This window comes from Tiliqua scincoides, chromosome 11 (assembly GCF_035046505.1).
Source record: "Tiliqua scincoides isolate rTilSci1 chromosome 11, rTilSci1.hap2, whole genome shotgun sequence".
NCBI lineage: Eukaryota > Metazoa > Chordata > Lepidosauria > Squamata > Scincidae > Tiliqua > Tiliqua scincoides.
Window position 1 is genome coordinate 4,483,655 of NC_089831.1, and position 69,891 is coordinate 4,553,545.

At 47.7% G+C, this 69,891-nt stretch overlaps 3 protein-coding genes across 10 annotated transcripts; 2 read left to right on the forward strand and 1 right to left on the reverse strand.

Moving 5' to 3' along the window:
- Positions 1-10,748: 10,748 nt before the first annotated feature.
- POLM (DNA polymerase mu) lies at positions 10,749-28,641 on the reverse strand. 8 transcript variants are annotated; one of them, XM_066639725.1, is made up of 14 exons: positions 28,561-28,640; positions 27,616-27,686; positions 27,474-27,524; positions 26,222-26,507; positions 25,403-25,589; positions 25,052-25,150; positions 23,601-23,771; positions 23,277-23,348; positions 20,897-21,017; positions 19,897-20,029; positions 16,362-16,464; positions 15,414-15,704; positions 12,449-12,532; positions 10,749-11,095 (listed from the first exon to the last, which is right to left on the reverse strand). In XM_066639725.1, exons 4-14 carry the CDS (start codon positions 26,413-26,415, stop codon positions 11,009-11,011), a joined length of 1,542 nt encoding a protein of 513 aa, XP_066495822.1. In that variant the 5' UTR covers positions 26,416-26,507; positions 27,474-27,524; positions 27,616-27,686; positions 28,561-28,640; the 3' UTR covers positions 10,749-11,008. The 8 variants fall into 8 exon arrangements, with proteins under 8 accessions (XP_066495822.1, XP_066495828.1, XP_066495827.1 ...); XM_066639731.1 differs by lacking the exon at positions 27,474-27,524 and having other exon boundaries at positions 16,404-16,464; positions 28,561-28,641; XM_066639730.1 differs by lacking the exon at positions 27,474-27,524 and having other exon boundaries at positions 10,749-10,926; positions 28,561-28,641.
- Positions 28,642-28,839: 198 nt separating this feature from the next.
- Positions 28,840-47,879, forward strand: LOC136662228 (N-acetylglucosamine-6-sulfatase-like). The gene is made up of 13 exons (XM_066639352.1): positions 28,840-29,128; positions 32,571-32,630; positions 34,488-34,691; positions 36,397-36,462; positions 37,341-37,439; positions 37,555-37,719; positions 38,553-38,635; positions 39,228-39,346; positions 40,325-40,428; positions 42,837-42,938; positions 44,403-44,513; positions 45,564-45,671; positions 46,762-47,879. Exons 1-13 carry the CDS (start codon positions 28,985-28,987, stop codon positions 46,903-46,905), a joined length of 1,509 nt encoding a protein of 502 aa, XP_066495449.1. The 5' UTR covers positions 28,840-28,984; the 3' UTR covers positions 46,906-47,879.
- A 6,928-nt stretch (positions 47,880-54,807) lies between these two features.
- On the forward strand, positions 54,808-64,699 carry LOC136662420 (SH2 domain-containing protein 6-like). The gene is made up of 11 exons (XM_066639648.1): positions 54,808-54,855; positions 55,023-55,152; positions 55,791-55,855; positions 56,720-56,789; positions 57,105-57,169; positions 57,389-57,417; positions 59,982-60,051; positions 61,905-62,003; positions 63,203-63,286; positions 63,716-63,874; positions 64,583-64,699. The coding sequence occupies exons 1-11, from the start codon at positions 54,808-54,810 to the stop codon at positions 64,697-64,699; spliced, it is 936 nt and encodes a 311-aa protein (XP_066495745.1).
- Positions 64,700-69,891: the final 5,192 nt, after the last annotated feature.

The window sequence follows — 69,891 nt, forward strand, 5'->3', positions numbered from 1 at the left end:
CCTGAACCATGACCTGTGTTTTCTTTAGGCTGATCGTCAGTCCAAAATCTTGACAGGCCTTGCTAAAACGATCCATGAGCTGCTAGAGATCTTTGGCAGAATGGGTAGTGACAGCTGCATCGTCGGCAAAGAGGAAGTCACGAAGACATTTCAGCTGGACTTTGGACTTTGCTCTCAGTCTGGAGAGGTTGAAGAGCTTTCCATCTGATCTGGTCCGGAGATAGATGCCTTCTGTTGCAGTTCCAAAGGCCTGCTTCAACAGGACAGCGAAGAAAATCCCAAACAAGGTTGGTGCAAGAACACAGCCCTGCTTCACACCGCTTCGGATGTCAAAGGGGTCTGATGTGGAGCCATCGAAGACAACAGTGCCCTCCAACATATTCATTTCAATATTTTATTTTTAATATATTAAACTTGATGCTACCCTGGTATGTGACTGCATTTGGGGAAACGTTACAAATCTGTACTTTTAACAGGCTACTATGTATATGCTTTTAACAACAATAGTAAATGGGACTTACTCCTGGGTAAGTGTGGGTAGGATTGCTAAAACTTTTCTTGATGATGTCACTTCCAGTCATGATATCACTTCTGGTGGGTCCTGACAGATTCTCATTCTAAAAATGGGTCCTGGTGCTAAAAGTATGAGTACCACTGATGTACAGCTTGTCTCCCTTGTCCATGCTGATTCTCTTTGCTCTGCAGGACTGAGAGGTGTGGGTGGGTGCGAAGTTCATGGCTGGTTGGCCCAGCAGCTCTTGAAGCACATGGCTAGAGGAAGGTGGGTGGAAAGCCTCTGGCAGTTTCACAGCAGTGGTGTTTGCTGCTGGCCAGATCTGCAAGCTCATGTGCAGGAGAGGGTAGGAGGGCATGAAAGCGAAGGAGGGGGGAAACTGAAGAGATGGTCACACATGTGCCCTGGACTTCAGTAGTTGTCAGGTGTTGGTAAAGGCTGGTGTGTGTCCCCAAATATCACAGCATGTCACCTTTGACATGTATATCATAGGTTCTCCATCACTGGTCAAAATCCTTCTGAACACCATCTAAATACTTTTACATTTAGAAAGATGTAAATGTCCTCCTCCTGGAGGATGCCCTTCTCCTGGGCAGGAGGTCTGGTCTAGAGGGTTGAGACTCTGTTTGCCTGAAGATAACATCCGAAGGTCGCCAGTATGAGGCCGCTGGCACTGTGAATGGCGAGACCTTGAAGCAGCTGACAAGCCCAGCTGAGTTATTCCACCTGCTCTTGGAGAGATGAAGGAGCTGCTTGTCAGCCTGCGTGGGAGAAATCTGGAGGCCAGAAAGTGATAACAGACCATAAAAGATCCATCTGAAATGTTGTGCGGTTCTTGAAAGACAGAACTTTTCTTCAATTGTAAAAATCCCTGCGGGGATTCAGCCTGCCTATGTAAACCGCCTTGAATTAGAGAAAGAGGAGAAATCTGATGACCAAGAAAGGCAGTATATAAATGCCAGTATTATTATTATTATTATTATTATTATTATTATTATTATTATTATTATTATTATTACTACTACTACTACTACTACTACATTGGTTCTACAGATACATTATTATTAAGAATGTTTATATACCACTTTTCAACAAGAGTAGTTCACAAAGCTGTTTACACAGTAAAATAAATCAATAACTAGTAAATACACTCAGTTCTTGTTATCCACTTGGTAGTGAATTTGCATCTAATGAGCCATTGATCCTATGGGATCCTGTGGGATTCTATGGGATCAATGGGGTTACATGCAAGGGGAATTAGCTTCCCTTGGGGGAAGGTGTACCTTACCTGCCATCAGAAAAATCCAGCAGAGACCCTCAGGCACCTGCAGAGTGCAGCAGGAAGTGCCAAAAGATCTCTGAGTGCTGCAGAGGCCTTCCAGAGGCTGGAAGGACCTTCAAAATAGTGCCTGCAACCAGCACAGAGCCCTTTAAAATGGCTGGTAATTTTAAAAGGGTCCTCTGGTCATTTTAAAAGGATCAGTGCTGTTCGCGGGTGCCATTCTGAAGGTCCCTGCAGCCTCCGGAAGATCTCTGCATAGCAGATAATGAGAACAGAGATGTGGATAACAAGAGGAAGGTAGCAATTCTGCCCCCTGCACACACACGAATTCGCAGATAGCAAATTTGCAAATAAAGATAACTCACTGTAAGTAGGATAGAGTGTGTGCCCATTTCACAGAAAAGATGAGAGGCACTCTATTAACTTTATACAGGTATATGCCATCAAGGCCAAGCCCTGGCATTAAATCTAGGCTCTAGAGCAGTGTCCTGATGGGCACTTTCCCTCTTTCACTGCTAGGATCCATACAGGATCCAAAAGCCCAGAGGCATCGCTAGGGGTGTGTGGGCCACACTGGGTGACGTGCACATGGGGTAACCCTACTTCTTCCAAAATTTTTAAACTCTTGGTATTTTCAAATAACACCATCATGTTATATATTAACTGATGCATAATTTCATGCAGACAGCAATGAAACAACCCACATTGATCTATATCTATTCTATCAAAAGTTATAGCCAAAAACCAGTGTGGGTGGAGCTCTGATACATCACCACGCCCACTGCCTGGGGCACTGTCCTGCCCACTGCAAGGGAGAAGGTCCATCCTGGGGGTGACATGCTGGCCTCCCACACTAGGTGACACAAACCCCAGTGATGCCACTGTATAAGCCCCCTTGCTTGGAGCCTACGTTTCTTTTGCAGCCAGGACCAGAAGTTCACAACTCTTCTTAATGGCACAGGGTTTGACTGCACAGGACAAGTTAAACCCAAAAAGAGAGGATGCTGCTGCTATTTGGATCTGATGCCTCTGAAAATAATCAGTGCCTTCTTTAAGGTCACACTAACCTGTCCCTCAGAATCTGGCACGCAGAGGACAAATAGGAGAAGATGTAATTTGGTGCTACATTATTTAGCTGAAGTTTACCCAGAGTTGTAGGAGTATCTCCTCTCTTGAGGAACAAAGAATCAGGAAGCTGATAAATGCCAACAGCAGAAACTCTACAATCATCTGGGTCAAATTACAAAGAGCTCCTCCAGAGACAAAGCACCAGATGAACAAGTACGTGCTGAAATCAGGCATGCGCTGAATTCTTCTAGCACCTTTCAGGTCTTACAAAACCCCAAACAAAGGAAAAGGAATATGGGCAGGCAGACTTTAAAAAATACAATCTTGTGCTCTCTTTGTTTCTGAGTGGCAAGGAGTTCCCCGGATCACAATAGGGTTGCCATTTCTGATAGATGCTATTCCTGGATGTATTTTCTCCAACATGCTCGAAATTCCTGGAGGCCCCGTTGAAACTGCCCTGATGGCTCTCAGTCATCACCTGGAGATGGATGCGGATTCCTAGAGACTCCAGGCTGATCCTGGACGGCTGGCATCTCTACAAAATGCAACTTGCTTTTGGTTTCTATTAGCTGAGAGGGTAGTGGAGCCTTATATTTTAGTAGTACCTGCATGATTTGAAAATATACTAATAGAGAACATGAGCGGGATTAAACAGCATAGGCTATCTCGTCGCGATGCAGTGCATTGACTATCTCACATAAATGCTCAGAGAGGGTGCCCTGCACTCCATCAGGTGCTTCCAGCCCTCAGCTCTCTCTCTCTCTTTCTCTCTCTCTCTCTCTGCTTCAGTCTCAAATTGTGATTCCCAGGGCAAGACCTCTTGGTGCCTGAGGCAGTGTGCCAGCTGCTGCCCCCCTTATCTGATGAAGTACCAGCCTCTGCTTCTCCCACTCTCCAGTGTTCTGGCTCAGCCCTCTCCTCCCCTCTACATTTCTTCTTCCTCTCTTCTTTTTTCAATCCAGGGAGTGAAAAGAGAAGGAGGGGCAGTGGATTGATTCACAACATACTGTACAACTTTCCCAGGCTTTTGGCTCTGTTCATCTCTGCTTGTGGTCAGTTTTATAGGACACTCTACAGTTACACCACACATAGTGGACTGCGAAAGATATAAGTACTGACAACAATGGCTCTGTAAGAGCAGGCTGGAGAGAGAACAGCTGAAAATCGATTGAATGCAAGAAGCAGCACAGATGGGTCATCACAATCCCCTAAAAAGATCAGAAAAAGGCCTAGGAATTTCTCCTGTTGCAGTGGTTTTCAAACTTTTAGCACCAGGACCCACTTTTAGAATGAGAATTAGGTTGAGACTAATTATTCTTGGGTTCTGTTCCAAGCACTCAGATGGATAAAAAAAAATGCACTATAGCAAATCAATTTAAAAAAACAAAGTTTCTTTGCTCCAGTGATTGAAAAACAGCCTTGCTGACCTTTTGACTCTAAGATAAGAGTCATTAAGAAGACAATCCATCAGCACTTCACTCAGCCCCTCCCTTCACCAATGCAAAATGATCACCTTTCTTTCAGTGCTGGGGGAAGGGAGGGGTCCGAAGGAGAGAGGAGGATTGATGGATTGTTAGCCTGCTGCCCTCTCTCTCTCTCATTAAGGAGGCTATTGTTAAAGTACTGTTCAGTTTTTAAAACTGATTTTAAAGGGATGCATTTTTCCCCTTCTCCAGGGATCAGTACATTCTTTCTCATTTGCAGGGGCCACGTGTTGAGTCAAATCCGTGTATAAAAAATCCATGTATAAATAGGCTGGAACTGTATGCTGGGAACCATCAGAAGTGATGTCATCATTGCCCTATAAAGAAGTGATGACTGGAAGTGACATCATCAAGCAGGAAATTTTTTTAACAATCCTATGTTGCAATCCTACCCACACTTACTCAGGAGTAAGTCCCATTTACTATCATTGTTAAAAGCATATACATAGTATTTGTATAAATAAATAAATCAGTAGCTGATTAAAAGTATAGATCAGGGGTGCCAAACTCATTTCATACAGCGGGCCAAATAGCATTCATGATGCCTGCCAAGGGCCAGAGTTGATGTCATTAGGCAGGAAGTGATGTCATTAACAGGTCCTAACCAGAAATAAGCACTTTTTCCTTACTTAGGAACTCATTAGCTGAAAATGACAGAAGAGAACATATTCAAATCTTGATCATATTTCAAGATATGGGAGAGCCCAATTATCATGTGGGTCGCCCTTTCAGCAGTGCCATCACAGCACTGCTTAACAGCTGAGAGCTCGAGGGCCAGATTAAAAGCTTCAGTGGACCACATCCGGCCCCCGGGCCTTATGTTTGACACTATTGGTATAGGTCTGCAACATGTCCCCAATTGTAGTCACATACCATGATAGCATCAAGTCCACTATATTAAAAATAAAATATTGACATGAATGGGGACCCACCTGAAATTGGCTTGCGACCCACAGTTTGAGAAACACTGTCCTGTTGGGCTCAGGTATCCAATTCAGCAACACCCCTCCAACTGCTATTGGCTAGACCTTCTGTGCACGCCGCACACAGAGGTTGTACTCTATGCTGTATATGCTGTCAATAAGGGCACTGAACTCTAGCTGACCCTGTGGAGAACTTATAGAGTGGGGGGTGTGTATGGTTGCAAAACACTTCTGATGCACTAAAAGGCACTGTAGCAAAAAATTGCAGGTTGTTTTATTCCTCCCCCTCCATCCCATTATGTTGAGTGTGCGCTCCCATAAATAATCCATTGGCAAAGAGGGGAGCAGATCACGCCAAAGAGTCCTGCTACAGGGTCACAGCAGGAACCACCATGAAATATGCAATGCCCCCCCCCCCCAAGCCCACGAGGAGGTAGCGTGACAGGCACTGATCAGAGGCCCCACTGCAGGGAGGGCTGGGTGAGTACAACACACACGGAAGCGGCACCAGTGAGGCAGCCAGTCACGCAAACGAGATTCGGTGGGAGAAGGAGACAGCTGAGCTGATGAAAGGATGAGCTGCAATGGCCTGTGAACCTAGGAGAGGCCTAGGAGATGGCCTAGGAGAGGGGGTAAAGGGGGTAATCTGTACCCGGGCCCGGGGTCTCAAAGGGGGCCCGGAGCGATACAGTCTGAGAGCTCAGCAGACTGCTGCAGGGGAGACAGGACGCTGACGCGAGCTCCGACCAGCTGGGAGTAGGCTTCAGCCTACTGGGCCTGTGCCCCTCTCTCAGAGCTTTGCCTCATTCATGGCAGGCAATGCCAGCGCTCAGCAGCAGGGTCTGTGAACTGGCCTCCAACTCCCACAAGGCAAAGAGGCAGCACCACCTACTGGGCTTGGGCACTAGGGCAGACCTGTGCTCTGAGCTGTAAGAGAGGGGCTGAGATTGTTCTTGTGGCCTGCTGGCATCCTAAATATTCCCTCAACATTTTCAACGTCTGAAAAAAAAATTGTGGCTTCTCTTCAGTCTGGTCTGTCTCTAAAATGTCGTCTTCTCATAAATCAGGAGCCCAGAAAAGAAAAGACAAAAAGGAACGAGATGAAACTCAGAAGGGTCAACAACCACTATTTGGGTTTGGGTGAGGTACAGCTTCACATGCACAGAGTTCTCCATTGAGCTCACCTGTAGAATTGGAACAAGAAGAAGATGTTGAAAGACTTATCCCCAAATTGATTTGGGTGCTTCTGCACAGAGTGTTGCTAAAGAGGCAGATGCAAAAAATGAAAATGAAAAACAGGAAGTAGTAGACATACAGATGCATGTGAAAGTGAATTTGGAAGGAGAGAGGAGTGATCATAATGTAGGCCTTGACACTGGATATATCACAACTGAGTTTCCACCTCAAAAGGAAATAGAAAAGTATGTTATGAATGGAACACTTACCATCAGTGCATAAAGCAAATTTTGGAACTGCACAATTAAAACCATTAGATCTGTTGAACTTGTGAACAGAGTACAGACTAGGTGACCTGTTTCCAAATGTTTGTATTAGTTTAAGAATATTGTTAACAATTCCAGCAACAGTAGCTTCTGCAGAGCGGTCATTTAGCAAACTAAAGCTAATTAGGAATTATTTAAGATCTACAATGTCTCAGGGACATCTTGTGGATTTGGCCAGGCTAAGTATCAAACCTAGTGTTGCCAGAAAAATTAATTTCCATGTTGTGATTCAAAACTTTTCACAGAAAAAGACCAGGAAAGCTCTTTTTGCAAAGTAAATACTAAAGCTGCAATTCTATACATGCCTTCCTGGGAGTAAGCCTTATTGAACACAATGAAGCTTACTTACAAGTAGACATGAATAGGATTGCATTGTAAGTTGATTAATAATAGTTATGTCTTCTGATGATCATATCTGCACACAACAGGACTATGCTATGGACCATCTGCTCACAACAGGAGAGGAAACTGAACGCTTTCCACATGCGCTGCCTCCGACGCATTCTTGGCATCACCTGGCAGGACAAAGTTCCTAACAACACAGTCCTGGAACGAGCTGGAATCCCTAGCATGTATGCACTGCTGAAACAGAGACGCCTGTGTTGGCTCAGTCATGTCGTGAGAATGGATGATGGCCGGATCCCAAAGGATCTCCTCTATGGAGAACTCGTGCAAGGAAAGCGCCCTACAGGTAGACCACAGCTGCGATACAAGGACATCTGCAAGAGGGATCTGAAGGCCTTAGGAGTGGACCTCAACAAGTGGGAAACCCTGGCTTCTGAGCAACCCGCTTGGAGGCAGGCTGTGCAGCATGGCCTTTCCCAGTTTGAAGAGACACTTGGCCAACAGTCTGAGGCAAAGAAGGAAGGCCCATAGCCAGGGAGACAGACTAGGGACAGACTGCACTTGCTTCCAGTGTGGAAGAGATTGTCACTCCCGAATTGGCCTTTTCAGCCACACTAGACGCTGTTCCAGAACCACCTTTCAGAGCGCGATACCAGAGTCTTTCGAGACTGAAGGTTGCCAACAATTGATCATATCTGCATATTAATATAAAATGATGTTTCAGTGTGAATTCTGTCTCATCTGTATTGTTCTTTCTCATCTGCATTATAGCGTAAACAAATATGTTCAAATCAAATGTGCTTTGCTATCTTTTATTTATATTTATTATACCCATCGACCCCCATTGCTGCCCTCCCCCCTCATTGACCCCTCCCCCTTTGGGAAGGGGCCCAGAAGAAACTTTGTACCCCCTGCCAAAATTCCTCTCAGAGGCCCTGCTGTGAACAGAATTCCAGCAATCTCTGGATGGGTTTCCACCTCTGATGGGGCGATAGGGGCTGTTGCAGCTGAAGAGAAGACAGTGTCACTAGTAGCATAGCGTAGTTACAATGGGGGCATACAGTAAGTATTATAGGTACCGCAATGTGCTGTGTAACTGGCCCCTCCCACTCGCTATCAGAGCCATTCTGGACAGCGAGGGCAACTGTATTGCCATCTCTGCCTAGAATGGCTCTGATGGTGATTGGGAGGGGATAGTTATATAGCATGTTGCAGCAGCTGCAATACTTACCATGCTGCCCCCCATAGCTATGCTACTGGGTGACACAACTGTACACAGCAAGGAGGAATCAAGTACAACTGGGAAAGTAACATAGAAAGGAGAGGCTTGTCTTTTCACAAGTGTGTGTGTGTGTGTGTGTGTGTGTTTTAAGGGAGAAAAGTTCTTATATTTATCGCTTAGGAACTGCTCAAAAATTCTGGACAAATCTTATCAAAAACAGTGCATAAAGTTGTGTTTGTCGTTTGATATCTTTGCTGCTTTAGTGATTTGACTTTTTGTTGTTGGTGCTGCTCTGGCTATGATAATCTGCTGCCACAATTTGCTGTAACGATTATTTTTTTGAAGTAGTGCTGTGAGCCATGCTGGATTCCTCTCAAATGAAAGGGCAAGGATGAGATACAGGTGGGACCTTGATATTCACTGATTTGACTCACCACTGATACTGGGGTCCACCTTTAAATGCTTGGTAGCAAGGAAAAAAGCACTAAAATCCAGTTTCCTACCTTCATGCTGTTAAATAATTATAATTTCATTCCATTATTCAGTGGATCTAGTGGCTGAATGGGGTATAGCATCTATACCCCAGTGACAATGGAGGAGCAAGAATCCCAGAAGTGGGTCCTTAAAGCTATTTGGTATCCACTGATTTTTTTATGCACTGGGTATTCCGGAACAGAACCTGTGTAAATAAATGCACAAGGGAGAGGGGAGAAAGCAAAGACACACACTCAAAGACATCACAGAACGTGCAGTTTAGCTCATTCACTTGAGTCACCTGGAGGCATTTACTTTCAGTAGCATGTACCTTTCAGTGTCATCGGTTCATGTGCCACATACAGCAGCTGCAATAGCCACTGTGGTAGGGCAGGTGGCTCTTTTAGGATGAACAAACTGACTCAGACTTGAAGTCTAAGAAATGTAACTAATGTGTCAATCACAGAGCTGTGTGTGTATATACAAACACTGCCATATTAGATTGAGTCCAGAGATACTCAATTCATTTAGGGACTACCTTCTTTTCCAGGATGCCTTTGGCTAGAGCACAGGTCTCTAAACTTTTCAGTCGAAGGGCCGCATCAAACATCTGGCACAGTGTCAGGGGCCGGAAAAAAATTAAATATAAAATTTAAATACATTAGAGATGAAACTTAGATGAATGAATAAATGAATGGGCTCAAATGTCCAGAACTTCTCCAAGCACTAACACAGCCCAAGAAATAAAGCACACACTTAAATGGACCCCCATTCCCTCAGAACACAAGCACAACTCTGGTTGTGTTTGGTCAACTGGGCCAGAGGCTCTCAGGGGATCAGAGACTGGCCACAGGCCGCATCTGGCCGCCGGGCCAGGGTTTGGAGACCCCTGGGCTAGAGCAAGAAATAATTTGCCCACCAGTTACATAGATTAACATTCTTTTCATCAGCTCAAGAGCCACCTTGACACCATAAAATTAGTTTTGCTGCCTGCCTCTCAAGAAATAAGACACAGATTCAGAACAGTTGCGTTTTGATACTGGATGTCATTTTGAGCAGACTTGAAATTGCAGGGGCTGTTTGGCTTGCTACTAGAGCTACAACAAGTCCCACCAGACACAGCCAGTGGCCAAATCATTAGTCAAAGACAACACAGTAAGGAAACAGGGGGGCTCAGAGACCACATTTTCAGCACCTAAACTGGGCTTACAGGCCTTCCACACAAAAATCTACTTCTGTTTTTCCTGCTGCCATTTTATTTCAGCTGCTTAATGGGGGTGGGGGGGGAAGGTTGTATTTGTCATTGTTTCCAGTGTTAAACAACTGGGAATCAGAAGCCACTGAGGGTCTACCACAAGTCCTTCTGCCTTCAGCATGTGTGAAAGAAGCAGAAATCTAGCAGGCAAAGTTATCACTTCTTCATATCAAACCCTTTATTGCCTGAACATCTGTCTTTAGAAGTCCAAGTCATAGGCAGAGGAACTTGATGGCAGAGTAGTTCGGGAGTTAGACCTGGAAAAACCAGGATCAAATCCCCACTCAGCCATGAAGCTTCCTGGGTGACCTTAGGCCTCACTCACTCACTCTCTCAGCCTCACCTACCTCACAGGGTTGTTGTGAGCACAAAAGGAGGGAAGGAACATGTACACCATGCTGAGCTCCTTGGAGGAAGGGCAGTATAGAAATGTAATAACTAAAAACAGCTGACAACCTGAATTCCGAGCGCCCGTCGTTTTCCACACCATCAGCCACAAGCTACCAGAGAACTTTTAAATCTGTGTTTGAATATTGGGCTTTTCTACCATGTCAGAATTTACCCCTTACCTTTAGCCCGGATTCCCCAGTGTTCCCATAGACAGTTCCCTATAAGAAAACAAGACTAGCTGATATGAGATTTCCTTGTAGTGGGAGGGGAAAAAATGCAGACAAAGATAGAAAAAGTGCTTGTTTATTTCCTTCAGCATCATCCAGGAATAGGTTACAATATTCAGAGAAGTCCAAAGTCCCAGTGTCTCCTTTTCAGTGCATCTATTTCTGAATCAGTAGAATAAAAGAATAGTCTCTTTATGCGCTCACAGGAACAAGCAATTCCAGGAAGTTATGAAAGGGTGCCTATGTGGAGAAAGAGTGTAACCGTTCTGTGGATGAGGGAGAATGTTCAGCAGGGCCAAGAAGCTTCCTTGCAAGATGGGGGTCAGGCATTTCGTTCTTTTGGGGGGATGTACTCCAGCCCTAGATGCTGAAAGATTTCTTCCTCTGAGGCAGCAGACAAATATAGTTTCTGAAGAGGGTTAAATCCACATCAGGAAACCGGTTAGTTTTCCTCAGGCCCTGCCTCTCTCCTTGGGACAGGATTCTGCTTGCTCCTTGCTTAAAAACCAGAGTCTCAAAGTTGCCAAAATTGTGCAGCCTGTAGAAGTATAAGCCAGGCTTGCAGGATGCCTCTTGCTTTATGATGGGTTGTATCCTAGTTAAATCATGACTAAGCTCCATTGAAATGAATAGGATTTAAAACTTAGTGTGTCCCATTCATTTTATTGGAGTCTAGTCAGGAAAAAAGGCTGAATTCATCCTATAAGTCCTTGTCTGGGAGTAAGGCTGCAATCCTAACCACACTTTCCTGAGAGTAAGCCCCATTAAACAAAATAGAACTTACTTCTGAGTAGACCTGGTTAGGATTGTGCCCCATTCCCATTGAACTCAACAGGACTCACTTCTGCATTGACAAGCATAGGTTTGGGCTGCAACTTGCTTAGGATACAACCTTCCATTTCTGCTAGTTGCAAGGAGGGACAAAGGCACTGCTGCCTTACACTCCAACATCTCAAGTTCCCTTCCACCACCTATTCTTGCCTCCAATGTAACAGGAGTTGGCTACATGCATCCCAGGCTATTCTGACCACTCCAAGGACTAGAAACTTGTTCTTTTCAAAACGAAAAAGTATCAAATTTCATCCCCAATACCAGTGGTTTCCAAACTGTGTGCCACGGCACTTGAGGGCGCTATGGTGAACTCACAAGGGCAACACTGGATGTCCCTGGCAGCCTCTTCTTTCCGGCTCTCCCAGGTGCTGCCCAGTGGTGTTCTTAGCAAATATTTGTTATTTTGCAAGCAACAGAGAATTTGATATTCTCCTGAAATGTATCTAGTTCTATTCATGGTGTCTGAGTGTGTTATCAAACCACTGTGCAAGAACATTACTGTGCAAATCAGAGAGTTAAAATACCAGTGAACCGGAACAGAACCCAATTTTTTAAATAGCTCAATTCCCTGATCAAACTCCTCCAATTTTCCAAAGAGAAGAAATTGGACATCTTTCTGCAGAGGGTGGCAGAGCAGCTAGTCCAAGTGAGGAGTAGGGAAAATCTACATGGGAAACTTGCATTCCTGGCCTGGCACCTTAACAATCGGACAGGAAGCACCCCAAATAAGGGAGGTACAACACAGAGTGAAAAAATTAAATGGGCATGGAGCCTACAAAGGCTTACAGATTGGGCTGCGAGGACACACAGAGCCCTAGAGCAGCAGATTCAACCCTTGCTGAAGACGGCTAGAAATGTGCTTTGGGATCAACATCACAGCCTTTTGGATGCAGAGATGCTGGCTCCGTGCCCCTCCCTGGAGGTCACGTACCTGTTCCATGTGATACAAAGCATGGCTGCTGAGCTTCATCTTCTTTTCCAGCTTGGAGAAGCGTCGCAGATCCCGTTCAAAATTCTGAGAGGCAAAGAGGAAGGGAATTGGGTTATAGACATAGTACAGTGGGCCCTCTGTGTCTGCAGGGGTTTGGTTTATATCAGAAGGAAAAAAAGACAGCAGGGACAAAAACAATCAGTTCCAAGGAGAAGCTCCCAGACAGATTAAGGGTGCACTCCTAACCCCTGATGTCAGTGCTGTGTTGTGTCAGAGGGTCCTTCACAGGACTCTCCCCCCTCCATCCAACTGCTCTACAAGACAGGTAACTATCTCGCATATGGAACTCTTTCCCCCTTCTCTCTCCATCTTTAGTCAGCAACTGGGTTTGGCAGACCAGGGACCCCTAAAATCCTTCCCTGCATCATTTCCCTTTTTCTAATTTCCTCAGATGCACCAAATATTTTTTACATGCAACTACCATGAAAGCTAGCTACACTAGATTCAAGTACTAGGACCAAGGAACATATAGCTATCATTTCTCCATGTGCGTTATGTTTACCTTTGTGCTTCTGTAATAAAGCTATAATCTTTTATTAAAAGTTATCTTTCTCCCAGTCTGCTCTTTAAGCAAAAGGGAATTTTTCTGCATTATGCCATCTTGTTATCCAGCCTGCGATCCTGAGGTTCCAGTAAGGGTAGTGTACTAATTCCCCTAAACAAAACAGCCCTTTTGGTAACAAATGCAGCTCTGAGGTAAGGGAACAAACACTCCCTTACTTTGAGGAGGCCTCCGTGAGTGACACCCAACTGCAGGATACAGCACACGTCCCATTGGCACTGCTATGTCAGTGCTGGAAAGCACTGACAGAAGGGGTTAGGATTGTGCCCTAAAATACTGGAAAAAAAAAATCAAGCCATTTCTGTCTAACATTGCATTTATGCAACGGGGACCAAATATGTACACTCGTGAGGCAGGCAAAAAATGGGTTAAAATGCTGCCACAGACAGCAGACTGGTGGGAGAGGCCCACCTCCATCCACCCATTTCTCTCCACTGTGCATCCTCTCATTCCCTGAACAGGTAAAGGAAGAGGGAGATGGAGCAGAAGCTTCTTCCTCTCTTCCACTCCATCGCTCTTTTCCTTTACCAATCAAGAGAGGAGAAATGGATGCATCGCAATGTATTGGGGTGGGGACAGCATTTAACACATCAGCTCAGGAGCCAGCAGGTCGTGGGATAGCCCTGGCATTCCTATGCTGTGGCTGTGTTAGCAATATGCTTGCCAAAAAATGGTGAGAAATACACTGGGCCCTCCTTATTTGTTAGTTCAGCACCTGCGGATTTCAGTATCCACAGTATCCGGATTTCAGACCTCACAGGACCTCCCAGACATGACTGGGATATCCTGTGATGTCCTCCCCATGGATCCGATTATGGTCAAAACCAGTATCCAAGGGGGGGTGGGGTGGGGTGGAGAACAGAGATCCTGGAATGAATTGCCTACGGATACTGAGGGCCACTGTATACGTGAACACACACGAGATTCTTCCTTCTTCAGGCCACAAGATGCAGAGAACTGGCTGCTAGGAATGGAATAAGGGCTGCAATACTATATACACTTTCCTGGGAGTAAGCTCCACTGAACACAGGAAACTAGTCTAGGACTGCATCTTAGGTGGAAATTGCTGTAATGATTGCTGGTATTACAAAAGGCACTGCCCTTAGGACAGTTTCTCTAGTGCCCCTTTCCACCCTTACGCACACTAGAACAGCACTTTTCAACCTTTTCCATCTCATGGCACACTGACAAGGCATTAAAATGGTCAAGGCACACCATCAGGTTTGGACCATTGACAAGACACACTATGCTGCCAATAGGGGCTCACATCCCCCATTGGCCCTAGTAATAAATGACCTTTCCCCAAATTCCTGTGGCACACCTGTGGACCACTCACGGCACACCAATTTGCCATGGCACAGTGGTTGAAAATGGCTGCACTAGAGGGAGAGAGGTAGGGCAGTTATCTTGTATTTTATTTCTAATCAATAGATCACAGAACAGGTTGCTTTCTACTGAGCTGTGACCTTTCACCCATGTTTGAAAGGGAAGATCTGATGATCTGAACATCAGTACAGTGGTACCTCGCATAACAAATGCCCCGAGCACTGAAAAACTCGCAGAACGAAAGCGTTTTGCGAAGTTTGGTAACTCGCACAACGAATTCTTATGACCCGTGCTTCGCAAGATGAATTTTTTTTTTGTTTTGTTTTGGTTTGACTTAAGGGGGGATCTTCATGCCAGTTTATGATCCCATTCACCCTAGTAAGGGGCGGATCTTCATGTCACTTTATGATCCCGTCCACCCTAGTAAGGGGAGGATCTTTATGTAAGTAAGTCCCATTGTGCTTGCTCCCAGGAAAGTGTGCACAGGATTACAGCCTTCAAACTTCCCACTCAGCATCCCCCCATTGCTCATTCACCCTCTCACTGCCCCATTTCCTTCACGTTTCCCCCCATGATCACGGCAAAAGCAAGCAATTGAGTGCAGCTGCTCTGTCCTCCCCAGCTTAGAGCACAATCCTGTGCGTGTCTCCTCAGAAGTAAGTCCCATTGTGCTTACTCCCAGGAAAGTGTGCACAGGATTACAGCCTTCAAGCTCCCCACTCAGCATCCCCCCCCCCGTTTTTGAAATCCTCTGTACAGTATGTATGCCTTTAAAGAGCACTTAACAAACACTTTGTAAACCAAATTTGACTTTGTTCTGACTTTTCTTGCCCATAGGAACGCATTAATTAAATTTCAATGCATTCCTATGGGAAAACGCGCTTCGCAAAACGAAAAACTCGCATAACGAAAGGACTCGCGGAACGGATTAATTTCATTATGCGAGGCACCACTGTATTTGGGAACTAATTTCAAACACAGAACTTCAGCCCCAAATAGGGCAATGCTTTGACTCACCTTTGAGCCAGTCCAGCCAAGCAAAGCAAATGCAAACTGGCTATAGGGGGTCACCACAAAGTCCACCCAGACAGCTTTCCAGGCAAGGGATGCGCCACAGTCCCTCACCATGCTCCCTGGTTCCTGAGTCCCAGCACCTCTTGGGATGCTGCAATGGAGGTGGTCAAGACGGAAAATGGAGAAGCAGCGCTCAAAGAGATCCATGGTGGCGGCACTGCCGTGGCTGCTGAGCAGTTCATCTTCCATGGCCTGGAAGGTGTTCCTCTGGCTGCTGTGGTACAGCAAGAAGCCCTGGGAAGAAAGGGAAGGGAGCAGGTATGGACCCTCCAAGGATAACCACAAGAGCATAGAGCAGGGATGGCCATACTAGGCTTAACATAAGAGTCACATACAATAAACATACATACATTTAAAAGTGTCAAATGCTTCACAATTCTTGTGGGTTTTGCCCAGGTAGTTGATCTCAGCTGGGTTCTTCATTGCCCTTACTCAACTAGAGACCTCTTCATACATCTACATACATCTGCCACTCAAGAATTTTAATAATGGTAAAATTCATATAGCACTTTTTGCGTGGGAAGTGCTACACATGCATTATCTACAGGTTGCTCTTACAACGCATGGGAAATATTATCCCCATACTGCAGATGGGGAACACTGAGGTTAGCAGGGGTTTGCCTAAGGCCTCCTAGTGAGTGCATGATGGATGGAGATCTGAACTGGAAAAGTCCAGCTCACCACATTCTTTTCTGTTCCCTGCTTCTTTTTCAAATCACGGGGTCAGGAGGAGGAAGAACGGTGCAGATCAGATCGTGGATGGCATGGTTATCAGGAAAGGGAACAGGGAGAACATTTGACACTCTACTGCAAAGCATGCAAATGTTTTTCCTTTCCAGGATCTTCCCCACCTTTCCTCCTGGCTCTCATGCTTGAACCTAAACCTCCTACCTGACTATCCAGCCAGCTGATGACTTTGCTCAACAGTCCCACCTCTTGGCCTTCCTCAGGATGTGTGATGAGGAAATCCACATCATGGCCACTTTGCTTGCCTCTGTTGGGGAAAATGTAGCATCAGTCACAGATAAAGCAGAAGGATTAGGTCTTCCTCAGCCCACACAAAACCAGGAGCCACAAGGTGCTCTTGTACAGTCCAAAGCAGTTCTGTTTCAAGTCCCCATTCATGAGTCTGTGGTCCCCAATTATTCCAGCTTAAGGCATCCATCTCTTCGTGTGCACCAGTTGCTGGAATGTACCAGGTTCAGAGCTCAATTCAAGCCAAATCTCCTCTGGTTTGCACATTAGCCCACTGTAAGTCACTGCACCATTTAAACGTTGCAGTCTTACAATTTCCTGCAAACTGCATCAACTTGCTGGAGTACAAGGAAGGAAGACAGAGCAGGACATGCATGAAAATGAAATTTATATTCCACAACAAAACTTTGAGTTGTCCCTTTGAGAGGGTGCCCAAAATGAACTCAGAGATATCCCCAACCCCTTTATGGGAGTACAATTCTCAGGGTTCCTTGGCTGGGAGATTTATTAGGCCCTGAAAGATTCTGTCTGCAGTCACCTCCAGTGGGCCAAATCCTTAAGTCACCGGGCCCTGATGGCATCCACCCAAGAGTTATTAAGGAATTGAAGAATGAAGTTGCAGATCTCTTGACTAAGGTATGCAACTTGTCCCTCAAAACGGCCACGAAGATTGGAGGATAGCAAATGTCACGCCTATCTTTAAAAAGGGAAAGAGGGGGGACCCGGGAAACTATAGGCCGGTCAGCCTAACATCCATACCGGGTAAGATGGTGGAATGCCTCATCAAAGATAGGATCTCAAAACACATAGATGAACAGGCCTTGCTGAGGGAGAGTCAGCATGGCTTCTGTAAGGGTAAGCCTTGCCTCACAAACCTTATAGAATTCTTTGAAAAGGTCAACAGGCATGTGGATGTGGGAGAACCCGTGGACATTATCTATCTGGACTTTCAGAAGGCATTCAACACGGTCCCTTACCAAAGGCTATTGAAAAAACTCCACAGTCAGGGAATTAGAGGACAGGTCCTCTCGTGGATTGAGAACTGGTTGGAGGCCAGGAAGCAGAGAGTGGGTGTCAATGGGCAATTTTCACAATGGAAAGAGGTGAAAAGCAGTGTGCCCCAAGGATCTGTCCTGGGACTGGTGCTTTTCAACCTCTTCATAAATGACCTGGAGACAGGGTTGAGCAGTGAGGTGGCTAAGTTTGCAGACGACACCAAACTTTTCCGAGTGGTGAAGACCAGAAGTGATTGTGAGGAGCTCCAGAAAGATCTCTCCAGACTGGCAGAATGGGCAGCAAAATGGCAGATGCGCTTCAATGTCAGTAAGTGTAAAGTCATGCACATTGGGGCAAAAAATCAAAACTTTAGATATAGGCTGATGGGTTCTGAGCTGTCTGTGACAGATCGGGAGAGAGATCTTGGGGTGGTGGTGGACAGGTCGATGAAAGTGTCGACCCAATGTGCAGCGGCAGTGAAGAAGGCCAATTCTATGCTTGGGATCATTAGGAAGGGTATTGAGAACAAAACAGCTAATATTATAATGCCGTTGTACAAATCTATGGTAAGGCCACACCTGGAGTATTGTGTCCAGTTCTGGTCGCCGCATCTCAAAAAAGACATAGTGGAAATGGAAAAGGTGCAAAAGAGAGCGACTAAGATGATTACGGGGCTGGGGCATCTTCCTTATGAGGAAAGGCTACGGCGTTTGGGCCTCTTCAGCCTAGAAAAGAGACGCCTGAGGGGGGACATGATTGAGACATACAAAATTATGCAGGGGATGGACAGAGAGGATAGGGAGATGCTCTTTACACTCTCACATAATACCAGAACCAGGGGACATCCACTCAAATTGAGTGTTGGGAGAGTTAGAACAGACAAAAGAAAATATTTCTTTACTCAGCGTGTGGTTGGTCTGTGGAACTACTTGCCACAGGATGTGGTGATGGCATCTGGCCTGGATGCCTTTAAAAGGGGATTGGACAAGTTTCTGGAGGAAAAATCCATTATGGGTTACAAGCCATGATGTGTATGTGCAACCTCCTGATTCTAGAAATGGGCCATGTCAGATGCAAGAGAGGGCACCAGGATGCAGGTCTCTTGTTATCTGGTGTGCTCCCTGGGGCATTTGGTGGGCCGCTGTGAGATACAGGAAGCTGAACTAGATGGGCTGATGGCCTGATCCAGTGGGGCTGTTCTTATGTTCTTATGTTATGCCCAGCGGGGAGCCCCCTCTCTCACTGATGCTGATGCTGGCAGCCCACCTGAAGCACCTCCTGCCCTGTGGTCCTGCTTCACACTCCTCCCTGCTCACTCTCCTCACCATTCTTCACCTCCCCCCACCTCCCTTCAACCCCTGTGCAAAGCTGCCATTGCCAGCAGATGCCTCCAACCACTGTTCACCACTCACAGCACCCACCAGGAGCACTCCCTTCAGAGCCCAGATCTCCCAGGCTCCCAATTGAGCTTCTAGCCTCTGTGGCCGAGGCTTGTTAGGCAGGTAGACCTGGGCTCCCGCCTGGACTTGGAGCCCAAATCTACCTGCTGGGTAAATCCGGATGCAGTGCAGCACTCTATGCCCTTACCCAGAGGAATGCAGATCGTTTTGTTTTACTACAGTGGTCACAAACCCCTTGCTGCCTTCATCAGGAGTCCTCTTCACAGAACAGGAGCTGCGTGGCTGAGTGTGTTTTAGAGAACAGCCTGTGTGTGTCTGGCTGAGTATATGACGAACACTTTCCTGGGAGCAAAGCCCCACTGAACCCAGTGGAATGTACCTCTGTGCAGACAGCGGATCAGCTCTAGATGCCTTTAAAAGGGAATTGGACAAGTTTCTGGAGGAAAAATCCATTACGGGGTACAAGCCATGATGTGTATGCGCAACCTCCTGATTTTAGAAATGGGTTATGTCATAATGCCAGATGCAAAGGAGGGCACCAGGATGAGGTCTCTTGTTATCTGGTGTGCTCCCTGGGGCATTTGGTGGGCCGCTGTGAGATACAGGAAGCTGGACTAGATGGGCCTATGGCCTGATCCAGTGGGGCTGTTCTTATGTTCTTACATATGATGCTGCCCTGTTACTGAGTCAGTTTTGATTCATCTATTTCAGTTATGTCAACACCAGAGGAGTATCTAGGGTGTGGCAGGTGAGGACTTTTGCCCTGGGTGCCACCTGAAAGGGGGGCATCACTACAGCAGCTTCCTGACTGACTCTTAGCTTCTGCCCAGCTGTGGCAGACCTCTGCAGAGACCTCTGCTGTGGCTGCTGACCAGGGGCAACACTGACTGACAGCAGCTCCTCCACCATTTCAAACCAGGGTCTTTCCCAGCCTGGAAACTTGTGTATGAAACGGAAGCTCTATCACTTTCTGGAGGAGCAAGGGAAAGACAGTGCCTTCTGGGGGCAGGCTTCCCAGCACACCAGCCAGGAGTCCAGTCTCCAAAAGAACTCACCTCCTAAACCCACCAGTCAGAGTCACGGACGCTCCAGGCAAGAGCTGCTCCACAGCCTTTCGCACCACTTGGCCAATGGCCTCAGCTTCGGAGAGCTCCACAGGGATATTGAGGTCCTCATAATGCAGGAGTCCTGAATGGAGAAGTGGTGGAAGAACATCACTAGGAATCAATACTCCAGACCTAAAAAGCTAGAGAGTGTGAAGAAGTCAAGTTTGCCATTGCCATTCCTGCCCCCATCCTGGTGGCAAGAGCTGCTCCATATTTGGCCAATCGGCTCCAAGGACCTATGGCAGCCACTAAAGACACACCTTTGCAACACCCCACGAAGCTTTGGAGGATGCAGTGTGTAGCTAGGAACAACCTAACCAAAATGCAAAACAAAATGGCTCTCTCAGGTAGTTTTCTGGAGCCACTGGAGGGAGAGGGAGGGCATAGCAGTAGGCAGATCTCTGCTACTAGCCACAAGCTATGATAAGCTTGTGCAGAGCAAAGTTCCTACTGAAATGAAAGGGAGGTTTCCAAGTAGACTTGGCTCCATAGGGTTAATTTCCTGTCTTACTTGGTCCTTAACGGTGCTCAAAGTCACCCCAAGGCACTCAACTCGCCTCACCCCTTCAGGATGTTGCAGTAGCCCTGAAAAGCCACCAAGAGCCTTCAGGTACCCTGAAGGCCACCTCTGCTAGCTTTTGACCCAACAGACTAGAATGGCTAGCCTTCTAGAAGTTGTTACTATAACCCTGATCACACTATCTGTCCAAGTTAAATATTTTTAACACAAAGACTCATCTCTACCCTATATTGTTCAAAGACACTTCCTGCTGAGCCAGGCTAATGGTACAGTTATCCAAGACAGGAAGAAGCTTTCCAGGGTTTCAGGCTATGGTCTTCCCTAGCCTCACCTGGAAGTGCTAAGGTCTGAGCCCAGGGCCCTCTGAATGCAAAAAGCAGGTGTTCTACCCCATAAACCATAACCCCAGGCCTTCCTGTGCCTTCTTACCAGCTTGCTGCGCTTTTCTTAGCTGTGCGTGATGCGTCTCTAGGTCAGAAAGTGTCCTTAGCCCTTCCTGATACCACTGGCTTGCAGTCTGCACCCCAACCCCAAAGATCTTTATGAAAAGCTGAGGAGTAGAAACAAGGGAATATCATTACTGTTCCATTCACAGTTCCTACAGCACTATGGTTGTCAAATGTTCTACCTCTGTGGTTCCCAAACTGAGTCAGGGACCCACTGGTGGGTCACAACTTGATTTTTGGTGGGTCGCCAAAGGGTGATCAGATAAGTAATTCCCTCAAGCCCTGAAGCTATTCAAAAATCAGATACTGTAGCTGCTAACTGTGTTTCAGTGTAAGTAAGTGTAAAGTCATGCACATCGGGGCAAAGAATCAAAACTTTACTTATAGGCTAATGGGTTCTGAGCTGTCTGAGACAGATCAGGAGAGAGATCTTGGGGTCCTTGTGGACAACTTGATGAAAGTGTTGACCCAATGTGCAGCAGCAGTGAAGAGGGCTAATTCCATGCTTGGGATCATTAGGAAAGGCATTGAGAATAAGACAGCTAATATTGTAATGCCGTTGTACAAATCGATATTAAGGCCACACCTGGAGTATTGCGTCCAGTTCTAGTCGCCACATCTCAAAAAGGATATAGAGGAGATGGAAAAGATGCAAAAGAGAGCAACCAAAATGATTACTGGGCTGGGGCATCTTCCCTATGAGGAAAGGCTACAGCGTTTAGGCTTCTTCAGTCTAGAAAAGAGACGCCTGAGGGGGGACATGATTGAGACATACAAAATCATGCAGGGGATGGACAGAGTGAATAGAGAGATGCTCTTTACACTCTCACATAACACCAGAACCAGGGGACATCTGCGAAAGTTGAGTGTTGGGAGAGTTAGAACAGACAGAAGAAAATATTTCTTTACCCAGCGTGTCATTAGTTTGTGGAACTTTTTGTCACAAGAAGTAGTTATGGCATCTTGCCTGGATGCCTTTAAGAGGGGATTGGACAAATTTCTGGTGGAAAGGTTCATTGCTGGTTACAAGTCATGCAAGCTCTTGGTTTTAGAGGCAGGCTGCCTCTGATTGCCAGATGCAGGGGAGGGCACAGGGACACAGGTTATGTCTGTTGTCTTGTGTGCTCCCTGGGGCATTTGGTGGGCCACTGTGAGATACAGGAAGGTGGACTAGGTGGGCCTTTGGCCTGATCCAGTGGGGTTCTTCTTATATTATTTTGTTAACTGCCCTGCAAGGAAGTGAGCTCCTGTAGTTTGCAAGCATAGGAAGATAAATGTTTGTGGTTTCTTCTTTCTGGTTATTACGTATAAAAATAATTTCTTTCTAGAAAAAAAAAAAGTCTGGTAAACCTTGGTGGGTCCAGATAGAGCATAGTCTTAAAAAGTGGGTCCTGGTGCTAAAACATTTGGTAACCACTGTTCTACCTTATTGCTAAAGCCTCTCCAAAATAGAAGAGATCCTGGGGAAAGGGGAACAATCAATCCTGGGGCACCCTTGAGGGCATCCTTTCAATTATCATGGCACACTGGCCAGAGATGATGGTCCCACTGTTACCCCACATGAACTGAAATCAGGTCCTAGGACACACCCAACTTTCTTACTGGGCATTGGGTAGGAAGGTTGGCCATGGTGGGCAAACCAACTTCTAGAGAAGCTCATCTGCCATTATCAGTATTCTCATTAGAGGAACTCTGGGAAAGAAACGGAAGGGCTCCAAGGATCCTTAAGAACACAGTTTCAAAAATACACCAATAGTGTTGGTCTGATTCAGTAGGTGCCCGTGAATTTCTACTGATTTTTATGGAAACAGTTTGCTGACTTTTAAAGGAATTCCCTTCACCCAAAGTAGATCCCTTTGCCCTAACAAATAGCATGGCTGGCTGTGATCTTGCCACCTCCTCACTTTTCATCCAGGGCAAGGGTGGGGCAAAATTGACTAGATCAGATACCTAGCTGCTTCTGGTCCTGTCAGTTTCATGCCAAAGGAAGAGGGCTTAAGAGTGCTGAGATACACACACACACACACCCATTTCTCCTCACCACAAAGTCATGTACAAAAATATATAAGTTTTATAAAAAATATTAATACACACAGTATCAACAGTGCTCACAATGGTTAGGTAAGGGAATGGGGGGGCGTACGCCCACATCATGGTGTGTTCTGTCCAGCAGTATATCCATCTCTGAAAGTTCAAACCTGACATCCAGGACTCCATTCCAGACTTTTCCCTACACTCCCATGGGCATATTTACAGGCCCAGTCCAGAATTTCAACAGGACATACTTGTCTCGAATTCCAGCAGGCATTTTCCAAACCCAGCTGTGTCCTCCAGGCCACATGCACATCCAAGCACTGACCCACCTTCATAATCTGGTATCTCTCAGAGAGCCTGACTCTCTCCACCTCTGAAGAAGTTCCATCTTCCAACACCTCCTATTCAGAGACACAAACAATACACGTGGTGAGGAAGGGGTGAGACTCCTTAAGTTAGAGAGGATTAATTTTTCAGTATTGGGACTACTGTATCAATGTGCATGTGGGGTTTTTCTGGTTCTGCTTTTGGGGCTTTAACTGAGGGTGTGTGACAAGCAGAGTATTAACAAGCAACTCTCCTCCACGCATGCCCAAAAGACGAAGAGGCCAGAGATGCTGAGAAAGGAAAGCCACCCTCAACGGGCTTCTTACCTGGATGATTTTCTTGGAGTGCTCACCAATGCAGGGTACACAGCTCAACTCTTGAATTCTCCTGACAGCCCAGGGTAGGGACTTGAGGACAGAGGCAGCCCTGGAGAATGCCAGCCTACGTCCCTCGCTGCCACAGAAGTGTGCCTCCTCGGCCAAGGTTTCCAGGGCTCCCTGACAAAAGAAGGGTGATATGGACAGTTTGGGGATACTAGCTATGTTTAAAAGCAGACAGAAATACTCTAAAGATGACTGCTGCATCTCTTGTGCATGAGAAGTCACATCTGAATGCATCCACATATTCCCTACACTAGGGATCTCCAAACTTTTTGGTCAGGAGCCACATCAAATATCTAACCATGGTGTCAAGGGCTGGAAAAAATAAATAAATTTTAAATATAAAATTTAAATAAATGCATTAGAGACACAACTTAGATGAATGAATAAATGGGCTCAAAGTTCCAGATTTCTCCAAGCATCAACATACACCACAGAAATAAAGCACAAACTCAAATGAGCCTCGATTCCCCCACCCCATAAGCAGCTTACTTAGATGTACAGGAATACACACCTCAGAACCAGCACATCAGAGGAAACACCCAGAGCATCTTCTGAGGGCCAGGGACCCTCAGAAAGCCTCCTAAGTCCTACAGGAGCTTAGGAAGTGACAGCTGAAATGTCACTTCCAGGTTTTTTAAAAAACCAGGAAGTGATGTTTTTAGGTGTTCCGTGGGCCGGGGAGGCTGCACGCGGTCTCCCCAGCCCTCAGAACACTCCCCAGTTGCATTCGGTTGAGGGGGCCAGAGGCCCACAGGGGACCAGAGGTTTGCTACAAGCCAGAGAGAGGCTCGCTGTAGGCTGCATTTGACCCAAGGTTTGGGGTTTGTAGGCACCTGCCCTACAACAAAGTGTACAACAAAGTGTACAACAAAGCCTGCACTTGCAAGCTTGTTCATTCAGAGGACTACCAGAAAGCTAAACGCACATGCACACTATATATAGCAAGGAATACTCTTTCCCCCATGCATACATTTGCATGTCAGGATGCTGTTAAAAGACAGAAGAGCAGAGCTCATAAAAAGATGGCAACCCCATTTCCAACATGGGGTTGCCTTCAAAGAGCCAATTCTCTCTCCCCCCCCCCCATACCAAAGGTAGAAGCCTCCCAAGGACAGTAGCAGGTGTCTTGATCAAAGCTTGAACTGGCCATAATGAAGACACTGCAGCACAATGTCTTCTGCATATTGCAGTCAACAAAAACTGCTCAAGAATGTACTGGACAGGAAAATTCAAACCCCATGATAATTGGAGCAGAGCCACCTGGGTTTTACACTCAGATGTGAAGGTGGGTCAATACTGTCAAGCTCCTCTCATGCTGGCCCCTTTGTTCTCCTTCCCCAAAGCCAGGCCCAATCTACCCCAGACCCTGGAACCAAAAAATGTAGCCAGATTACCACAAGTGCCTGGTTGTGGTGGACAAGCGGAGTTCGGCGCTGGCAGGCGTAAGCTGCCACCTGGCATCTGTCTTCAGGTTTCTCTGCTTTGACAGTTACCTGAAAACAAGAGAGCAAATGATAAATTTGCAGAATCTGCAGCTTGCCCCATATCAAAGGGGAGGGACCACAGCTATGGCCCTGATGCAAGGAGTCTCAGGGAAGCTCCTTTTCTTTTGAACCTTGCAATGAGTTTTCCCTTATACTGTGCAAGAAGCGAGTAAAGGGAGATTAATTGTCTCAGGAGGCCACAATCTACATGCATCTTAGAAGGATAAGCCCTTCCCAAGTGCCTGCACAGCTCCTACTCACGCCCAAGCAGTGCCTGGGTTCAATCTCGACAGGGTGTCCAGCACTAATGCTCTCTGTGAACCAGGCCAGGTCTAGTAAGGCTGGACAACTTCCCGGAGCCTCTGCCCAGCAGTTCCTGTATCTCTTCATCCATTCCACCACTTCATCTCCAGAGTTGCCCTCTGATACCACGTGGGTCACTCTTTCACTAGGGAAGCACCAAAAGGAAAAGGGGTCAGAGGAGGACAAGACAGACTCAAGCTGTGAATTGCTACTGGCACAACCCTGTCCCCAATGCAATCTGGCACAGAGATAAGGGCTCAAGGAGGTGGTCCTTAGGCTGCAGGCAACTCAGAGCTGGCTGCCCAACAAACAAAGAAATCCAGCGTCCTGGGATCACTTTGCCTGTTTCCTGGTTCTGCCTCTCACTCTCCTTTCAGAGGCCTGACAGCAACCCAAGGTCTCCCACCATCTGCAAGTCAAATGCCTCTGCCCCCCTTAAATAGAACCTTGATGCACCAAATGTAGCCCCTCTTTAACCAGCAGAGTACCAGTTGCCACCTCCTCCTCATCCCATGCACCAGGGATTCCAAAAGAAAGAGGGGAATGGAGCAAAAAGGAAGTGTGAGAGCTTCCAAGACACAGTGGAGCTCAAAACTCTCCATTTCCTGTTCTGCTCAATTCCCCTCCTGCATGGCAGAAGAGGCAGAATCAGCAGCAGAGGTTAAGGGAGGCAGGCAGTGGACATCCCCTAACCTTACTAACTTACCCCCTAACTGCCTCTCTGCCTCCCAGATGGACCACCCCACAACCCACCCATGTCTCCCAGCTGTTACCCACCTATCAGCACCCTCTACGCAAAAACCTCTGCGACGTGCCAGGGTGGTGAGGAAAGTTCTGCGACTCGCACCCATCCTCTTCTCTACCAGGCAGAGCACCACATCAGGGAAGCGCACAGGATCCTCCGGGTTCAAGGGTGGGGGGGCTTCCTTCTGACACGGTCGCCTTTTCTTTACAGGAAACTGTGACATCATAGCCTCAGTGAAACATGGCCTTCCCCTTCAAATAAGCCAATAAAATCAAAGGGCCTGATCTGGGCATGGCATGGGTGAGGCAGGGCAAGGACCTATGAAAATATAATAAAGAGGAATCAATTACTATTTCTGAGAGGTGATGAGATCCCCAGAAACTCTAGCATTGCAATATGGAACAGGGATCCTGACATCCCTTTCATTGCAGAAAGGAGGATATCGGACCATTTCTTTCACCACCAGACCATTACAACAGCCAACACGGTCCTGCAATAGAGACAAGGCATTTGGGTATTGGATTGCCAACCACTAAAGTGGTTCCAGTTGTGCCTTCAGCAGCAGGTTCTGTTCTGCAGATATCAGCAGGTGATGCTGGTAGAAATAGTTTCACCTGCTGATTTCTGTGAGCAGGATCAGTGCTTTTCAGCTGGGGGGTGCTTCACGGGACAGCAGGCTGTATTTGGCTGGCCCAACCCTTCTGGAAGAGGAGGTGGCTGGGTGATGGGGGGGTCCCCCAATGGGCAAATTGTGGCCCTCTAGAAGAGGCACAGTTTGTGGAAGGAAGGCAAAGCGCAAAGTCCGAACTGTGGTCCACACTGCCAACTCCTGTGCACAGCTACCATCTCTGGTGCTGTGTAAATGTGGAATTTACAAAGTCGTAATCAATTTTATGTAGGAATTGGAGCAAGCAAAGTCAGTCAGTTGACAACCCTAGTTGTAAGAAACTTAGGTTTAAATTCCCACTTGACCTGAAGCTTCTATGGATAGCCTTGGGGATGCCACCCTCTCTCAGGCTAGCAGGGGAGCCATTTTGTAAAATTAAAACTGTTCTTGTGCCTCGAGTAGCACCCTTCATGGAAATCAGCAGGGCTAAGCGGCCACTTCTTTCTGAGTGCTGCACCGTAACAAATGAGTAGTTAAAAATAGAGATGGTGCATATAACAGGAAACAGTTATGGCAACTTAACCTCACACCTATTTAACCTCAGCTATCAATCAGTGGGGTGAAAGAGCTTCAAGCTTCAACTTCTCCAGCTGTAACCAGCTTGCAGATGCAGCCACCTGTCATTTCTGGACCTCCTCTTCTCCACCCATGAGAAACAGGCAATAACTCTTGGGGGGAAAAAACAACAACAGAGAAAATAAGTTTTGTTCCCAAACAGTAAGAAACAGTGAAACAAACGATGCCATCTGTAAGACTAACTGAGACAGCTGCTTCAGACAGTGAGTTGGTGATGCCTCCTCTTCACTTCTACCTGCTCTTCCTCCAGGGATCTGAAAAGGAAGAGGCAACTATAGCACAAGAGGATGTGTGAAGGAGAAAAGAGTAGTAGAGTCTCTCTAGCCTATTCCTCTAGCCTACAGCTCTCCTTTCTTCCACACTTCCTCTTCTGCTAAGCAGAAGCCGAACCAGGGTGAAGGCAGTGACCAGGCATCCTCTTTTTCCAGGACATGTCCTCTTTTTAGCTTTGTGTCCTGGGAAAGAACTCTAATGTCCTCCTTTTCCCTGTGAGCGGCGCAGAGCCTTCTTGAAATTAATTATATGTACTAAATTACATGTAATATAGTTTTTAATAATAAGTAATATAGTGTTTAAATCGACCACATGACATTCAATACACATGTGTTCTTAGCATTTATTTTTGTCATGTCCTACAGTTTGATTGGATGCCCTGCATTTTGGGGTCCTTTGCCCTCTTTTGTGCTTATGACATCTGGTTACCCTGGGAGAGGGGGCAAGCATCCCCCCCCCCCGCCAACAAACACTTCTGCTCAATGACAGATGCCTGCGGTGACTTGAATGCAGAGCCAGCCCAAGACTCCAGTGCCTGAGAAGGATGCTAAAGCCTGCCTCCCATACTGTTGATGCACCAGCCTCTGTACTTCCCCCTATGCCTTGGATTGCAAAGGGGCGCTGCAGCCGCCCCCTTCCACTCTCTCTACCTCCCTCTTTCTTTTCCAGTCCAGGGCTCAGAACAGGAGCACACACGTGAAATGAACTCTCTGCAAACATGCCGCAGCTCCTCTCGCATGAATGGCTACAACCCCTACTCAGGAGTAAACCCCCATCTCAACAGGACTTTCTTCCCAGTCCACCAGGGACTCTCCCTTTCCCACTGGTGGGAAGAGAAAGAAAGCAGCCTCTTACCCGAATCGCAGCCTCCGTTCTGCAGGGCAGCAGCAAGACCCTCGCTTCTGCCTTCCCGCCCCCCCGGGGCTGGGTTTAGAGAGGAGACCCCGCCCCCTGCCTTCCTCCACCCCGCCTCCTTCTTCCCTGCAGTTTGCAGGACTGAAAGTGACCGGCGCTGGTGGCTTTGCGAGAAGCAGTTGAAGAACACTGGTGGTGGAGCCAGTGATGAGCGCAATGGGGGGTGGGGGGAGCTGGAGAGGGTTAGGGGGCGGGGGGCAGGTGGAGTTTGCAGGATCATATGATGCCTGGACAGGCAGTTTCACTTCCTGAAACTCTCCTCCTGGGCTTGCAGCCTGTGTGATCAGCGTGGCTGGGCTGGGCTGGGCTGGCTGCCACCCCTTGCCTCTGCTCTGCCCCCCGAGGGGGCTGCCAGTCCTTCCCCATGGGGCGCTCCTTCAGCTGCGGGGCCCTCTGGGCTCTGCTAACGACCTGGCTACTGCTGGCAGGAGGGGCAGGTGGCAAGAGGGGCAGGCCCAACATTGTCCTCATCCTGACTGATGACCAGGACCTCGTGATTGGGGGGATGGTGAGTGATCCAAGACGGCGGGGGGGGGGGGGAGGCTGTCCTGCAACAATGTAGACAGGCATGTTTATTTTACTAGTTTCTGTCCAAGAGGTCAGGCCTGCATGCATGGCTTTTCTCCTCCCCCTTTTATCATCACAACAGCCCTGTGAGGTAGGTTAGGCTGGGTGATAGGGTCGCCCAGTTAGATGGAGGGCTGAGCAGGGATTTGAACCCAATGCTGTAACCCACCTCACCCAATAAATAATAATAATAATTAATAAAACCAAGTCAAAATAATTGATATAGCAATAACAGGTGATAGTAGAGTAGAAGAAAAAGAACTGGGGGAAATTTACAAGTAGAAATTGAAAGGCTGTGGCAGAAGAAGACCTAAGTGGTCCCAGTGGTGATTGGCAACCCTGGTGCTATTCCAAAACACCTTGAAGAGCACCTGAACAGCATCAGGGCCACAGAAATTGCCATCCACCAACTATAAAAAGCAGCTTACCATCTTGCAAGAATATTTACAACAGCAAAATATAAAAGTCTGGCAGATAAAAGTCTGGCATCCCAGGTCCTTGGGAAGGACTCGATGCCTGGATAAAACAAACCAGTCGATAACTCCTGTCTGACTGTGCAAAACTCTCATAATAGTAATAATTGTAAAATTTCCAAAGTGATATAATTTTATATCAGGGCTTCCTGGAACTCTTGGTCTCATGATTTGCTCTGAAAGCCAGTGAGCTATGTCCTTAGAATAATGCATATCTGAGCATGTGTAGAGTTTTTTTTTCTCCACTACAAAGTAAATAGAGGATGTGGCTTCAGATTTTGAACCCTGAGCTGCAGGATTTGATGTTATTTTTCAGTTTAAAAACAAAAAAAAGCACAGCTCTGATTGTGTAAAGGTTTTACTGGGACCGTACTAGATTTTGCAAGCAGAGGGTGTTGAGTGCTACATTGCAAAAGAATGAATAAGTAGGAGGTCTGAGAACATGCTTACTCAGGATGAGGTTCTGGGTATTTCCATGCAGTTTTGTGCCACATAGTGCCAAGTGTACATTGGACAAGTTTCTGGAGGAAAAATCCATTACGGGTTACAAGCCATGATCCGTATGTGCAACCTCCTGGTTTTAGAAATGGGCTATGTCAGAATGCCAGAGCAAGGGAGGGCACCAAGATGAGGTCTCTTGTTATCTGGTGTGCTCCCTGGGGCATTTGGTGGGCCCTGTGAGATACAGGAAGCTGGACTAGATGGGTCTGTGGCCTGATCCAGTGGGGCTGTTCTTATGTTCTTAACTACAATTCCCAGGAAGCCTTGCAGGTCTCTTGTTATCTGGTGTGTTCCCTGGGGCATTTGGTGGGCCCTGTGAGATACAGGAAGCTGGACTAGATGGGCCTATGACCTGATCCAGCAGTGCTGTTCTTATTTTCTTATGTGTACACTTGGACTGCAGTCCAATCTGAGTGGTGAACAGGACTTCTGAAAGAAATTTTATCAGGGGGTACAAAGTTCCTTTTGGGCCCCTTCCCTTCTCCATTGGATCAGAATTTCATAGATCAATGGATCATAATTTCTATGAATTACAATATATAAAACTATGTCACTTACACAAAATGTGACTGCCAGTCTTCACTCAACATATGCAATCATTTTCTGAAATCCCAAAAAATTTCCAGCACCCCTCCGGGTCCCCTTTATGACCAGGTACAATTTACTCCCTGCACCCCACTCTCACGGGCCCCGATGACAAACACTGAATTTGGTGAGACTTACTCCTAAGTAACTCAACAGTCTCCATTCTTGCCACTGGCCTTGTGGTGAAAGGACAAAGTCCTTGATCCAAAGGATCAGGTAGCAAGATGTACTCAGCGGAGTTCCAGATGTCCATCCTGATTTTGTTAAAGCCCTGTATAGTTTGGATCCAGCCTCTGGAATTCACTTTGTTAGTCGGTTTGGGGTGGTCCCACCCTTTCCATTTCCCAGAGATTTTAGAGTGCAATCTTATGCACATCCTAATGGGTTAGTCCCAGGGGGTCAGTGGAACTTACTCTCAAGTAAGTATGTATAGGATTGCAGCCTTAAAAGACTCACCCTTTTCTTTTATGTCTTTAATGGATAACAGCTGCTGATTTCTTTGGAGTTCCTGGGCAGCCCGATCCTTTGCTTCCTGGCACAGCAGGTTACAGCAGTGTCTAAATAACTGCTGCTGTATCCTGAGGGATCTGAGAAGCCACTGGAAGACTCCTCAGGGAAAAGGGACATTTGTCCCCTTCCCCCATGTAAAGCCCCAGACCCTGCAATGGGACTTCTCAAGTCTGCGCCAGCTAAATCTCAGACTTGAGAAGCTGTGTGTCGAGCTTCTGAGCCCGACAGTGTGGTTAGAACAAGCATGGATCATCCAGTTTGTACATCATGAGCAACCTTGGCTTGTTACAAACCTCGATCAGTAGCAGAATTACACAGGCAGTCCAAGTTACAGACATCCGGATTATGGTCAGCTGCATCAGTACTTTCCCACAGGCATGGTACAGTATTTATTTTTTATTTATTACAATATTTCTATACTGTACGGCCTTTCTCAAAAGACTCAAGGTGGTTTACACAGGCAGACTGAACATAAATCCATTTTTCAATGAGAGTGTTACAGGTATTATTCCATGAGACTATCTCCTTTGTGATTGTAAGTCCTTTGTGGAGGTTTTGCTCAGGCACAATGGTGCTGGCCCAGCAAAGAGGCAGCTGTTTTGTTCTATGTATATTCCAATTTCCATACAGACTGCCAGAATGGAACCAGTACATACATATGGGACTTAGGGCGCAATCCTAACCCCTTTCCAGCACTGACATAAGGGCAATGCAGCTCTGAGGTCAGGGAACAAACATTCCCTTACTTGGAGGAGACCTCTGTGAGTGACACCCAACTGCAGGATGCAGCATATGTCTCATTGGCACTGCTGTGCCAGTGCTGGAAAGTACTGACATAAGAGGTTAGGATTGTGCCCTTATTTATTTAAAAGATTTATATCCCACCTTTCCCATGCCAAAGCAAATGCCCAAGGCAGCTTACAATTACTACACTAAAATATACAATATGTAAAATAATAAATAAAGTCATAATAAGAACAGTAAAACCATTTGGGGGGGGGGGCAATTGTATAGATGTATACGAATATTCCTCCCCTTGCAAGCAGATAAGATAGAAAGAGCACACATTCTGGAGGCAAGGGAGACGTTGCACAAATCCCTGATTTAAATCTAAGCCTTGTGCAAAGTCTGAACTGGCCCAGTAAACATTCTTTAAAAAAAAAATCAGTAAAACTCACTGCAAAAAAATTCAGAGACTCAGAGCCCACAAACTGTGATCGGAAGCTGAGATTCAACCACGAACATTGCATGAATCTGTGGTTTAATTGTGGCTTTGCATGGCAACTGATGTTAACTGTCTGTTTTGACTTTCAGAACCCCATGAAGAAGACCAAAGCCCTGATTGGCAGTTCAGGGGCCTCCTTCACCAATGCTGTGAGTACCTCAATAACAGTGTTTAGGTTTGTTTTGTGCAATTTAAACTTTGGGGAGAGGGAGGAGTGCAGCCCTCCCTGGGCTAATTCTTCTCCTTGGTTTTTTTTGATACTGCTCACTGTGGTCCTTTACAGAATTGAGAGCTGGCTTTTTCTGACAGCCAGTGCTGACATTATTTGGGTGATGAGAGTGCGCATCTCTTTCCAGTTGCACCTCTGGATAAAAGGTGCCTTCCTAGTTTTGTATGTCAGCATTTGCCTTCTGAACAACTGCAACGTAGATTTAGTGCTGATCTAACAGCAACTGTAGCTTGGCTGGCTGAATGGTGAAAGTTAGACCACTGAGTCTTTCCAGAACCTTCTCCTAACGTGATAAGCCAGCAGGAAGTTATCCTCCTATTCATTTTCATCTTTTGAAGTTTGTGGAAAAGGAGTTTGTGGTTCATTTGCTGACCAGTAGATGTCACAATAGGCTGTCTCTAATCCTAAATCCTAAGAGAGCCACTTGTGGGTTCTCTTCCAGGCAGCTGTGTACTCATGCCTCAGTTTCGCCTTCAAATTAGGAGCCCTAATCTTTGAGGATTCTCTCTCCGTCATTTCCTTTTGAGGAACAAGCACGCAGTGTAATCATGGTGGAGCTTCCTTCTGCAGCTAGGTTTTCACCTAATAAAGTACGAAGGACTGGGCTAGCCCCAAGACCTCCCTGTGGCTGAGATGGTGTGTCAAATCCTGCCCCCCTTAGCTGGTGATGTGCCAATCTCTGCTTTTCCTGCTTTCTTGATTGGGATAAAGTAGAAGGCGTAGGAAAGGTTAGTTGGGGGGGGGGGGTTGGAGAAGAGCATCCAAGTAAGTAAAAACAGAATCTGGATTACACAGAAAAGGAAAGATGTTATGTACTCATTTGTTTCAGTGGGGCCACACTGATAAAGATTATGCTTGAAATGACCAGGATTCTCACTTGCCCATTGAGGGGAACATGCTGTTCTTGGTTGATTAAATTAATGCCTAGGCCAGTGGTTCCCAAACTGATGGTCATGACCCACCAGTGGAACTGGAACTGGAAGCAAGTCATTTTCTTTAAAGGGGAGTGGCTAAGAAATGATGACAGCAACAGTACAACAGTGATTGCTGTGATGCCACAACTGAGGGGCTTTGTAATGAACCTGGGGGGTAGGGCTGGTCATCTGTAGGGTGGGGGAGGGGCTCGCAGTCCCCTCTGTGGGCCTCCCCACTGCTCCAAACAGCTCTTACCTCTGATAGGGGAATCCCTAGGGAAAAGGAAGGATACAATGGCAGAGAGGGTGGAGAAGAAAGATTCCTGCCAGCTGTTTTTAGCCTTAGCTTAGACCAGTTTCTCCAACACTTTCACCCTCTTTGTCGGCCAGAACGGTTGCATAGTGCTCCAGAATGCCTTGTGACTTCTGGGTAGTGTCCCAGAATGCAAAGCCACAAGACATTCTGGGGTGTGACATGGCCAATGAAGTGGGCCATGTGCCAGTGTGACGCACTCCAGAATGCTTTGCAGCTTCTGGGTCATGCTGGCCCACAGTCCACCCAAAATCAGGTTGAAAACCACTGGCTTAGACCAATGAATTTGCTTTCTCCTTCAGCGTCCACAAGGCAGAGGAATCTCCTTCTTTCCTTTCTCTCCATGCTGTTCCTCGTTTGTCACCTGCTCGCCCATTACCCCTTTTCTGTCTGAAGCTACAATGCACCCAGCGCTTTAGTCTTCTCTTGTGGGGAGTGGTGCTCTCAAACCTCCCTCCCAGTTTGGAGTCTGCTGGCAACCAGGCGAGATGCTTCCAGACAGAGAAGGGGTATTAACTAAGAGAGCCTGACTGGAAACCTCTCCCTTCAGTTTGCAGTCACCCCTCTGTGCTGCCCGAGCCGCAGCAGTATCCTGACCGGCATGTATCCTCACAACCACCTGGTGCGGAACAACTCCCTGGAGGGCAACTGCAGTAGCCTCCTCTGGCAGAAGTTCCAGGAGCCATTTGCCTTCCCAGTGTATCTGCAAAAGCAGGGCTACCAGACCTTCTACGCTGGGAAATACCTCAACCAGGTAAGAGGCTTCCCTCTGCGTGTTCTGGTAAAATCTGAGTCCTATGTTCCATCCTAGGTTAAGAGTTCACAGCAGCACTGTCCTAACTGATGGTGGTCACGTCACCCTTTTTTGCAGTGGCCGCTTCTTCCTGGCTCTTCTAGGTGCCGGCATCTTGGATCATGCAAGATCTCGTGCAGTTCTTGCGCCATCTTGAGACATACAGAATTATGCAGGGGATGGACAGAGTGGATAGGGAGATGCTCTTTACACTCTCACATAACACCAGAACCAGGGGACATCCACTCAAATTGAGTGTTGGGAGAGTAAGAACAGACAAAAGAAGATACTCAGCGTGTGGTTGGTCTGTGGAACTCTTTGCCACAGCATGTGGTGATGGCGACTGGCCTGGATGCCTTTAAAAGGGGATTGGACAAGTTTCTGGAGGAAAAATCCATTACAGGGTACAAACCATGATGTGTATGCGCAACCTCCTGATTTTAGAAATGGGCTATGTCAGAATGCCAGATGCAAGGGAGGGCACCAGGATGCAGGTCTCTTGTTATCTGGTGTGCTCCCTGGGGCATTTGGTGGACCGCTGTGAGATTCAGGAAGCTGGACTAGATGGGCCTATAGCCTGATCCAGTGGGGCTGTTCTTATGTTCTTATCCTGCATTATCGTAGATGGTGGAACTCGGAGGAGCTGGAAAGAAGAGGCCACCAGGGACATCCCATAGCACCCCTGGGTTGGGGGCCCCACCCTGCCCCCAAATTAGGCTGCAAAGGCAGCTTGGGAGGAAAGCCAGGAATAGATTTTAGTGTGAAAGGACAGTGAGCTCACCTCTGAAACGAAAACTAAGCTCCAGGACCTTGTGTGTGCTCAGATGCACCCTGGTCCTTAGTTCAACATTTAGGTCCACTCCCCTCTGCAGGCACCATTTTGCATCTGGCTGTGCTTGGTGGACCCCAGAGGAAGGGGGGAAGTGTGTAAAACAGAAGAGATCCCACAAGTTGAAGTTTACTCACCTCTGGTCAGGGCTGGCCCAAGACCTCCTGTCATGTGAGGTTGTGTCCAAAATGCCTCCACCTGCCGCCTGGCTATATGAAGGAAGACAGGAACAGAGTGAAAGAGGAAGTTTAAAGAGGAGGAAAGCAGTGGGCTAGAGTGTCTCTAAGGAACTGAAGAGGACATACTGTCCTCTGTATTTCCTCTTCTGCTCTGTCTCTGTCTTCCTTGTCAAATCCAGGAGTGGGAAGTAGACAATGCTGGGGGTGGAGGTGGCTGCTTCCCTCCCACAGCCATTTGCCTCCTGAAGCAGCTGCCTCAGTCTTGTGGACAAGGCAGCTCTGCCCCAATTCTGATTATTGATATATCTCCCCCATCACAATTTGCTTTTAAAATCATGTAACCCCTACTAACTGGGTAAGAGGCACTTTTTAAGTGGGTGCTCTTATTTCATTTAGTGGGGGGAGAGTAACTGGCCCTCCTCACCCCAGCACTGTCTTTTCTAGTGGCTGTTTGCTGGTGTTCTTTTGCATCCTTTTAGATTGTGAGCCCTTTTGAGATAGGGAGCCATTAGTTGTTTGTTTGGTTTTCTCTGTAAACTGCTTTGTAAACTTTCTGTTGAAAAGTGGTATATAAATACTGTTAATAATATTAATAATAATTAATAATAATGTTTACGCATGTTGTGTCCTTACTGATAGTTCCTCTTTCCTTTCACAGTACGGACACCCCAAAGCTGGAGGTGTTGAGCATATTCCCATGGGCTGGACCCACTGGCAAGGTTTGGTGAGTGGTTTATAGTTTTCTTGTGTCTTGACTTCACAGTGGACAGGATGACGGGGCATGGACAAAGTATTGGGTCCTGATGAGCTGCATACGTCTGCAGCATGAAGCCTTCCTAGGTGGCCTGATGTTGGGAAATCATATCCTGTTGAGCTTATCTTGCAGGGTTGTTAGGAACAAACAAAATGAAACAAGAGGCATACTGTAATACTAGGACCCCGGGGTGGGCAAAAGCATTTGCAAATTGGGTAGTTAGGGTATGGAAAACTAAGAAGCCACCTTGTACACCGTTCAACCATTGGTCCAGCCAGGCCTGGCTCATTCATGAGGCTGAGTGAGGCAGTTGCCCCAAGCAGCAGTTGATGGGGGCATCTTCTCTGCAGCTCTTCCTCCTCCTGCTGCTCTGAAAAGGAAAAGGAGAACAAAATGGAAGAGGAAGAGGAGGAGGAGAGGAGAGTGGTGGGTTGGACCCCTGCTTCTTAAGCTATCTGATGTGGCAGACCGGTATGCTTTTGTACAATGTGCGAGGGACCGGCTTGTGAGCGCTGTCTCTCTCTCTCAAGTTTGTTCTTTACATGTTTATTAAAATGATATTATATAATCAATAATAATACGAGAGAAAGCCTCGCCTGCTCAAGAGTGCTTCTGTTCCAGTGCCAGGCAGCACATCCAGTTGAGAAATGTACCCTAAATCTGCTTCAAGGGGGTTCAGCTGATTCTTTCTAGTCCTGCCCTGAGGAGCTCAGTGTTCAGAATAAATATATGCTGCCTTGGCCCCGGCTTTTCATGTGTCACTCCAAACAGTGTCTAGGGCTGGAGCTCTGGTGAGCCTGGATTCAAGTGCAGCCTTCTTTCTAAGATGTTTGTGTGTCTTCTGACAGGTGGGGAATTCCAAATATTATAACTACACCCTTTCAGCCTATGGGCGTGAGGAGAAACATGGCAACCTTTACGAGGAAGATTATCTCACTGACATCATTGTGAGTCCATCTCGCTTTTCTTCTTGTTGTCCTATTCTGGGTTGAGGCTCCACCTTCCCTGAAATTCTCCATCCCATCCTTTCTCTGTACATCTGCCCTTGCTTCCCTGTTGCAGACCAACCGGAGCCTGACATTCCTCGAGAAGCTTTCTCGCCCTCCGTTCCTCATGGTGTTGGCCCCACCTGCCTCTCACTCCCCCTGGACTGTGGCACCCCAGTATAAGTCAGCCTACCCCACTGTCAGAGCGCCACGTGATGGAAGCTTCAATGTCCATGGGAAGGTCAGTACCTTGAGCAGTGGACTCAGAAGCCCGTAGGCAGGAAGCCAGTAGCATAACCGGGAGGGTAAGTACATGGTACATGGTAAGTACAGCAGGCGCCGCGATGTGCTGTGTAAACAGCCCCCCCCTCCTACTCACCGTTGGAGCCATTTGGGTCAGCGTACAGGGGACACTACTGCAGGAAGCCAAACGGAACCCTAAAATCTCATTTCAGAAGGTGGGAGGGTTCAGTTAATCTTAACTGATCTCAAACCTAAAATATCTTGTTTGCCTTGAATGGGAATTGATCCCTTAAATACAAAAATCATTAACCAGTTCAGTATGAGTGTTTCAGCTATCAGCCAATCGGCTTTCAGAGGTATGAGTTATATTATCTTCTGGTATGTTTTTTGGTTGCAAAAACCTTTAAAAAATCAAATCGGACAGTTAAAAAAACTATTTAATGCGAAAAATTTGTATTCCTTTTATGGAGTCACACTGGAATGATGACCTCATTCATTGTGTTTACTTAAAAGAAAGTATAGCATGGTTCACTCATAGTAGTGGACAATATAGGTTAAAATGCAAAGCACCTGAATAAAATAGAAAGCACTAAAATTCAAAATTCAAAAGTCCAGCAAACCACCCAAAGAGGAGGTGGCATTAAAATAGTCATGCGTAACTAGAGAGGCTTTAGAAAGTGAGAAGGTCTTCAACTGCCCTCTAACATAGAAGAGGGGGGAAGCTCTTATGGGAGAGAATTCTGCCGCCATTGAGAAGGCCCTCTAAGGTGCCCCTTCCAACTGTACCCCAGAAGATCTCAGGTCTGACACATAGTTTGATTCCCTTTGCAGGACAAGCATTGGCTGGTGAGGGAAGCCAAGACACCCATGTCCAACACATCTATTGATTTTCTGGACAATGTCTACAGGATGCGGTAAGGAGGGATTTGGGACACCGTTGATGGCTGTTGGGGAGTGGGGCTCATGTCAGAAGTCAGTCTTTTGTCGCCACCCCCCTTGCTTCAAAAAGTGGCGCATTGTCAGAATACAGAGAGCTGGGCAACCTTTGGGGATGGCAACAATTGAGCAAAGCAAGGGCTTCCCCACTTAAACCATGGACCTGCTGTTGAGAGCACATGATGCTGCTGGCTACTGGGTCAGGCCATCAGTCTGTCTGGCTCGGTTTTGTCTATGTTGACAGGTGGCATCTCACCTTGCTTTCGGAAAGGGCTCTTTCCCAGCCCTGCCTGGAGATGTTGCTAGGAAACATCCCAGAGGCATCTGATGGCCCATAGTGGGGAAACCAGATGTTGGATAAGATGAATCAGTGGGAATTGTTCTTGTGTTTGTGGATGAGGTGATTGCAGGATGAAACTGAGCAATACAGATTTTCAGTGATTGTGAGGGTTGTAGGTTTTCACTGGCAGTGCTGAGCTGCAGCAAAGGGGCAGGGATGGAGAAAGGGCTGAGCACCCTTCTAAGTCCCATGTGGCCAGGCTCCTGGTATGCTGTCACTCATTCTTGCAGGTGGCAGACTCTGCTCTCCGTGGATGATATGGTGGAGAAGGTGTTGGGGCGCCTGGAGTCTCTCGGTCTGCTGAGAGACACGTATGTCTTCTATACTTCCGATCACGGTTACCACACAGGTGAGCAGAGGCCTGCTGCTATCCTCTGTGTAAGAGTGGAAGAAGGATCTTTTTTCTTTGGGAGATTGGTGGGGCGTGTGAGAATTGCTCAGGCCTATAGCTAGTCTTTTCAGCACTTGGTGGTAGACCCCCTGCACTGCTTGTGGAAGGTTCTAGGTTCAATTCCTGGTGTCTCCAGGTGGATAGACCCTAGTCTGGAGAACTTGGAAGGCTACTGCCGCTCAGTGTTGACAGTACTGTGATAGATCAGGGGTCTGACTCCGTTTTAGGGCAGCATCTCATGAAGGTGGGCGGAGAAAATCCATGGCCATTGCTTTCACAACAGGAAAGATGGAAAAGCGAAATACCAGGACTGTGATTTTTCCTGCAGCTTAAACACTTGAAACGCCCTTAGTGGGGTTTTTTTTAAATGCTGAAAATAAAGTGAAGACTCCTGGCATGTCCTGGGGTGAGGGCAGGCCCCTAAGAGCCTACCAAGCATTGGCCCAAGACCTCTTGGCATTTGAGTTGATGAGCCAAATACTTCATCCTTTACCTGAAGATTTGCCAGCCTCTGCTCTTCTTCCCACTCCCTGGACTGGAAGAAGAAGAGGGGGAACTAGCTCCCCAAGTTCTCCACACTTCATCCTCCTCTTTTTCTTCCAATCCAAACGAGAACAGAGGTGCGGATAACAAGAGGTAGGTAGCAGTTGTTCCCCTTGCAGATTCACAAATTCACAGATAACGAGTTCACGTATAAAGAGAACTGACTGTGTCTCTAAAGTAAGAAGTCAAAGGGAACTACAGAGTGAAAAATCCACCAGAACTGAACACCAGGAGTGCTTGTTGATCTAAACAGTAGTGGGGTGATGGCCCCACTCCAGTCACAGACCCATAGCTGTTTGCTAGAGGCTCACCCCAGCACCTTCCGGTCCCTTCCAGTAATACTTTCCCTATGGAGTTGAAAATCAACAGCAATGACCCCCCCCCCCTCCACAGGTCAGTTTTCCCTGCCCATCGACAAACGACAGCTTTATGACTTTGACATCAGAGTGCCACTACTCGTGCGAGGCCCGGGCATCGAACCAAATCGGACCTGTGTGGTAGGTGTCTCCCTCCTTCCCCACCTCCCCCAACCCACAACCTTTTCTTCCTTGCTCCGGTTGAATGTATCAGCTGAAGAAGCCATAGCTCTGTGATTGAGTGCATGCATTGCCGCAGGTTCAGTTTGGTTCCCCATGTTGCTTAACCTGTGCATGAAACCACTGGGAAGGTTCAGGGCGGGGGAGGGGGGGAAGTTAGAGTTGGGCATCAGCAAGATGTGGATAACATCTATTATATCTGGGACCATCTTAGCTATGGAAGTCTTAGAGCCCAATCCTGAGCTCCCGGGGTGCACATCTGTGGTGGCACTGAAAATGGCTGCCGCCACATCCTTACACACCCATGGCAGCTATGGGCGGTACCTCAGGAGAAGGGGACTTTTGTCCCCTTCCCCCAAGTAAAGGAAGTAGCCCCACAATGGGTAAGAGCCTTTGTGTCAGGTGCCCAGCCTGACACGAAGGCTCAGGATTCGGTGGAGCATCACTCCACCGGTCCCACCTCCCTCGCTCTTTGCTTCCTCCCCCCAGCACACCTCCCCCGCCCTCTCCCTGCCTCCTGCCTTCCTGTCACACCTCCTCCTCACCCTCTCCCCGGCCTCTGCCCGACTCCCCCCTCCCTGGAATGCTTCCTCCCCGCTTCCCCCCTGCCCCCGTTTTCCTCTCCGCTGCCCGGTGGTCTGTGCGAGCCGCCCTAGCTGTAAGGCGGCGCGTCGAGCTCAGGATTGGGCTCTCAATCCAATGCGTGGAGTCAGACATGGGTTGAATTAGAGCAAAGAAGTGGAGATTAAATCAAGGCAAGACAGCAGTGTCTTGAGACAAGGCAGAGGCCTGTGACTTGAGAAATGGATTGGATTTGGTTGCACTGCCTTTCCAGGACCAGGTCTGCAGTTTGGAGGTGCTCCTGGATGCCTGTGGTTGGCCATCCTTTGGTTATCTCAGGATTGGGTTACTGCAACACATTCTACATGGGGCTGCCTTTGAAGCCCACCAGGAAACTCCAGCTAGTGCAGAACCCAGCTGCATGGATCTGGGCTGGAGCCAGGCACTTTGACCATATCACTCCGTCGTTTGCTCCTTGCCCGCCTGTGTCTGAATGCAGTTCAAGATGCTGCTTATTACCTTTAAAGCCCTAAACCAGCAGTTTTCAGCCATTTTCATCTCATGGCACACTGAAAAGGCGCTAAAATTGTCAAAGCACACCTCCATTTTTTTGACAATTGACAAGGCACACTGTGCTGCTGGCCAGGGGCTCACATCCCCCAATGGCTCGACTAATAAATGACCCTCCCACAAACTCCCATGGCACACCAGCAGATAATTCATGGCACACCAATGTGCCGCAGTACAGTGGTTGAAAATCACTGCCTTAAATGGCTTAGGTTTAAGGTACCTGAAGGACTGCTGTCTCCAGTAAGAACAGCCTGCCCCCGAGGACCATGGCGTGGCAGGGGCGCTTCTGTAGTTTCCACCACCATCAGGTATTCCATTGGCAATGGCCTGGGAGAGGACATTTTCTGTGGTGGACACCTACCTGTGAACTCCCCCAATATGAAACTGCCCACCCTCTTCTTGCAGGTCTTGCCACTGGCAGAAGTGTGCTTGATGGGGAGGTGTGAAAGGGCCTTCTCTGCAGTGGCACCCAGGTTGTGGAATTCCTTGCCCCTCTGTGGAAGGCTGGCTCTGTCACTTCCAGTTTTTCGACTGAGAAAGAAACATTTTCATTTAGCCTTTGGAGGCCCAAGTTTATGTTGATCTGTTCTGCCTCTTCTTATTACGATTTTTTTTTCCCTGGTTCTGTACTATTGAATGTTGGGAGGGGGGTTCATTTGTTTTTCCTTTTTGCTATTTATTTAATTTGTTTTTATTTTATTGTGTTCTTTTAATTTCTTGTTAGCCACCTTGAGCACCTGCCATGCAGAAAGGGAAAGGAAGGATACAGATATTATACAGAAATAAATCTTTGATTGCCCATTTCGGCCATGCTTGTGTGCAGGAAGGGTATTGTGGCCCGTCCTCAATCTCTGTGTGGATATTTTTGTATTGAAAACTTATAGCACAATCTTATGCATATCTGCTCAGAAATTACCCCATTGAGTTCAATGGAACTTACTTCCAGGAGTGTGTAGGCTTGCAGCCCAAGACTGGTTTTGTGGCCACAATTTGAAACTTGAAAGGTGGTGAACTCACTCCCTATCCAAGGGGTTTGCTCTCTCCATATAGAGTGCTGTCATGTCAGGGAGAATGTTGGGTTAGAACCTTCATCCTTGACATGTTAGCTTTCTGCCAGCAGGGTATGTTTTGACAAAGAGTGCAAAGCCTCAATCTTGTTCTGTCAATGAGAGATCTTCCTACTGATTTGGATGGCCCAGACTGCTCTGTGACTCCTCCCCTTCTTGTTTCCCTTTCAGGAGCCCATTCTCAACATTGACCTGGGACCCACCTTCCTGGATATTGCAGGAGTCAATGCATCTCTGACATCCATGGATGGACAATCCTTCTTGCCCCTCCTGGTAAGAACATATTCAGAACATTCTAGAATGGAATCTGGCTATTCTCAACTCGACAGACCAATTCTTTCCAAACTTTAGAGGATTCTGAGTCCAAACCTATGCCTGTCTACTCAGAAGTAAGTCCCATTAGAATCAATGGGGAAAGTATGGATAGGATTGGGCTGTCTGTCTCCAACAGTTTTTCTTCTCCTGGACTGTGCTGTGGTCGTTCTGTGTGTTATAATGGGGTTTTGAGGGCTGATCTAGGGCTCACTTTTGGTTCTAGGCAGGGGGAAGCTGAGATGGCCCACCCTTTTGGGATTCCTATGTGAATTGAGTATAGGCTCTAAAACACACTCCCCTGTTACTAATACTTTATTTATACTTTGCTTTGTATTCAGAACAGGTTTTCAAAGTGTTTTTCAATTTAAAAAGGTACACCAGAACCAGGGGACAGCCATTAAAATTGAGTGTTAGGAGAATAAGAACAGACAAAAGAAAATATTTCTTTACTCTGCTTGCAGTTAGTCTGTGGAACTCCTTGCCACAGGATGTGGTGATGGCATCTGACCTAGATGCCTTGAAAAGGGGATTGGACAAATTTCTGGAGGAAAACTCCATCGCATGTTACAAGCCATGATGGGTATGTGCAACTTCCTGGTTTTAGAAGTAGGCTACCTTCAGATGCAAGGGAGTGGCAACAGGATGCAGGTATCTTGTGGTCTTGTGTGTTCCCTGAGGCTTCTGTGAGATATAGGAAGCTGAACAGATGGACCTTTGGCTTGATCCAGCAGGGCTCTTCTTATGTTCTTGGGGTGTGGGTGTGATTTTTGAATCTCTTCTGTTCCCTGGTAGATAATGTCATAGGTTGAAGGTGGACTGGGGGGAGGGGGGGGCTTAGCTGGTGGTCAAGATGAAAGCCCAGAGAAGCAGCCCCTCCTTTGCTTTGCAGAATCTTCTGCACATGGAACAGTAGTTCTAGCTGTGTCATCTTCTAGGAAGGTTTTGCCATCCCTGAACTTCTCATGGAGGAATCCATGAGCAGCAACTGTTACCCTGCACATGCCCAGTCGTGTCTGATCTCGGAAGCTAAGCAGGGTCAGGCCTGGTTAGTACTTGGATGGGAGACTGCCTGGGAATACCGGGTGCTGTAGGCTTATACCATAGTCTTTTGAGACTGAAGGTTGCCAACCAGGCCTCCAAATCCCCCAGGGCACAGTTTGGAGCCCACTGCAGCAGATCCAGCTTTCAAACAGGGTTCTAGCTCTTTTTGGGTAGTGACAGCTCCGTTTTAAATGTTTTGAAGGGTGTGTGAATTGGGCTGGAAGATCTGGAGGAGGCTGCCTGGGGTCCAGTTTGAGAAGTTCTGCTGTAGATTCAACCACAGGGTGGCATGTTTTGGTTTTCAGGGTCATTGTGGAGAAGTGATGGGAGTGGGGGTGGACAGTAATGCCACTTCCTTAAATGTGTCTCTTTTCATTTCAGGTAAACCAGACGTCCCACAGCCGCTGGCGATCAGATTTCCTGGTGCAGTATACTGGAGAGGGCTCCACGAGCAAAGACCCCCACTGCCCTGCCTTAGGACCAGGGGTATCGGTGAGTGCCTGCACCCAAGAATCTCTGAACGTATGCGTTCAAAGCTGACCCTGAGGTTTTAGGGGGCTTGCATAGCTGCTGTTAACCCCTTCTAAACACAGCCTGGCTTCTCTTCCGGACCAAAGCTGGCTTCGAGTGGTCGAACTTCATTCCAGCAACTCCCAGAAGGTTCGTCTGTGTTGCAGAAAAAATTTAAAGGACTTGTGGTGCCTTTGAAGACTCAGTTTATTCTGGCAGAAGTTTTCGTGGATTCAAGCCTGCTTTGTTGGTTACTTAACACATTGTGCATCTAACAAACTGGGTTACCCTCCAGGAAAGCTTCTGCTGCCACAATGTGCTTGACTTCCAGGTGCCACAAGAGTCCTTGCTTTTAGTACCACTGTCCTGCCTGACCTCTCCCCTCTCAGTTCCCCACATTCTGCCTTCAGGCAGTTTGACTCTGGGCTCTGCTGGCCTGGGTATTTGTTATGCAAAACTGATTTCTTCCTTGCCTTTCCCATCATTTTCATACAGGGCTTCGCCCACCTTGCACAAAGCTGATGAAAGTGATGCCCTTGGCCTCTTTCATGCCAGCAACTTGCACCCTTTCCGTCCTCTTGTTTCCCTTTTGTTTCCCCACTACAGGTCCCATTTTCTCAGGTCACTTTAGAGAGTCCTGTTTTGCCCCTAAAGGGGCACTGAGGTGGAACCAGTCCACTTCAAAGGGTAGGGAAGGGGTTGATTTTGTAGTTTATTCATTTATTTCTTTAATATATTAATATCTCATCTGTGGGCCTCTGTGAGATACAGGGAGCTGGACTAGATGGGCCCTGGGCCTGATCCAGCAGGGCTCTTCTTGTGTTATTATGGTTTGTAATTTCAAGACTGGCTGAAGCAATAAAGCAATAATACTTAGCAATATGACAATAATGGTCCGATGGTGAATGAGATGAAGCGAAGCATCTGTTCACAGTGTTGGAGTATTAAAATGAGCATCCAGGGCAATAATTGTCTGGTTTGTTTTAAGAAAAAAAAGCCCACTCTCTTCCCCTTCTCCTCTCACTCCGGCAGCAATGCTTTCCCGACTGTGTGTGTGAGGATGCGTTCAACAACACTTATGCCTGTGTGCGGACACTGGGCTCCCTGAACTTGCAGTATTGTGAGTTTGCTGATGCTGAGGTGAGTTTCATTGTATGGTAATTTTAAAGCATTGCATTTGTGCCATTGTGTTTTCGTGCTGCACTTTGCTGGATGGGTAGAGAGGTTCCAAGGGCACAAGTGCCTTTAGGTTGTGGATGGAGGGGAGCGAAAGCTCTCTGTCTTGGAAGGTTGTGCATCGAGTGACATCCCACTGGAGAATTGGACAAAAAGCTTTGAAGGAAGCCCCACAATGTTCAGGAACAAAAGTACTGCTGCAAAGATGGTTGTACAAAAGAGGCGGATACTGTTACGTAGCTGTGTATCATTGTTGGCTTCCATTAAAACATGCTTTGGGAAGGATGAGTGTCCTAGTCACAAACTTGGGGACTGGTTTTCAGTCCCTGGCCTGGCAAGCTTCTTCAGACCACTTTTGCTGGAGCCAGGATGTGTCGTAGTTCTAGTGCTGGACTTAGACCTACAAGATTCAGGTTCAAATCCCTGATCAGCCATGAAAGCTCCCTGGGCAACCTTGGGCAGATCACTCTCCTCACAGAGTGGTTGTGAGGACCAAAAGAGGGCGAAACCATTTTTACCACCCTGAGCTCCTTGGAAAAAGGGCAGTTTAAAAATGTGGGGGAAAAATACCTGGATGCAAATGAGTTGTCCTTCTCAAGTATTTGCTTTTATTTACTAGTGGCATTTATATCCCGCCCTTCCTTCAGTGAGTTCAGGGTAGCATAGATGAGATGTTCCATCACAACAACCCTGTGAGGTAGGGTAGGCTGCAAAGTAGTGCCTGGTTGCAAAGTTGCCCATTTGCTCCATGGCTGACCAGGGATTTGAATCCTGGCTGCCCTGATCCTAGCCCAGCAACCTAACCACTACACCACGTTGCCTCTCACGTTATTGGCACCAAAGTGCCCCTCTCACTGCAGCTACAGACACCAAGAGCTCCAAAAAGTACTTCTGAGTGTTGAGATCACCTTTGTCCAGCTGAGTCTCCACAGGGCTGTGGTTCCTGGTGGTTTTGCCCCTTCCTCTAGCCTCATCCCTGGAAATGAGACTTTGGGAATGTTGACTCTTCTCCCTCTCTCCCTCCTCCCCCTGCCCCCCTCCACTTCTTTTCCAGGATTTTGTGGAAGTCTATAACATGACCTCAGACCCACATCAACTGCTCAATGTGGCCAAGACAGTGGACCCTTCGCTGCTGGAGCAGATGAACCAGAGGCTGATCAAGCTGCAGGCCTGCTCTGGAGCCAGCTGCCACTCCTGAGGCACCCCAACTCTGCCCTCTCTGGCTGCACCAAGGAACTCAGGAAGCCCTTTTGGGTGCCCCCCCTCTCTTGCCCTCAAGTCAAGTGGCCTTCCCACCTCCTTTCTGCACTCTTAAGCCAACTTTGTGCCAATTTTCTGTTCTGGGTTTCTTGGAACAGCTCTTCTGTTTTGGTCAGAAGTAGCTATGCTGGTAGCATTTTTCAGTGTTTTTCTTCTCAGGATGCACTGATCTCAATGCCCCTCTTTATGGTCCACCTCTTGTGATGTCACTTTCAGCTTCTGGGAGGCTCTTCTGGGTTCTGTCTGTCAACTGTAGTCATGAATTGTCCATCTGTCTTCCTCTGCTGGCGGAGGGAGAGAGGCAGACAATTATTGACTACAGACAGTTGCCCTCGAAACAGAGCTGCAGAGTTTTTCAGCAATTTTTAAAGTTGTGCTCCAGACTCTCATGAAACCCCAAAGTGCCACAGCACACCAGTTGAAAATTGCTGAGTTTTGGTGACAGGAGACCAGAAGACAGATGAATGAGCCTAAGATCTGTGCCCCAATAGTGCTGCCCTCAAGAGTCCTGATGCCACCTTGTTTGTTGCTAATGTTTTGGGGTTTGGCAGTTGGGCCACATTTCAGGTCAGATCCAGTCCAGTTGCCCTCCCCCCAAGTGTTCATCATAGCCAGGGAGGTTGACCTCACCTACCTTGCCTTGGGGGCAGTACTGGATTTTTCTTCATTTAGCTACTAATTCATGCAAATTCTGTATGTTGCCCTGGAACGTGCAACATTTCCCTGTTCTGTCCCTGAGAGCTGGAGAGTCTGTGTGGCATTCTGTGTGTGTGTTGTGTCTTTATCGCTGCTCCGCATAGGAGTGGATGTGATTCAAAGCCCATGGTGGCTTGGGAAGCTGAGGGATCCCAGCTGTGGCTGTCTGCCTTTAGTGCTGTGAAAAACTGGGAATAAAGTACTTGTTTACTAGAACAGATTATCTCATTTCATTTGCCTTACTGACTTCTGCTCAGGGTCGACACATCCAGGAGGCCAACTGGAGAAGCACAGTCTTGGTTCTCTGAGGATACGGTGATACACAGTGTAGGGTAGTCCTTTCCTCTCCCTTTGTGATATCATCAACCACTGCACCAGTCCCCACCATCATCTCAGACCTATTTGCAGTGGCACCATGCTTCACACTCCAGAAAGGGGTGACGAGTGTTTGGCCTAAGAGGCTTGGAAGCAAAGAGTACCGGGTAATGTAGGCAATTCAGAGGTGAACAACTATTCTGGTGTATTTATAAGTACTGGAGTGATGGTGTGGAATCTGAGACTGAAAACTTATTTATGCTTAGAAAGTGTATTTGCAATGCAAGGACTCTTCCATCTCTAGACCATAGGTCTATACATGTGCCTCCATTTGGTGATTCAGGAATTTTAACCACAACTCTGAGAGCGCTTTTGGCTTCTTCTGTCCATTGCAAACTTCTAGGCCATTTGAACGACTGGATCTGCAAGACAGGGGTTTCCTAATTACTTTGTGAGATACTGGGACAAAAATAGTGTGCTTTTCCCACTCTGCCATACTTATGTGCCATGTTCCATGCAGCCTTGGGAGGGGGCTAGTTAGATCTGTTGAACATTAATGGACAACCCAACTGTGTGTGTGTGAGTTTAATCACAAATGAACCCCACCAAATTTACTGAGACTTGCTCCCTGCTAAAGACCTGTGCACTTAAAGACCTGTGCACACTTTCCTGGGTGTAAGCTCTGCTGAGCATGATGAGACTTCTAAGTAGACATGTAGAGGATTGTGCTGTAAATGAGTTTAGGATTGGCACCTGAGTCTTTGTCCTCAACATACCCTGACTAAAGACACTCACTGAGTTCATGACTGAGGTGAGATTGTATCGGTTCCCTACTGTTGCTTGAAACTGCCTTTCTTCAACTAGTGCAGTATCGCCTACACCAGTGGTGTTGCTAGAGGGGTGCAAAGCACTAAGTTTTGCAAGGAGCCTCACCACAGTGTGCAAGGGGCCTCTCTCCCTCCCTTTTGGACCCATTCCTGGCCGGAAGAGCAAAATGGAGGTGTGGCCACTGAAGGGGAGGAGAAGGGGCTCCCTGCAAGGCTCCCTGCAAAAGTTAGTGCTTTGCACCCCCTCTAGCTATGCCACTGACCTACACATACTGGTGGGCCCTCCCTTCTCCTCCTTTTCATTGCACTAATGCAGATTTAAAGAACTTTGCACTGTCATCCTTACCCCAGTCCTATAGGCCAGTAGTTTTATCCCTATATGGAAGGCAGGTTCTGTGTTTGAGAGAATCCTCCTGTCCCCAAAGCTGGCTGGTGCATTTGTGACAGAGGTGAAATCTGGACCCCCCAGCTTGCTGCTACCCTGCACTCACTCTGAGGCTGCAATCCTATGCATGCATGCATGTGGGAGAAGATTCCATTGTACACCTTCAAACTTACTTCTGAGTAGGCATGCATAGGCTTGAGCTGTGAATAGGGTTGCTGACTCTGAAGCTGTCCCTGGAAATGCTTTTTCTCCCCCTATTGTTATGTAAAATCATTAAGATGAGAAAGTCCTTTGAAAAGCCCCAGATTTGCTCTTAGTAGTCACCTGGAGATTGATGCTGGTTCATGGAGACTCTAAGTCTGTTCTGGAGAGTTGGCAGCCCCAGGGACTGGCCCATCCATGAGGCCAACTGGAGCAGTTGCCTCAGGCAGGAGATTGGGGGGGGGTGCCTATTTGCCTGCACTGGTCCTCCTCCTCCCACTTCCTGAATTGGAAAAGAAAGAAGGGCAGAAAGGAAGAGGAAATGCGGAGGGGAGGGGAGGGCTGAGATGGAACAGTGGGGAGTGGGAGGGGCAGAGCCTGGCACACCACCGGGTATGGGGGGGGCACATTTGGTATGCTGCCTCAGGTACCAGTGGGGTCTGGGCAACCTGGAGTTGGGGAGAGGAACATAAACGGTCAGCATTTGCAGTCACGCCCTGTTTCTCTACCCCAGGGGTCTCCAAACCCCGGCCCGGGGGCCAGATGTGGCCCACAGCAAGCCTCTTCCCGGCCCACGGCCATCCTCTTGTCCCCTGAAAGCCTCTGGCCCACTTGACTGAACATGACCAGAGCAGTGCTCTGATTTCACCTGGAGGGTGTTCTGAGGGCAGCAGAGGCTGAGTGAATGAGCCCACTCATTCATTTATTCATTCATGTAAGTTCCATCTCTTATTTATTTAAATTTTATATTTAAATTTTCTTCTGGCCCTCAGCACTGCACCAGATATTTCATGTGGCCCTCTGGCCAAAAAGTTTAGAGATTCCTGCTCCACACCTTCTCTCTCCCACCCCAGTTGCAGTTATTTGTGTTGAATTCCCAGAAGTTACCACAGTAAGATCTATGCAAAGTGGAGGCACAGTGGGTGCTTTGTGCTTGCCATGTGATGCTCAGGACCCATTTGCATGGGAGCTGGAGAGGGCCCAGCAGGCTGAAGGGCAGAGTGAAGCTCTCTTTCCCCAGGATGGTAGGTTTGCAATACTTCTGCGATTGTTTTGGGGGGTTGGTGGTGGAGGAACACTCCTGAGAAGGGGAGGCAGCACCCCAAAAGCAGAGAGAGGATCTTCTGCTGAGAAAGGGGGGCAGATGGACATTGTTGTTGGGGGTGCAGGGGGTACATTGCATCAGGGTCAAAAGGGTGGCCTAGGAACCAAAGGAAGGGAGCCAGAAATGGAAACTCAGAAAATGTTTGCATATAAATATTGTGTGGAGACATTTTGTGTAAGCCCATAATTGTAATTTGTAGCAATTATGATCCAATGTTTGTATGGAATTATGATCCAATGGAGAAGGGAAGGGGCCCAAAAGAAACTTTGTACCCCCTGATAAAATTCCCTGGTGTCCTCTTCCAATCTGCTAGCGGAGGCAGCTGCCTCAGTTGGCCTCATGAATATGAGACCACCCAGGGGTGGTCTTAAGGGGTGGTCCATCTTAAGTGGATATTGTCCATGTCTTCTGAAACTGATACCCTGCTTGTAACCCCGGGGCAAAGCAACTCTAAATAACACACAGTACAAATGGCCTGAACACTGCAATTCAGTCTCTGCAAAAACTTGTTACCCAGCTGTGGGGCTGCGCTATGGGAACATTTCTTTTGAGGGTGTTTGTTGGAATGTTTGATGTTGTTTCCACTCTAATTGGATCTGTTAATTCTCGTTGCAGAACAAATTTGGGAAGCACAAGGATCTGTGAGTAGCTGCGCCTACTGTGATTTGTACCCAAACGCCTTTAGCCCTGTGGATTTGAGAGGGCGGCCGTGATGGGGTCAACCCTCCCCTGAGCCACCCAGAAGTGGTTGTCTTGGGTGGTGGATCAGGGAGGTCGGTGAGTGCCCCCATCGCTGCTGCCTCCCTTGCTCACTCAGCACCCTTTGCAGAGCCCCGAAGCTCCAAATCCAAGTCCTGCAGGCATCAAAGGGAGGAAGGAGGGAGCAGTTGGTGGCCTCCCCCCCCCCAGTTCAGCATTCCTTACAATCCCTGCAAGAGAACATAAGAACAGCCCCACTGGATCAGGCCATAGGCCCATCTAGTGCAGCTTCCTGTATCTCACAGCAGCCCACCAAATGCCCCAGATAGCACACCAGATAACAAGAGACCTCATCCTGGTGCAAGAGCCAGGTCAGAGAACTCCCAGAGTGACCCCTGCAAGGTCTGCAAGATGCAGTACACACCCCATTGCCACAGTTGTATTGGCAATGGAAAGCTGGATAGGATTGGGCCCTAAATGGCATTAAAAGGGGGTTAGACAAATCCATGCAGGAGGAGAGCTCTAATAGTAACTATTAGCCATAATTGCCAAATAGAATTTCCATCCTTTGAGATTGTGTATCATAAATACCAGTTGCTGGTGAGCCGTTATAAACAACTCCATGGCATGTAGGCTTCCCAGAAGCATCATTTTAGCTACCCTGATGCTGGAAATTGGGCCTGATCCTGCAAGGTGGTTCTTATGTTCCTATCTCTAAAATTCAGTTCCAGCAATGCTCTGGGCACTGTCCAAAGCCAGGGTCAGCTCATTATCTCTTAGGGGCCCACTCAAAAGCAGGGTTCCTCCAGGCAGAAAGTTTGGAAATGACTGTCTTCAAGCAGCTGCAACAGATCCTTGTCCAACCTCTTATGGAAATGCATCATTTTTCCTGTGTTGGATGGAAGGGGAACTATGTGATTTTATCATTTTGTTTTGTCTTCCATGAAGGTCTCAGGTCCCACCCCTGCCTCCAAAGCGGCCAGGTAAGTCCCTGGTATGTTATGTTGTGACTCAGCAATTTTCAACTTCACGGCACGCTGACAAGGCACTAAAACTTTGGTTTTTGTTTTATGTATTCTTTTATTGTTGTAAGCTGCCTTGGGTCCCTCCAGGGAGAAAGGCGGGATATAAATGTAGTAAATAATAAATAATAATAAATTGTCAAGGTACACCATCAGATTTTTGACAATTGACAAGGAACACTGCACTGCTGGTGGCCCTTCGAATGGCCTTACAAATAAATGACCCTCCCCTAATTCCTGCAGCACACTTACAGACCATTCTCCGCACACCAACGTGCTGCAGTACAGTGGTTGGAAATTGCTGCTATGACACGTTTGATGGTTTTTGCTTCCTGCGTGCTAGAAAGCTTTATCTGTAAGTGAGAGCAACCTTATGATATAAGAACATCAGAAGAGCCTTGCTGGATCAGGCCAAAGGCTCACACAGTCCAGCTTCCTGCATCTCACCTCAGGACATCTCACACAGGACAACAAGATACAGGGTGCAGGAGTCAGGGCACCTCTGTCATATTCCAAATCCCTGCTCTAAATTTTTCAATTTCAAATTTTTCAAATGTCTCTAGCCTTTTTATTTCTGGAGATATAAGGGAAAACACACAGGTAATATTTCACCCAGGTTCACAATAAAGAATAGTCCTATTCCAAACTGCTAGGTGTGTGTTGCTCCCTTCAAAAACCCTTGCAAATTGTGGAAAAGCAATTAAATGTGCTTTTCAATGCCCCCTCATGCGGGGGGGGGGGAACAACATGTTAAGGGAAGATGGGGCTGAGTGCTTCCCTGGCAAGCTAACTTTCTACATGCAGGGAATTTAAGGAGAAATTCAGACATGGTCAGACATGGCCCATGTGACACTTCAGGAAGTGTGTTGCCCTGCTGACTCTGCTGACAGTGGGAAAGGGTCTTAACTTCTAAAAGGAGAGGGCTTCATTGCACTTTTCATCTGATCTCAGTGCCAGATTGTTCTGGGGCTAGCTGTGTTTCTCAGTGCTAAAGGCAATACCCTTTGGACATGTTCATATGTCCAAAGTCACAGAACTCAAGCTGGGGCCCAGTCCTGGAATCTGTCTTAGTGGCAATGTTTAGCCCTGGGATAGGTCAAAAGCATAAACTAAGTGCACTTTATCCTCAGCGCTGTGTAAGCCTAACCCTATTGCTACATAAGAACATAAGCTACAACTGGGAGTTCTGCACCAGAGAATGTAAAATCTAAGGTGGGTTGAGCCTGGATGCCTCTCTCCTTTGCAGTGTTATTCTTTTGAATATCAGACATTTGAGGCTGCAATTCTGTGTACACTTCCTGGAGAGTAAGAGCCCTTGAATTTAATGGGGCTGTCTTCTGCGTAGACATACATAGGGTTGCGCTGTTAGACAGTGTGGAAATGTTTGGAGGCATTCCTTGGTTTTTCTTCCTTAGGACTGCTTTCCATGATCTGACCTATGCCGCGTGAGCCCTGGTTGTGGGTTCCAGTTTCAGAATAGCATCAAATCCTCTCTTTCGCTGCCACCTGGCCCAGATCCCAAGCTGCAGCACTCTCAAACTGAGCGGGCATTTATCCTCTTGAATGTGACTTGCAACCTCTTTTTTCTGTTTCAGAGAAATGGGAGCAGGAAGTAAGTAATCTATGGACCTTCCCTCCCCACCCAAGCATCATTCCTCTGTTCTATCCCTACCACTTTAACCCCGCTGCCAGTTTGGGCCATCTTCCTAATGACCAGTGGCATAACTACAGGAGAGGTGGCACGGTACATAATGTAGGTGCTGCAATGTTCTGTGTAAGTGGCCCCTCCTACTTGCATCAGAGCCATTCTGGGCAACAATGGCAATGTGCAGGCATGTCCAGAATGGCTCCAATAGTGAGTGGGAGGGGCACATACGTTATGCGTGGTGGCGCCTGCAGTGCTTACCACGCCATCCCTCCTTTAGCTATGCCACTGCTAACGACTCCTACCACATCACAGCCATACCTGCTGTACTTCATAACCTGGTCCCATCCCCCCAATACCTCCATTGTCCCATTTAAATAGGGGCAAGCAGAACATAGACTATGAGTTCGTACCTGAAACCAATCATGAAAGGTCTGGTCACCACGTCTTCTTGGCAGGCAATCTCAGAAACGAATGTCTCAGTTCCTGTTAAACATCCTCTTTGGAACAGGCGGGTGATTTCCAAGCACCATTTTCATTTGTAAACGTGTCATGATTCCAGCTGCCTCTTGGGTGAATGGCAATTTCCTTCCCATAGTCATTTGTATGTGTTCAGGTAGTGGCATAGCTAGAAGGTGTGCAAAGCATCAGTTTTGCAGGCACCTGTGCAAAAGCAGCCCCTCCCCCTCCCCTTCCAAGCCAGACATTGACCTCCATTTTGCTCCCACCACTCGGAATGGCTCCAGAGGGAGGGGGAGGGGATGCTTGCACAGTGAGTTCAGGTGCCTGGAAAACGTAGTGCTTTGCACCCCCTCAAGCTACACCACTGTGTCCAGGATTAGTCCTGTTACCCAAAAAGCCGGTTCTAGTGTGCTTTCAATGTGAATTCATGGTGAACACATCAAAGTCTCCCTGCATCTGTGCAATGGAGGGGGAAGGTCAGCAATGACGGGCAGCTGTCTTCCGGAGAAGCTTGTCCACTATACTGATTGTGTACTTAAGGAAGTTCAGTGCAGGGAACCCTCAAATTCAGGAACCCTTGAGATGTTTCCAAGAAACTGCTCCCCAAGTTCAACAGTTTGAAATCCTCAATGTAGTTTGAAATCCCCACACTAGAGGGAGTTGGGGCGACATCCAGCCTGCTCCTGGTGCTCCTTTAGGCTCACGGTGGCACTGCAGAGGAGGATGAGGAGGAAGACCAATACACGTACGAAGTGCCTCCCAGCGAAGGACAGCCCAAGAAGGTGGCTCCAGCGCAGAGGCAGGACCATGCAGAAGACGTGTATCTTGGTAAGGGGGCAGCAATCAGAGGGGGTGATGACTGGCTGGGCGTTGAGGGAGAGACATGTGCAGATGGCTGCTGAAACGCTCTGGTTCCTTCCGAATGAGCAGGATGGAGTGAAAGAGGAGGAAGTGTGGAGGAGAGGGGAGTGCTCAGCTAGAGTGTCAGATGTCAGAGACGTTCTAGCCCAGGGGCGTCTAACATGAGGCCAGAGGGCCGAATGTGGAAGCCATTTATCCGGCCCCCATTATAACTGGGCTCTCCCCGCATGATAAGTGGGTTCTCTCATATCTTGAAATTATGAACCAGATTTGCACATTTTCTCTTTGCAGCGAATGAGTTTCTGTGTGAGAACAAAGTACTTCTTTCTGTCATCATCTGCTTGATGATGTCATTTTCTGCTGAATGATGTCACTTCCAGCCCTCAGCAGGCACTACGATGAACTTCAGCACTCTGTATGAGACAAGCTTGACATCCCTGCCTAGCCCCCCCTCTGCACACCCCCTTCTCTATTCACCTCTTCCTATTTGCATCCATCCAGGAGCAGCAGCAGCTGGCAGACTGCTGGTAAGGGAGGCAGTATTTGCTGTGCCACCCCAGACACTGGCTGGGCTAACCAGTGTCAGGCTTTCTCTCTCCCCTTAGATCGCCCGTCCCTAAGGCGGCCCTCAGACCCGACCAACTTGCTGCAGCCACCAAAGCCCCTGAAGGTGAGTGGTGTGTTCATGAATGCAGCATAATTGTGCTCTCCAGGAGCAGGCTAGGTTTTCTATTTTTTATATTTTAAAAAAGAAAAAAAAAGAACGAGAGAGAATCAGTGAGTGAAGCATCTTCCCTGCAGGAACTGAAGCTGTCACAGAGCAATTCAGAGTGGCTGAAGGAGCAATTATCAGCTGAGATCCATGGAAGCTGCTCTTTGTAAAAGATATTGGGAGTTAACTGTGGGACTCTATCATGTCAGCTTCTCCCTAATTCGTTCATTCATTCATTTAGTGCATTAATATACCACTGTTGAGCTGAGAGTTCTCAGGGCTGACTCACCCATAAGGCAGGGTGAATATTAGATACAGATTACACACCCACATCCATTGCCATATGGATAATGGGGGGGGGAGGTTCCCCTCACCCTTGTGTCACCCCTGGAGGGGCAACCCCAATCACCCCAAAATGGCCTCTATGGCCAGATGTTTCAAATGTCTGGGGGGGGGGAACGCTTTTTATCCAAGTCTGTATGGAAAAAATACATCTTTCTGCTCCTCTCTCTAGCTGTGGCATGACCCAGCCATGTCCTGAAGTCTGTGCCAATCCACATGGCACATGGTGTGAACATGGCATTTTTGGTAGTAACAGAAAAAAGTGGAGGGTGACCCTCTTGTTACTGTATTGTACTTTATCTAGTAGTTATTTTAAATTATGATTTATTACATCGTTCACCACTTTGAGCTAAGGACAAGTGGCATAAAAGTCCTTTAAATAAATATATAAATGCATGTAATACCCTCCCAAATTTAAATTTTGTTTTGGGTTCTCATTTTCTCTGTTATTCACACACTTCCGCCCACTGTGTCTCATAGTTCCTGTCGAAGCTCAGAGCGGATGATGGCCACAGTGAAGAGGGGTTCAAATTCGCGGCCTTAGAGGAGGGTGAGAGGAAGGAGTTCCGAAGAACTGTCAGTTGTGCAAGGGGTGGGTGGGGGGTGGGGTGTTAGTAGAGAGTGATTGGCACACTTTGAAAGTGGCCAAACAAACAGGCGAACTACTTCTCCTTCTGGCTGTATAGAAAGGACCTGCTCTTAACTGCATTGCCCCCATGTCCTGTCAAGCAGCCAGAGGAGATGGGCTAGTTTGGGATATTGGACTTTCCCAGTGTCCCTCCCCCAGTTCCCTGCCAATGCCAGGGTCCCCCTAAAGCCTTCCCTTTCCTAGCTGTGCCGTAACGCAGATCCTTTTTCTTTCTAGTTCTGAAAAAAGGAATGACGAAACCTCCACACCTGCCACCTCCCCCTCCTCTCTCAGCACGTCGGGTATCCTTGCCACCAGCCCTGGGCCTCTCTGGGTCACAAGTTAAAGCTGCCACAAACAAAGGTATGTGGTTTTGCCCATGCTCTCTAGCCCTCTCTTCTCTATTCCACTCCTCCACACTTCCTCTTCCCCTCCATTCCCCTCTTCCTTTTTCAAATTCACGGAGTGCTCTTCCTTGCCTGCTGATTCTGGCCAACCTTTGTGTCTCTTTCCCTTTGCAGATCCTTTCCCTCCCGCAAAGGATGACAAGGTAATTTGAAACCCACTTGCTGCTGACCTGTTAGGTCCATAAGCAGCACTGGATCATTTTCTCCTTGAGCGCATACAAGTCAGGGCACATGCTGCACCAACAGTTCTCATCATGGCAACTGCTTTGGAGCATATCAAACCGTTGGCATCTCAGTGATCCATGATTTCTCTTTCATTAGCAGGAGTTGGAGGAGGAATCTGTCTACATAGAATGTGAGCCCATCTCAAGTAAGAATTCCTTCTGAGACTTCACTGTATGTCTGGTGTTGATACTCCAACTTTCCTCTTAATCTTTCTTAATCTTATTAATGCCAAGTATAAAAATATGACAAGCTGATCTGGTGTGCTCCCTGGGGCATTTGGTGGGCCACTGTGAGATACAGGAAGCTGGACTAGATGGGCCTATGGCCTGATCCAGTGGGGCTGTTCTTATGTTCTTAACTACAATTCCCAGGAGGCCTTGCAGGTCTCTTGTTATCTGGTGTGCTCCCTGGGGCATTTGGTGGGCCGCTGTGAGATACAGGAAGCTGGACTAGTTGGGCCTATGGTCTGATCCAGTGGGGCTGTTCTTATGTTCTTAAACTACAATTCCCAGGAGGCCTTGCAGGTCTCTTGTTATCTGGCGTGCTCCCTGGGGCATTTGGTGGGCCGCTGTGAGATACAGGAAGCTGGACTAGATGGGCCTATGGCCTGATCCAGTGGGGCTGTTCTTATGTTCTTAACTACAATTCCCAGGAGGCCTTGCAGGTCTCTTGTTATCTGGTGTGCTCCCTGGGGCATTTGGTGGGCCGCTGTGAGATACAGGAAGCTGGACTAGTTGGGCCTATGGCCTGATCCAGTGGGGCTGTTCTTATGTTCTTATATGTTCTTAAGAGCAAAAGAAACAAACATCTCTGTGGAAATTCAGAGTCTCTAGGGCTAGAGAGCCTCCACTGTATTTGCTAACACATAGAGTGTCAAACCAGCTAAACATGAGCACAACCTGGTAAACAGTGGCATAGCTGGAGGGAGTGCAAAGCACAAAGTTTTGCAGGGAGCCTCACTGCAGCGTGCAAGGGGCCCCTTCGGAGCCATTCTAGGCAGTGGGAGCAAAACGAATGCAACAACCGCTGAAGATGCTTTCCACAGTTGTAAGTGGGACGTTGATTCTACATCCTGTAATGTATTTTAATCCATGGCTTTAAAACTCAAGCAACATGTTAAATTATGTTTTAATTTTTGTGTGTGTAGGTTTAAGGTTATTGGGTTGCAGAACTAACTAGCTGGGTGCTGCATGTGTCCAGAACATGGGGAGGGAAGTGCACACCAGGGAGCAGGGCCTAAGAGAGGGGGGTAAAGGGGGTAAATTGTACCTGGGCCCAGGGTCAGAAAGGGGGCCCAGGAGCAGAGAGAAGGGGGCCCAGAAATTTCCTGGGATCTTACATTTTCCAATCTCACTCAGAGTCACTGCCCACACAGGATGCACATGGTAGCAACTACTGCCAGAAGCCACATGCACCAGGCCCAGGAATGCATACTTTCCTTAACAGTGTCACATGTGGGAGGAAGATGGCCTGCTCCAGGAGCTCTTTGGCTTGTGGAACTGCTTACAATGGATGGGAGTTCAGAGACACAGCTTCGGGTCTACAGCTGCTGCAGAAGTGGTGCCCACCTCCATTGCCCCCCCACTCTGTTTTACCCCCTCCCTCTTTGGGAAGGGGCCCCAAAGAAACTTTGTACCCCCTGATAGAATTCCTCTTGGAGGCCCTGCCAGGGAGTGTTTAAAGAGAACTCCCCCCCCCCCCCACACACACACAGATTCAGGACTTGAGTCTTTTAGAGTCTGAGCAACCCGTTAGGACTCGTTTTCAAGTCAAGTTAAAGGGGGCGGAGACTCATGACTCCGTTCGAGTCAAGCACGCTGAATTTCCCCATCTCTGGTTGTCTACTGATTTTATACCAATTTACAACCAAGTACAAACACTGCAGACAGATGTTTTGAAATAATACGCAGAACAGGCTCCTGGAATAACACAGTCTTTGCTCCCTGTCAAAAAACACCCAAGAGGGGCCCTTGACAAATCTCTTTTGGGAAGCAGAATTTTGTCACTTCTCCATCCCTTGGAGGTATCCACACTGAGTGTTTCTGTGACTTCCCCATCCCTTGGAAAATGTCCATGTCCATTTTCTTCATCTTACCATTTGCCAGGGTGTCCATCCTACTGTGTTTTTCAACGCTGCCCTCCAAACTCCCGTGGAACACCTGTGGCTCTTTCATGGCACACCGGTTAACAATTACTGTTTTAGAGGATCAGCACAATATGATCAGAACTGCTGCCTCTGGTCAAGATACTGGTGCCAATCACATTTTGGGTCAACTGATCTCTCTGAACACTCTTCAGAGTCAGCCCCAATCATAGAATATTACAGCAACCTAACCCAAGAGCAACTAGGGCATGGATGATAGAGGCCAGGTCCCATGTCCTCTGCTGCATAACACCAATTGCATCAAGTGTGTTTATCCACCAGCAGCGAACTTCTTGCACCCTTGTCCTTGTTCTGATTCTCTGTTGTGTTTCTTTCCAGCATTGACCCCTTGCAGGGCACTCCCCTCTCCAAACCTGGTACCTCCAGCCCGTCCTGCAAAGCAATCCAAGTGAGTTCTCCCTTCACCCACTCCCAAGGCTGGAAGGAAGATGCCCAAAGCTTGCAAATGCTCCACAGAAACATAGAGAGCTCAGTATTGCTGAGTCAAGTATTGCTGATCCCTCTAGCTCAGTATGGTCAACCCTGACTGGGAGGGGCTCTCCAGAGGCTCAGGCACAGGCCTTTCCCCACCTCTGCCCCATGATTTGATGAACAGGAGATAATAGGAATTGACCCTTTGGCATGCAAATTTGGCCCCTTCCCTAATCACAGGGTCAGCCCATCCATGAGGCTGACTGAGACAGCTGGTTTAGGCAGCAGAATGGCGAGAGCCCACCAATTCCATCCACCCACTCTCCTCCACTACTTTTCTCCTCCTCACACTCCCTGAACTGGAAAAAGAAGGGGGGGCAGGAGTTGAAGAAGTGTATCCGAAGTTCTCTAGCCCACCATTCTTTTCTTCTCCTATGCACTTCCTCTTCCATACCAGCCTCCCCTTCTTCTTCCAATCCAGAGAGTTGGTGGAGCAGAGGCTGGCACCACCACCAAGAAGGGGCACCTTCACCATGGTATTTTAAAGGTCCTTGATGCCGTCGCTGGCAGCTTCTCCAAAGAGTTGACTGGAGATCTTTTCCCATTGCAAGAAGCTGTTCAGAGAGACCCAGGCCTTAGATTCTCAAGAGGGTGCGTCCCCCGATCTCTAGACTCTGCACATTACAGGATGTCCCACTCCTGACCCAATCTTGTTCTTACTCTGCCCCCCTCTCTTTCCTTAGGCCAAAAATGTCCCCACCTGGACCACAAGAGGTGAGTGTACAGCATGGAAAGCATTGGAGGGTGTGGGATGTGAGGGAGGAATGTCTTAGGGGGGAGGTCTTTGGAGCTGGGAATTTGCAGGAGAGGCTGCAACTCCAGAGACTTCCTTTCATATTTTCCTGCTAAGATGGGAGGGTAGAACTGCTGATACACCCAGCTGGCAGTGGCCAGGACCACGATGTTTTCTGCCTCTTTGGTGATATTGCTCAGAAGGCTGCGGGAGAGAGGCCACGTGAGAGTTCTTTGCAGCAGAAGCCTCTCTGGTGGGAAACAAAATGCTAGACTAGATGGGCCTTTGGCCTGATCCAGCAGTGCTTTTCTCTGCTATTTTTGCATTCCAAGGGAGTCAGCAAAATGAAAATGTCTACTAAGTCCTGGTGGGCCAATCCTACAGGACCCAAGGTCTGTTTTTGGCATGATAGCTCATAAGCTGTGTAGCCCTGTACTGAGAAGGGTGAGGGGGGCATAAAATTTGTTTGAATGAGTGAGGAATTTTTCTTCCAGTGGGTCTGGCCCTTGTTCTTGCAGGGCATTTGTTTCTTTCACGTTTTGGCTTGTCAGGTTATTATTGTGGTCTCTGGTCTTCTCTGGTCTTCGCCTCTTGTGATGTCTCTTCTGGCTTCCAGGAGACTGTTCTGGATCCTGCAGCTCTATTTCTAGGGCGTCTGTCCCTCTTCCTCTGCCAGCTGTGCAGAGACACCATTGCATTAATCCTCTCTCTTTCCAGGGCCTTGCAGAAAACTTGTTGGAGGGTAAGTTCCACACTCTGAAGTGCCAATGTTTGACCTCCTGTTCTCTGTATATACTTTGGAGAAGAGATAACTTTTTTTGCGCCTCTAAGCATCTCTGCATCCTAATGCTTCCCATTTTCTTCTCAGGGCAGAGCTGGAGATCTTCTGATTTCTGAGATGGCATGCCAAATGCTGCCCCCTTACCCACAGATGTGCCAGCCTCTGCTCCTCCCACTCTCCAATGTCCCAGCTCAATCCTCTTGTGCTCTCAATTTTTTCTCTTCCTCTCTGTCCCTTTCTTCCTTTTCCAAATCAGGGAGTGAATGGAGAAGGAGGACCAGAGGAGGAAATGGCCCTCACCAACCTGCTGCCTGAGGCGACTGATTTAGTTGGCCTCGTGGATGTGCCGGCCCTGGTTCTTTCCCCATCACCTGCTACCTAATCCTTTCTTTTTTTGCTGGAAACAGAACCTGGCACCTTCTGCATTAGAGAAGGTGCTCGATCACAGAGAACTGAACTGCAGTTTACATTGAAGCATGCTTAAGAGTGGTCAGTCTCTTTCTTAGCAAAAAGCAATTGGGACTGCACAAGGAGAGGAGGAGGGGCTCCACCCTTTCCTTCAAGCTATTTGCCTGCCAAAAATCACACACAGCCCAGCTGCTGTTTGGGCAAAGCTGTTGTTTGGGCAAACAGCAGCTTCAGAGGTACAATTTTTAGCAAGGACATGGTGTGGAGGGACAGGGTCAACAGAAACCCATGGCACCCACTCTTACTGCTTTTGCTTTTTCTTAAGCAAGAGATGTGACTGGCCTTAAATGTGCCATTTAAGATTATTTTCAACTTGCTATTCATGTAGCCTGGGCAGTGGCTCCCCCCCCCCCCCCCCGCAGATAACTGCTACAGCACTAAATCCATGACATGTCCTTGTCTTTCAGATGGGTGTCTGAAGAGTGGATCCCTGCCAGAGGTGAGCACCAGGATCTAGCTGGAGGGGTTTCCTCCTTTAATTCCCTGTGGTTTGCTAATATCTCTACTCATTATGGTGAAGTCTAAAGAGAAAAGACTCTGGGGACTCTTGAAATCTGTTCTTTCAGGTTTTGCTTTGCATTTCTGTATTTTGCAATCGATCCTTTGCACCCAGTTTTAAGTGTTGCATATTTGTTTCCACATATTCTCCGTCCATCCTCGGAGGAGCAAAGAGCAGCTTGTGTATATTTCCCAGGGTGATTTCCCACCCAGCAGTTTACAGGGCCAGCCTTCTTGAGCTTCAGCAGCAATCTTGTCCCCTCTTTCCAAGAATGTCCAGCTGGAAAAAGATGCAGGAAAGGGCCGTTGGGGGCTGGAAGGACATGGGGCTGAATGGGGCCATCCATTTAGTCTAGGTAAAAAGGGGGATTGCTTAGGGGCTGCCTACTCTGATTGAAGCAGTTCCTGGTGAGAGATTCCTCTCCAGACTGATGTAATGTTGGAAATTCTAAATGCCCTATAGAGATCTGCAAGATTGCTTGCAGTGACCACCAGGTAATTCCTGGAGACTCAAGTCCAGTCCTGGAGGGTGGCAAACATCGGTGAACCCAGCTGATCTCCTGGGTTTCCACTCTTCTGTTCCCACAGGATTCCAGCATGCAGAACAAGGCGTGGTATGCAGGAAGATGTGATCGGCACACAGCAGAGGCTGCCCTGCTTCGCTTTAATAAGGTATTGCCCTGCCGTGTGGACACAGACCACCTGCTGTTTGAGCAAAAGGTCACAATCCAGTGCAAGCCTAGTCAGAAGAAAGTCTCATTTCGTTCCATGGGGCTTCCTCCCAGCTAAGCAGCTGTAAGATGGCAGCCTTAGCTGTGTGCAAGGAAAAGCAACTTGTCCTGTTGTCCTTCATTCTGGATTTTCATTCATTCAATTCTTGCTTTAATTTTTTTAATTTTCTGTTTGTAATTTCTGAGATAAAAGAAACGATTTTTTTCTTTGCAAAAAGTCACACCCACTTGGAAGCTTCACATGTGTAGGTAGATCAGATCAGAAGTCATTTTACTTTCACAGATGTAGCTTTGTCTCTGGGTGGCACTGTGGAGGAAAATGGTGGCTGCAAGTATAACACTGGGATCCCTCCTCTTTCCCCCATGGCAGGATAGTGCCTACATGGTCAGGCAGAGCTCAGGGCATGGCTGGAATCAGCCCTTCACTCTGGCCGTGCTGTACAAGAACCATGTCTACAACATTCCCATCCGCTATTTGGAAAGCAGCCATCAATACACACTTGGCAAAGACGGGAAAAATCATGAGGAGGTGAGTGTGGGAGGGGCCCTTCCTGCCAGTGGGATTTGCACTTTGCAGTGGGCCACCTTGGGGCAAAAATGGCTGAATAAACTAAAGAAACAGAAGAACCAGCATCTTGGATTGTTCCTGAAAACAAACTGGGAGCCCCAAGAGCTCTTGCAATATGGTCTCCATTGGTGGAGGGGGGAATCCAGTCAACTATCTGATACCGTATTGTGGGCCAATGGACTGCATCACTGAACCCTTCTAACTTTGCTTTGTGACAACTCCCATGATCTTAGAGCAGTGATTTTCAACCTGTATGCCATGGCTCATTGGTGTGCTGTGAAAGGTCCACAGGTGTGATGTGGGAGTTTGGAGCACAGTGGTTGAAAATTGCTGAAAATCTCTTCTGGGTTCTGTGACTCTATTTCTAGGAGAACTGTCTGTAGAGTTGGCGGAGGAAGAGAGACAGACAATTCATTACTACAGACAGTTGCCCTAGAAACAGCCACAGAAACTGGAAGAGTGTCCAGGAAACCAGAAAGAACATCACAGGAGGCAAATGCCATAGAGAAGACCACACAGGTCAGTGTGCCGTGATAAGAAAAATGTTGAAAATTGCTGTCTTAGAGACATGGGAGTGAAAACTAAGAAAGTGGAGTGTTGAGGAAAAGGAGGAAGGGGGTCTGCTCCTCTCCAACCACCTCTTCCATGTTTTCCTCTTTTCCTCACCAGCTCTTCGATAGCGTCTCCAGCATCATCCAGAACTACACAGAGCGTTCCCTGGTGCTGATCAATGGCAGCACCTCTGCCAAGGAACAGACATGCTTGTTATTCCCAGTGAAACCCTGACTAGGTACCTGGAGGACAGGCATCCTGGGAGATGAGCTGGATCCCTGGCCGCAGGCATTGAACAGCTTGATTCTCTGATGGGCTCCTGCAAAGTCAACATGCTGGATCTCAGCATAACCCAGGCAATAGCTCTTGAGTGGTTCCCCACTGTCCTTCCGGAGATGAGTGACAAAGGACTCACACCCTTGAGGTGAAGCAAATGAATCAGTGCTGTTCAAAGGGATGTTGGAGCAGAGGCAGAGTTTTAAAACTGATTCTCTCTTAAAGCATCCGTTTTGTCCAGTTGTAGAAAATTAATTTCTGATTGGAGAGCTGCATCCAAGCTAATAAAACATCATCTCGGTTCCATTCTTTAATACATTCATCTCAGTTTTACCATGTTGAAATGACATCTTGTTATAGTACCCAGTGACATAGCTAGAGGGGGTGCAAAGCACTAAGTTTTGCAAGCACCTGAACACAGCCCCTCCCCCTCCCCTTTGGGGAGGGGATGCTTGCACGGTGTGTTCAGGTGCCTGCAAAACTTAGTGCTTTGCACCCCCTCTAGCTATGTCACTGGGTACTATGTCATTTTCAAAAGCTACACCATTGATAGCACCCACTATGTTACAAAGGTGTTTGAAAATGGTGTTATTTCTTTTACACAGAAGTAAGCCCACTCTGAGAAGTAAGTAAGCCCATTGTAAGTACCTTGTGAGTCTTAGGCTCTAATCCTATCTCACTTGCAGGAAACAAAAACCTCTAGATATATTACATTAAAACACATTATGCAAACCTCTTTCTTCCATTTTGAAAATTCACACAACTCCTGGATCCACACTACTCACCACATAGATTTGTGTGCGCACACACACACCTCTAAACCTAACACTGAAACAACTGTGTACGCTTTCTCTGTTTACTCCTGCCTTCACCCTCTTTCCCCCTCTCTCTTGTCTCCCTTGTGTCAATATCTAGATTGTAATCCTCTTGGGGCAGAGATCCAGGGATCCATCTTTTCACTCTTTGTAAAGGGCTGGGCACACTGGATGGCACTGGATGGATAAATAATAGTAATAATATACCAAAATAGAATAGATTATGGCTGCCATCCTTTGCATGCTTTTCTGGGAGTAAGCTGCACTGAATACAATGGGACTTGCTTCCGAATAGGCATGCATAGGAGTGTGCTCTAAGGGCCCAATCCTATCCAGTTTTCCAGCCACAGTGCAGCCCCAAGGCAAGGGAACAAATGTTCCCATACCTTGAGGAGGCCACTGTGACTGTCTCCGTACCATAGGATACAGTGCACACCCCATTGGCACAACTGCACTGGCACTGGACAATTGGATAGGATTGGGCCCTAAGACTGCAATCCTATGCATACATACTGACAGTAAGCCCCACTAAATACAGTAGGACTTACTTCTGAGTAAACATACCTAGGATGGGCTTATTACTCCAGTGTCCCTGATAATTGGACTAAGAGGCACATTTTAAGTGGTGGTTTTCTTACAGAGGAATGGGGGAAAGCAGCTGTCTGTGGTCTCTCAGCAGTGTCTTTTCCACTGGCTCATTTGCTGGAGTCCTTTTGGCATCTTTTTTCAAGATTGTAAGTCTTTTGGGGCAGGGAACCATGTTTTCATTCATCTTGTCACATCAACCACTTTGTGAACATTTATTGCTATATATAAATCTTCTTACTCACAGCAGAGTTATGATCAAATCATTCCTATAATTTTACTGCATTGGATGGACTGAAGGCACAGACTCAGGTCCCCTCTGCTTCACCGGAGTGTCTGCTCAGTGGTGATTCACATGGAGGCCAGCAGGTGTCCCCAGTTCCCACCCAATGTTGCAGGTCTGAGAAGACCAGGCCCCTGTCTGTGCATCTTAAGGCACGAACAGATATCATAGAGCTGTGGTTCCCAGTTTTTTCCCCCTTGCGTACCCCTTTTGCAAGGGGCGCCATTTCCATAAATTGTACCCCTCATGTTAGCAAAGTGTGTGTAATTATACAGTTGCTGTTATTTCAAATTTATCTATTTTCAACTATTGATCTATATCTGCTAATACACAAATTGATGACCAGAAATTAGCCGTTTCTGGGGCTTTTGCAGCCAGCCAGCTGCCTTCCTTCTTGCTTTGCCAGCCCCACAAGCCATTCTAATACAGATCTGCCTGTTTCCGCCATTATTCCAATTCTTTTTCAAGTACTCCTAAAGATCCTGGCATGTACCCCTGGGGGTAAATGTACCTCAGGTTAGGTACCACTGTCATAGAATATCAAATGGTGACTCTACCCAGGCCAGGGAGGGCCCACCTTGGCCAACAGCCCATCCCGCCTGCCCACAATGACACCAGTTCCATGGCTGCTGGAATCTCTCTTCCCCAGGGCAGCAGCAGGCCCCCCTTCCCAGTGGCCCATCTCTGCTCCCAGGGTCTTGCAGGAGAGTGGAGGCGCCCCCCTTCCCCAAAAGTCGAAAAACACAACTGGATGATCTTCTAAGGCAGCATTTCTCAATGTTTGTCCCCTGTTGTACCACTTTGAATGGTCCACCTATTGGAAGTAACTATGGAAGTAACTATGTTACTGGAAGTAACTATGATGTCATCTGGAGTTTCTTCTGGATTGGAAGACCAGATGCAACATGACAAACACTGGTAAGGGGGTCAGGGAAGAAGGGAGGGACTTTCTGAGCATGTGAAAGTGCACACTGGAGCTCTGCCCACAGAGCTGATCCGCTGTCTGCACAGAGGTACATTCCACTGGGTTCAGTGGGGCTTTGCTCCCAGGAAAGTGTTCGTCATATACTCAGCCAGACACACACAGGCTGTTCTCTAAAACACACTCAGCCACGCAGCTCCTGTTCTGTGAAGAGGACTCCTGATGAAGGCAGCAAGGGGTTTGTGACCACTGCAGTAAAACAAAACGATCTGCATTCCTCTGGGTAAGGGCATAGAGTGCTGCACTGCATCCGGATTTACCCAGCAGGTAGATTTGGGCTCCAAGTCCAGGCGGGAGCCCAGGTCTACCTGCCTAGCAAGCCTTGGCCACAGAGGCTAGAAGCTCAATTGGGAGCCTGGGAGATCTGGGCTCTGAAGGGAGTGCTCCTGGTGGGTGCTGTGAGTGGTGAACAGTGGTTGGAGGCATCTGCTGGCAATGGCAGCTTTGCACAGGGGTTGAAGGGAGGTGGGGGGAGGTGAAGAATGGTGAGGAGAGTGAGCAGGGAGGAGTGTGAAGCAGGACCACAGGGCAGGAGGTGCTTCAGGTGGGCTGCCAGCATCAGCATCAGTGAGAGAGGGGGCTCCCCGCTGGGTATAACATAAGAACATAAGAACAGCCCCACTGGATCAGGACATAGGCCCATCTAGTCCAGCTTCCTGTATCTCACAGCGGCCCACCAAATGCCCAGGGAGCACACCAGATAACAAGAAGACCTGCAAGGCTTCCTGGGAATTGTAGTTAAGAACATAAGAACAGCCCCACTGGATCAGGCCATAGGCCCATCTAGTCCAGCTTCCTGTATCTCACAGCGGCCCACTAAATGCTCCAGGGACCACACCAGATAACAAGAGACCTGCATCCTGGTGCCCTCCCTTACATCTGACCTAGCCCATTTCTAAAATCAGGAGGTTGCACATACACATCATGGCTTGTAACCCGTAATGGATTTTTCCTCCAGAAACTTGTCCAATCCCCTTTTAAAGGCATCCAGGCCAGATGCCATCACCACATCCTGTGGCAAGTAGTTCCACAGACCAACCACACACTGAGTAAAGAAATATTTTCTTTTGTCTGTTCTAACTCTCCCAACACTCAATTTGAGTGGATGTCCCCTGGTTCTGGTGTTATGTGAGAGTGTAAAGAGCATCTCTCTATCCACTCTGTCCATCCCCTGCATAATTTTGTATGTCTCAATCATGTCCCCCCTCAGGCATCTCTTTTCTAGGCTGAAGATGCCCAAACGCCGTAGCCTTTCCTCATAAGGAAAGTGCTCCAGCCTAGTAATAATCTTTGTCACTCTCTTTTGCACCTTTTCCATTTCCACTATGTCCTTTTTGAGATGTGGTGACCAGAACTGGACACAATACTCCAGGTGTGGCCTTACCAATGATTTGTATAATATTAGCCGTTTTGTTCTCAATACCTTTCCTAATGATCCCAAGCATAGAATTGGCCTTCTTCACTGCCACCGCACATTGGGTCGACACTTTCATCGACCTGTTCACCACCACCCCAAGGTCTCTCTCCTGATCTGTCACAGACAGCTCAGAACCCATCAGCCTATAAGTGAAGTTTTGATTTTTTTCCCCGAATGTGCATGACTTTCTTTCTTTCTGTTGCTTTCTGCTAAACTCCAGCTTTGTTAAACTCCAGGATGATGCTTTCTGTTAAACTCCAGCAACCCTCTGGTGCCAGGAAGTAAAAAAAGGAACAGCCAGCATGATGGGAACAGGAGGTCAGGGGGCTCAGGGGGGCAGGGAAAAGCACATCTGAATACCTGTCATTGGCTGATGAACAGAGGAGCACCTGAGCGCCAGCAATGACAACAAAGCAAACACCGGATCATCATGAGGCGTAGGAAAGGTAGCCCCCAACACACTGTGGCTTGGAAGAAAGCCGTGAAGAAGACTGAGGCGGGCAAGGCGAGGCTGCAGGATGAAAGCTCAGTGGCTCAGGGAACGGGGGAAAGTAATTTGCCCCCCAAGCCCCAAACATGCTGCGGCTTATAAAAAAAAAGTCGCAGAGAGGAGCACTTTGCCAACACAACCAATATTTTTTTGTTTTGCAGAAGGATCCAGCATCAGCGCCCCTCTCCAGCTAGCCTGGCCTTACGCCTGGGGCATTTGCCCCACTTGCCCCCCTCCAGATCCACATCTGCAAGGACATATCACTTAACACCCCCCGGGCACGTAACATTTCAGAATTCATCTTACCCAAGGCGCAGGAAGGGAGAGTCAGAGAGATGGTCTAATGTGGGGAAGGCTGACCTGACGAGGCAATTAGCAGGATGTCATTGGGTGCCTTATTAGATAGCGCTTCAAGTAAGAAATAACCCCTGAATAGAGGCTGTTGGGTGAGGAGATCCATAGTGAAAGGGTCTCTGGCTGGGCTGCCAAGAGCAGATGTGGGTCTGATTGATTTCAAGTTGGTTTGGAGGCTCCCAAGTTATTTGTACCCACAAAGACTGGTTTGGAATTTGCACAAC

Bases quoted from the DNA above. Each gene is read 5' to 3' on its own strand.
- POLM (XM_066639724.1), bottom strand. From the start codon at position 26,415: ATGATGTCACAGTTTCCTGTAAAGAAAAGGCGACCGTGTCAGAAGGAA. The intron at 23,772-25,051 runs GTAATCTGGCTA...TTCTTTTGTCAG, and splicing joins ACCACAACCAGGCACTTGTG to GGAGCCCTGGAAACCTTGGC. The intron at 11,096-12,448 runs GTACGTGACCTC...AACCCTCTTCAG, and splicing joins CTTTGTATCACATGGAACAG to AAACTATATTTGTCTGCTGC.
- LOC136662228 (XM_066639352.1), top strand. From the start codon at position 28,985: ATGGGGCGCTCCTTCAGCTGCGGGGCCCTCTGGGCTCTGCTAACGACC. The intron at 39,347-40,324 runs GTGAGCAGAGGC...CCCCCTCCACAG, and splicing joins CGATCACGGTTACCACACAG to GTCAGTTTTCCCTGCCCATC. The intron at 40,429-42,836 runs GTAGGTGTCTCC...TTTCCCTTTCAG, and splicing joins AACCAAATCGGACCTGTGTG to GAGCCCATTCTCAACATTGA.
- LOC136662420 (XM_066639648.1), top strand. From the start codon at position 54,808: ATGACGGGCAGCTGTCTTCCGGAGAAGCTTGTCCACTATACTGATTGT. The intron at 54,856-55,022 runs GTACTTAAGGAA...GTGCTCCTTTAG, and splicing joins TTGTCCACTATACTGATTGT to GCTCACGGTGGCACTGCAGA. The intron at 63,875-64,582 runs GTGAGTGTGGGA...TTTCCTCACCAG, and splicing joins ACGGGAAAAATCATGAGGAG to CTCTTCGATAGCGTCTCCAG.